A 65,946-nucleotide genomic window follows, 5' to 3' on the forward strand; every position below is an offset into this window, starting at 1 on the left:
TATTATTGTACTTGAAAATATGGTTTAAGAAGGATCTTCTAACTCTATACATGGAGAAGTTGGTGGTTGTTTGATTGTGATGAAATCTTTTTAATTTATATTCATCTTATATTTATGTATAAAATAATAAGGATTACTGATTTACTTTGTTAAGCTTTGCAGTAAAAATCTCTTGACATCTTAAATGTAATGGATATTGTATCAACTATTGACGCATTGTTTTGAACTTTAAGAGATGTCGTATTTGATCTTCTCCTTGCATATGTGTAATCTGTTTGCACATAATATAAGATTGACATACTACATATAAATGTTTTGTATAAAAAGGCTATAAGTCATTTATGTTAGCAATATAGATTGGTGATAATTTACCAACATTATCATTATGATATATTTAACTTAACAATATATTTTTAGTTGGAAGAATTAAATTCTAGATTCAGTGATGGGACAGTGGAACTCCTTGTACTTAACTCTGTTTTAAAATCTAAGGACAACTTTAAATCATTTAAAGTTGATGTTATTTGCAAGCTTACTAAGAAATCTTATCTTGAAGATTTTAATGAACAAGAGATGTATTATTTAAGATCTCAACTAAAACATTATCAGATTAATGTGATTCATCATAAGAGCTTTTAAAATATATCTACCATTTCTGAATTATGTTGAGGATTAGTTGAAACAAATAAGTTGCAATATTATCATTTGATTGGCATGTTGATTTGTCTTATTTTGACTTTGCTTGTTTCCACTGTCATAATAGAACAAGCATTTTCAGCTATGAAACATGTTAAAATTGTGCTTCGTAATAAAATGGAAAAGAAGTTTTTAGCAAATTCTATAATGATTTATATTAAACGAGAGCTTGTTAATGATATCAATTCGAATTCGATCATAGATGAATTTTATTCCATAGAACATTGAAGGGTGCAACTTTGATAGTGTAGTTTATTTTTTCTTTAATTTTACGTACTTTAAATATTTTTTTCATATTTTGTGTTATGTATTTGGATTGAAAATTTATTGCTAACTTGAAAAATTTATATATATGAGTTAATGATTGATCTTAGAAAACAATTTATATGTATTTGCTTTGTAGCCCATAGAAGAAAAAAAATTATGAGTTCTGCCCTTGGGTATACCTTCTCTCTTTAATAGCTTTTTAGGGAAGTTTTTTTGGTATTAGAAGTTGGGCCTAGGCCAACTGCATCACAACATAAGAATAATTTTGTCTGTTTTTGACATGTTCCTCGGGCTTATTGGAATCGAGCCTATTGTAAATATCTTTAGGACTTGTTACCACTTGATTAGTTGTATTCTTCATCTTTAAGGCAACAATAATGCTCACTTGTTTTTTACCTTCACCAAAAACCCACTTAATCCATGAAGAGGACCTTGCAGGGCAAGCCTACACATTTCTAGAAGTAAAGGGAAAGATGGCTGATAAAGAGATACAATAAGATAATTAGCCCCAAAGATGGAATGCAACAAAATAGTGGGGGAGGTGATTGATAAAGAGATATAATGGGACGATTAGCCTTAGAGATGGAATGCAAAAAGTTTAGGGTTGTGTCCATTACCAGAGTTTCTCCTTATAAAGTGAACAATAGACCTTGTCTGAGCTCGAATGAGGAAAAAACTTATTTTGTGTTGATCTCGACCTCAACCGAGTATGATGTTAATAAGATGGATATAGGGCATTACTAGGCTTTGTTACAAAGTATGCATCTTCTTTATCTTTTATTTTTATGAATCTAAATATTCACCTCTGACTTTATTTTTATACAGGTTTAACATATGAAGGATAAGAAGAAACTTTAACAATGTATGTAGACGATAACTTATTTGCATTGATAAAGGGTTTTTTTTTTATCTCTTAACTTGAATAGAGCTAAGACCAGAGAAGAGATGGAAAATGACCTTATCAACATGGATGAGCTTGTTATCCCTCTTGATGAGTTAATGAGTGAAGCCATTACTCTTGTAGAGTTGAAGAGCAGAGTTAATAGGGGAAGTCGTTCCTCCATAGCTGGGGATCAAAAGGAGTTGACCCCTCCTAAAGTGATTACGAGTCCTGTTACTCATTTTACAAGAAAAAAGGTCTCCACCCTTATAGAATCTAGCGTTATAGCCTCAGCTCTAGAGACCTATTTTATTATGGCAGTGTCAATTCTTTCACCCTTGGTTTTACCTGCAAAGACCTCTTTAGCTGTTGGGACTTTTACCTAGGATGCTTTACTAGGAGTTAGACAACTTGAGCTTGAGGATATTTTTGGGCAAGGAGGAAAGGTAGTCCATAAAGGTTATCCTATATAAGAGGATGGCTTAGAGGTGCTGAAGTGCCTAGAGAGGCTCATGACCATTCCTTCAGACAACCTAATGATGTCTGATGAGCGCTACAATAGTTATTAAACCCTTACTAGATAAATGGCCCTCCATATGAAAAAAATTCTCTAGTATGATCTTATTATTTTAATTTATCACTATTATTTTTAATAATCAATTGTCTTTAGTAGACTTTCATGATGTGTGCCTATTATAAGAGGTGTTCGATAAATAAGAGGAGCAAAGTAAGAGAGGTTATTACCTAACATAAGATAGACTAGACTATCTTTTAAAGGTTAAATAAATAAGAAGGCCTAACATAGCTCCCGTGGCTTTTTTTATATTAACAAATATACCATATTATTTTTCATTCCATGTACATTCCCTATATTAATATTCTAAATCAATTTCTTTCATCTTAACCTTTATTTCCCATTCAATCCTCATTGAATTTTTATTTTTTTTTAAATCCATTTTTCTTAGTTCACTCAACAAAAGAAACTTTTATAATTCGCATACACATATATCTTCTCAAACTATATTTTTATAACCATTACTGATTTAAATCTCACATCAAGGACAACTATAATTAAACAAGCAACTAGGCACATACATTTCTTTCAATTAGGCATACAGAATTCATTTATTTCTTAACACGTTCTTCTAAACACGTATAAAAAGTTCTAACAAAACTAATAACAATGTTACCAACATTTATAGTTTCATAATCATACGATCCTAGTCATACATATTTTATATCACACAAACATTATCATATTTACATCAATTTTTCGATGTATCCTTCCTCTATATGAGAAGTCAAACACATTCACAATAACATTCATCTTTAGATTCAATAATTCTCCCTGAATTTTCTAAATTACAACAACATAAACGCTTAAGTTAATATGCGTAACAGAACAAAACTCCTTTAAAATCATTTCCTTCATAAATATATACATTAATCTATCACAATATCACTTAATTATATACAATTCTACTTTATGTAATGTCATCCCTCATTGGTCGACCATTAGGCCTTTAAGGACCTCATGGTTTTCTTCATCATTTCTTCCTAAATTAATACCCGACACAACTTAATCTAACCCAATTGATCAATCTATAGTCAATTTATATATTTCCTATAATTTCACTTTAAACCTTAGCATCAATCTCATTATTTCAACCTCGATTGTTATCCATTTCATATGAAATTGCTAGGTTAGGTTTAGAACTCCTTATCGAATGATAATCGAGTCTTCAAACCCTAACCTATCAAAATCTTTCATGTTTTCCCTTTTTTTTTCCTTTTTTATCTTTACTTTCGCTATCTAACTCAGTATTTTCTCTTTGATCTTTCTTAATTCCAATAGTGGATGTGTTTTATTTCTTAAAACACTTAATTTTCACTCTCAATTTCACTATCTAACCTTTAAAGGTGTAAGAATAAAAGAAAAATGAAAGGTTGTCTTCTCTCTTAAAACAATACCCCGTCAGTTTTACAAGGAAAATAATTAAAACACTCGGATTGTTTTAAGAAACAACCTGACTGGTTCAGCAAATTGGTCTAGTAATTTCTCAAAACGGCTGGACCTTTTTTACTGCTAGGAAATTTAACATTTTCAGCCAAAAACATGTTATTCTTCCATCTTCTTAACATTTCTTTCCCTAATTTATTCTTCTCATCATTTTTGTCAAACCATTACACTATAATTCCAAAGACTTTATTATTTATTTATTATTTTTATTTTATTTTATTTATCCCGGGGTTTACAATTCAACAATTAACTTTGTCAAGGCATATCCCTTTATATATAGCTAGTTTGGGTTTGTATTGAAGTCCAAACTCTTCCAATTCAATGACTCATCTTACTAAGCGTTCAGACATCTTTAATTTATGGAGGATCTACTGCAGAGGCTTGTCTAATAACACTATGACTTAGTGAGGTTAGAAGTATGGTTTTAGCTTTTTGGAGGCATTCACTAGAGCAAAGGCCATGTTTTCTACTTTCAAATATCTCTTTACAACATCATAAAGAGTTCGGTTGGGGTAATAAATTGCGCATTGTATTCTTTTTTCCTATCTTACTAGTGCTACATTGATGTTAAGTCCGCCAAATCCACATCCAGATTGAGGAAAAGGCTTTCATTCTCCCTAAATTGAGACAATACTTTATGATATAAAAATGGGCTTTAAGCTTCTCAAAAGCCTTCTACAATCTAGTGTCCAATCAAAATTAGAAATGTTCCTTAAAGTTTGAACAATGGTAGAATACACTTCTCAAGGCAAGCTATGAATAGATTGAGAATAGTCAATCTCCCTATGAGGTGTTGAGCCTCTTTTATTGACTGATGAGAAGCCATCAAAAATGTCTAGAATGGTTTGAACCTTTTCTAGGTTAGGCTTAATTCCCTTTCTATTTACTAAGAAACCAAAAACATCTCCTCATTTGATAGCAAAAACATATTTGAAAAGATTAAGTTTCATTTGATGATGGTTGAGAAGACCTCTTCTATATCTATTAAATTTTCCTCAAACATCATTCTCTTTACTAGCATGTCATCAATATATATCTCCATAATCCTCCCAAGTTAATTCTTGAATACTTTATTAACCATCTACTAGTAAGTGGTTTCAACATTCTTAAGCCTCTATAACAAAATATTTCCTTTTTAGCTATGAAAGTTGTTTCTTCCTCATCATCTAGATCTATGAGGATTTGATGATATCCTGAATTGGCATCCAACGAGCTTAGGTACTCAAAACTTGTAGTGGAGTCAACCAATTGATCAATCTTAGGGAAAGGATAATTATATTTTGGGTAAGCTTTGTTCAAGTCTATAAAGTCCACACACATTCACCATTTGCCTTTGCTTTTCTTAACCATTACCATATTTGCTAGCCTAGCAGGGTATATCACTTTCCTAATAAAGCTAGCATCTAGGAGTTTATTCACCTCTAATGTTATTGTTTTGTCTTTCATCCCTAAAATTCCTCTTTTTTTAATGGGATAGATGAACAATTAAGTTAAACTTTAAGTAATGAGTATCTATTTCAGGATTGATTCCTAACATGTCAGAGGTGCCCATTACAAAATTAGATCTTTGGATATGGAGAAGCTCCATTAATGATTGTTATTGTATTGGTGTTAGGGTGGAAGCTATTCTCATGACTACTTCTTTATTTTCTCCTAAAAGTACATCCCTCAACTCTTCGTTAGCTTTAGTTTTCACCTTCATACTTTCTTTCAAGGGCCCTTTTCGGTCTAGTGCTAAGGCCTTTTTGCCTTCCAAGCAGGTATAGGTATATTGCTTTAAGGTCATCTAATTTCATCTCATTATGCCCACTTTTTTTTTAGTAAGGAACTTTAGTGCTAAGTTCTTGATGTTGATTACAAATTTAATCTGATGTGGAAGAGGTTTACCCAGAATAGCATTGTAAGCCAATGGCATGTCATGTCAATGGCCATGAAAGTTTCCTAAAAGAAGACACACTTAGGGGGTGTGCAAATAGAAACTAGGATTTTCGAGGCACCCTTCACCGGAACATTCGAGTCTTCTATCCTAATAAGAAGAGTTTTTACCGAAGCTAATTTTAAGGGGGTATCCATATCTATACCATCACTTCCCTGGAAAGAATATTGACCACACTGCCATTTTCCACTAACACTCGATGAACTTGATGGTTTGAAAGGATTGTGGAGATGACCAAGGCATCCTCATGTGGGAAGGTTGCTCTCTCTCTCTCTCTCTCTCTCTCTCTATATATATATATATATATATATATATATATATATATATATCCGTTAAAATGAAGATGATGGGTTGTGCCACGGGTTTTTGAAGAAAACCAGTTGCAATAACATATTTCTCATACTTTCTTTTCCACATGCTAAAATCACCCTATATTAATGTACAACCCAAGATCACATTGATTTCGGGTAGTGCTTATATAGATTGGTTATAAAGTTGGCTTAAGGTGAACGAGGGACTTGGAAAAAACTATAAATAAGGCCTTTTAAAATATTTAAGAAATATTTTTTATGTATGTTTGAGAGATGGGCTTTGAACAATCTTTATTTTATACTTAGAGTTTTTTGTTAAACGAAGGCAATGTTAATTACATAAAGCATAATTGATAAATATAACTAGCATATTCTGAGGGTATTTTGTTAGCCCTTAGCTTAAGACGTCTCTAACTGGTCGGGTTCTTCCTTACTTTACCTAAGATAGAAATCCCTATTCATAAACTAACAGAGATAACTTTTATATATCAACCTTTCAATTTCTTTTTTGAAAACATAACACTTTTTTGTCTCATGTCTTTTATTCTTATGGAATATACAATACTTTTTATAAGTGCAAATATTAGGTGGTGACCTCATGAGTGGAGAGTATTGAAAAAATTATTTATCTTTAATGATAATAAAGACTTATATAAAGGTGGAATTTAATGGAGTAGTGCACATTTCAGGGTATGTCATGCATTCCCTGACTAGCCTCTTTAGACTTTTTCTAAGGTTATTATCCCTCCTAGAAGAGCAATTCCACTTCATAAACCTCTATAATAGACTTTCATTAGAGAAATAAGAAGGCACATAACACAACACACTTACCTCTTCCACCTGTATATGGTTCTTAATGGCCTGCTTCACTTTGAATAAACTTTTTTTAGTAGAGCGTAGAATTCTTTCCATAAAGCTCTCATTTTTACCCCACTTATCAAGGCCTTAAAAGCCACTAATTTGATTAATTCCTTGACCTTGAGCATTTTCTCATTAAATCTCTGTAAGTATGCTCGCATAAACTTATCAAGTAACCCCAAAGAGTTTTGTGAAGCTTCTTTTAGTTGGGATGCTTATGTTAAACCATACCACTAGCTTAGTATAAAGGTTATCAAAGTTTGTACTAGAGCTTGACTCCAAATTATTATACCATATACATATTGATCCCTTGAAGGTTGTAGGTAGGATCTTGCACATGATATTACTATCATAGATGACCAATTTGAGGATGCTTTGTAGGTCTGTACGTGTTCCTTTAGGTCAGTAATACTATCATAGTTCTATAATGTCATCTTGGTGGAAATATAATCCTTGAAAATATAAGTATGCAACACCCGTCTTGATAAGGGATAATGTTATATCTGACCAAGGGTGTAGACATCATTATGCATATACTCTCATATAGTATGCTTTCTACTTTTATATTTATAAGGTTCTAGAAAGCTTGAGGTTTTTAGTAAGGAGTGGGGGTATTAATGGCTAGTCTTTATCCTATAGTAGCCAGAAAGGCACCGAGAATATTTGTTATGTGCATGAGCATCATGACAACATGAACACCCTTTAGAAGGGTTTGGTAGACGTTAAGGCTGAAAGCTTGTCAAACCTATATGTACTTGGGCTCAGCACGTAGCTAAACCCAATTATGTTGGATCTGGAAACTCACCAGACCCATTTATACTTAGGCTCAGTATGTAGCTAAACCAAATAATCTTGGGCTTGAAAGCAAACTGGACCTATGTCATTTGGGCCTGGCATTCTACCAAGCGTAGGGATATTAGGTATGGATGTAAGTCTCGCCCTTCTATCATTAGGTTATCAATTTGTTTTTGGGAATTTAAATATGGACTTAGGCTAAAAATAAAGTTTTAAAATATATTGATTCGTCAGTCATCATTGTGCATTAAATGCATATCACAATGGTCATCATCTTTGTCATCTCCTATAGTTTCGGGATGTGTTTTCCATCAAATTTTATATGATTGCATATTATATTGGTGGTCCACTCGCAATGAGATTGTGTCTAACTACATTCTTCTTTGTCAATTAAAACCTCTTATCAATGAATTTAGGTAATTCAAAATCATGTTTTAACCATATGAATTCAATTACACTATTTTTGGTCTATTTAGTTCTTATTTTTATCTTTTTATATAATTATTTTTTTCTCCTCAACTACACGTATGTTGTTTTTTAGTTTTATAATTGTCATTGGAAATTATGAGTCCTTTTTCAACACTTATATGCAATCACTAACATTAGTGGAGAAGCTTATGGGACATGTTTTTTCCATGTTCTAAGTTGCTTGTTTTTTCTCTTTCGCATATTTGCTTTCATTTTCTCTTATTTTAATTCATCTCTTTACTTCGGTATTTTCTTTTATTCTTTCATTAGGAAGTGCGACTCAACTTAGTCTCCTTTGTTTCTTTACTCTACTTTTAGGCTTTGTAATTCACTTTAGGAAAAGCAAGATACTTGATTTATTTTTTAAAATTGTTCCTTCTCTTTCTTTCACAAATTTTTCCTTCTACGCCTCATGTTTTATGTTCATATAATGTGTTTGTTATCAAGAGTATGTTATTATGGATGTTTATCCACATAGTTTTTTTGTCTACAAGTTTTGTTTTTCTATTTAGATCATTTTAAAAATCTATATTTTGGTATTGATACAAAATTATCCCTTAAACCTATTAATCTTGTTTTTTAGGAAACATAACTTCCTTAGGATTTGATATAAATCCATGATACTTACTAGATTATGAATTCCATTCTTTCATATTTTTTTTACATGAAAATAACATAAGGCACATTATGTTCTTTCTAAAGATAAAATGCAACTTGCCTTGAACTTCATGATAGCAAGCTCCCTCCATATCATATTAGGTTATTGTTTATGGAATAATGGTTTGAGAGTTTTATTTGTGGAAGAAAAAATGTACTTTTTTATTTCAAAACTAGAAGGTTTTAAATTGTATGGCTCATAAAGAGTTGTTTGGCTTTTATTTGTTTAGCTTTGTGTTAGAAAAGGTGTTTCTATGTTTGCTTCATCTTTTCTATTGCGTGATAACATGCTCCCTTTATATTTGATTAGGTTATAATTTAGGGAATAATAATCTGATAATTTTATTTGTTTAAGGAAAAAATATTTGAATTTTATACCTCAATGGTTTTTACTTCTCTAACCCATTAAAAGTTGTAAGGCTATTGTGTAGTTTTGTACTGGAAGAATGTTTTATTTATGTGATGTGTTTTTCAAGAACAAGAATCGAGGTTTACAATACTCTTATCTCTTAGTTTTTTAGGCGATCGCTTCATTTAATGACCTACTATTGCTTATGCTCAATGTGTATATATTGTATTTCCCTCCTTTATCTGCTTGATTTTGTACTCATTCACAACATTTATTGCACCTTTTTTTTGTTTGAATTTGTTTGAGCATTTTCAATGAGAGAAGCTATTTAGAACAGTCAAATTGCTAATATGGGTTTTTGAATAGCATTTTTTATATATGCACTTCATTGGGGAAAAAACCATTTAATAAAGTCAATTGTATTTTAATATATTTAATATTGAAACAACTATTTATTAATAGTAACTAACTAATATAACTCCAATCAAAACCTCATTTTTTCATAAAAATATATTAAACAAATATTTTACTCTTTTGACCAACATGTAGGAATAGCTCTCTAACTTATAAATGTTATTTTGGCTCTTAAATATCGCTCTCCTATTAGAAGTTTAGAACTATAAAAAAGAAGGATGAAAGCAAAAAAAAAAAAGTTGTCTTTTTCTTTTAGCTTTTTTTCTAAAGATGCCTTTATGGCTAGTCATATTATACTAGAGTGCTCACTATTTTTTTTTTTCATATACGCTAGCTTCACACTAAGCTTTTATTATTCTTTGATTTCCCGATTGTATTTATTCAATTTTGCTTAGAATTATTTTCTTTTAGGTAGATCCTTTTAGTTATATGTCTTTCGTCTTACTCTTTGGGAAAGTTGTGCTAACAATGGATCCAACCTCTCAACTAGGTTTCCATATTGCTTTTTTCTTTCTGTCTTTTCTAACCTTGCTTTTTACTTGATAATGTTATTACTTTTTACGCTATTATTGTGCTACTTTTTTCTTCTGTCTTTGTTGTTTTACTCTTACTTTTATTTATTCTTCGCTTCTATGATTCCCTTCGTGGGAAGGAGGGACACCTTTACGCGTTTTCTTGCTGTTTTTTTTATAACACCTTTTCCAACCCTCTCTTTATTAAGTTTTTTGTATATTTTCTTTTTCTACTTACTTTTTTAACACTGGTTGTTCTTCTTCTACTACTACTTATTCTTTGGTATGTTATTCTCTAAATAGTCTTTGTTGTTTTCATCAAACAAGCCAAGTGCATATTCTCTTCTTACAAATTGTTCATGTGATATGTTATTCTCTAAATAGCTTGCTACTTCTTTTGCCTTTTTTTTTAATTTCCTATATTGTTTTTCAATCATTGTCAATAGTCACCTTAAAGGAATCAAGTTATAAAAGCAATTATAGGAAAGGAAGAGAGCCAAGATAAGATTGTATAAAAACAACATAATTAATGAAATAATAAACCAAGATAGAACAAAGTAAACACAACAAATAATAGAACTTGAAAGCTTAACAATACCAAACCAAAAACCATTACACTAACTCTCATCTTAATGTGACAATTAAACTAGCCAAAACTAGCATACCTAACCACAAAACAAACTTCACGCAACTTAACCACAAAGCATTTAGCAAAGTCAAAAACAACAACCATCTCTTGCTTTACTGACAACCATTTAAAAAAAAAGAAAAAACCATGCAACACGAAAAGCACCAGCTATCATAGCCTTCAACCACCGTAACAACAACATAAAATATTGATGTATAGGCTTAGCTAATTCCTTATATTGATTTGTGCTTTTTTATTCTTTCTTCACATAAACCAAGGGAATCATATATAAAACAATCACGTAATATTTCAAAAAAAAAACTATAAGTGCTTCAATCAAATCTCAAAAAGAAAACACAAACCAAACATATAATAATAATAATAATAATAATAATAATAATAATAATAATAATAATAATAATAATAAGTCAATGTATGAGTCCATTATTAGCCTAGTAAACAAAGCATACCATATAATTTGCAAACAAAATAAGCAATATTGAGTTCTTCGTGATGAATTACATGCTAACATGGGAATGATGGTCCATATGTCTATTCTATACAATCCAATCATGGGAAGACCTCTCATATCAGTCATCAACAAGCTTCAATTACTTCCTCTAAAGTTGTGTAATCAAATTTAGAAAAAATAGATTAAGAAAATGATAGGCAGGAAATAACTTGAGTGCATGTAAGATTGAGATGTGTAAAACATACAGCTATGAAAATGCATGTAAGTGAAACCCTAATTTAAATATCACTAGATATTTAAGACGAGTACAGGACAACTTGTAGACTATAATATATCAACCCTAGTTTCTTAGTGTTTAAGACCCGATCATTTGTTCAAGTCCACTTTATTATGATCTTACTTAGTTTTGAATTGCAAAAACAAATCCATCTTCTTAGTGTCGCCTTATTTGTTTTTTTATGAAACTTCTCGAGCCATAACTTCCAAGAAGTAATGGATATTTGACTAAGTTTTATCATAAAAAACATTCAATGCATAATGGTCCTAGAAAAAATAGCAACACTGTAATTTCATAAGAAAGCACCTACCTTGTAAAACTCATTAAATACTTTATTTTTTACTGTTTCACTATGAATCTCAGAGATTCTATTAACTATAGGCCCATCAATAACACATAGATTAGCCATGAGGACAATCTTTGCTCACACGTCACCTTATTTGTCTCATCAATCTTTTATGAAAACAAAATCCTATGAAGATATCAAACTGCTAAAACCTACACACTCTAATCATGAGAAGCCCTCCCAAATTAGCTATGAGCATGCTTAAAATACCCAAAACCTTCCCGGTGACACAAAACCAAATGTTTAGTTCTATAAAAGATCACAAACCAGCAGAAAGGAAACAAAAAAAAATCTCCTCTAGATCAAGAACCAAAATAGACATGTAATGTACAGTCAATAGACGAAGAAAATAAATGATAAAGCAAACTTAAAAAAAAAAGAAAAAAAAACTAAAGAAAGCAACCAATTGATAAAAGAATAAAAAATAAAATAAAATAAAATCCTTCTGGAACTAAAACGAATGAAAAAAAAACCACTTTGAATATGAAAAAGATAACCATAAATCAAAATTCAGATATTTAGCCTTAGATAAGCCATCAACGGGAAAAAAAATATTTCAAGTTGACCCTCTTCACTTAGTAGTAATGAACTCTCAAGCAAGCACAAACTTTAATACAGACAAAACAAAAAAAAAAAACAACAACAACAATTGTTAAGCGATACGAACCTATAATCCTTTACAAAGCCAAACACATAGACTAAATCATAGCAACAATTAAAAACAAAAATATGTAAAAACAAAAAAATCCATCATCGTCAATAAATAAAATTTGTGAAAAAAAATAATGCAGAGAAAAAGCAACAATGGCTAGTGGAAAAAAACATATTCCCATCTCTAAAAATTATTTATAATTGCAAATGAAAGAGTAGGGAATGATGAGAGAAAAAAGCCAACATCAAATTAGAAACAACAAAACAACCTAAAAATCAAGTGATCCTCATATGCAAAACCTATCGATCAAGATGAAAAGAGAGAGATGTTGTTGTTGTTGTTCTAGAATTAAAGTAAAAAACAACACTTACAAGAAGATGAATTAGGTGTTCCACTAATTATATCAAATAATACAAATAATCACACTAAACACATAACACAATAACCAATAATACAACTAAAGTATTTAATATAAAGAGATAAGGAAAGAGAGATTGCAAACTCAGTTTTTAACGTGGTTTAGCAAGCCTACATCAACACCTTAAGTACCAACTGTACTTGAGTATTGTACTCTTTTACTAATCCAAGTAAAAGATACAATGACTTTAATGAATCCATATCAAGCAATTACACCATTTGAAGATTTCTCGTCTTTAATATTTTTTCCTTGGTAACAATACCTCATCAATGCCAAAAGTTTATTCAAACTTTCAGATGTTTACAATTATGATTTGTTTAAAAAAAAATTTACTCTCTCAAAGAGTAGATTATACAATTGAAAATAATAATCTTTATAGCTCACTTGATAACACTTAGGATGATTGAAGGTGTGTAAATGTAATGAGTATGAGATTTTATACTCTTGTGTTAGAATAAAAAGATTTAATTTTGCAAAACTTTGAGTATATAAAAATTGATGATTTCTAGTTGGTTTTTCTTTTGGAATAGCTTATATATAATGCATGTTCAAAATCTCTCTTTAATTTTGCATAAAAAAGAGTTGTGTGTGAGTGTGTGTGTTTCCAAAAGAAACTAGGTGTTTATAGCTGTTAGAATGCCTTTGACACCTAAAATGGTCAATCAGTTTAAATGACCATATCATTCAGTCGACTGGTTCCCGAAAAATTCTTAGGTGTTCATTATAGTTGAATAGCGATCAACCAGTTCACTTGGTATGCCCAAGCGGTCGACCGGTTCAGTTTAAAAACTAGTTTTGAAGTTTTAAACTTGGTGAAACTTGAACTAATTAAGTGTATATCAATCATATTTATGTATGTAATGTGAAATATGTGAGTTCATTTTAGTTTGTTATTGAGTAAGATATAAAGATTTAATAATAAGCTCTGAAATGAATCATTAATATTTAACTCTTCACTTGCTCTGTATCTTAGACTTGTTGATGGATTTTTTCATTTAATTCTATATGTTTGTTAATGTAATCTTCATATAAAATATGTTTAAATTTAATTTTAATTAAGCAAATTATTAGTCTATTTTTCATTTAATTATTATCATTAAAATATAAGATATTATAAATATTAATAAGGGACTCCTAAACAGTTTGTGTCACTAAAATTTTACAGTTTTGTAATTGTAAAATTTCAGGATTTTCTAATCAAAAGTTTCAAGTTCGTGTCATTTTTAACTATAAAAATAAAATGTAAAGTCAACTATTATTTAATCTCCAAATCATGTATCTTACTTCTTCTTCTTTTTTCCCTCTTAAAATCACTCAATGAATATCAACAACTTCTCTCTATGCTCCTGAAAGCTTTTTGTTTATTGAATAAGTTGAGATATAATAATTTCTAGCTACAAATTTAACATTTTTTATACATAATTATCATGTTAAAGAAAATCTATAAAAAAAATTTTAAATTTTTTTTTACTGGAATAAAAAGTTATTTAGAAAATTGATTCTGAACAAAGAAATGTAATTTCAAAATTATGAATTTGGAATCAAATTCATGGATTATAGAAATACGAGAACAAAAGAACATGATATTGTGATTGAAAAAACTAAAGTATTTCTCTATTGCCCTAGTCTCTCCAAAACGTAGCATACAATGTTAACTGTATCGTTCTGGTTATGCACAGATTTGACATGTCGTTTTAGGAGGTCCCCAACCATGTTAACTGACTCTCAAAATGGAAACGAACCACCACACAACCCAACAAACAGAAAAGGAGAAGAACCCTAACCTTGAAAAAATCTCAGGCATAAAAATGAAGTCCATTGGAGTCCTAATGACTTGTCCGATGCACAAATACCTAGAACAACAGCTAGAAACCCACTTCAATCTCTTCAAACTATGGCACTGCAACTCCTCTATAACTGAATTCTTGAAAACCCATCAAGGAAACACAATCAGAGCAGTAGTGGGTAACACTGAGATTGGTGCAGATGCGGAACTAATTGCGTCATTGCCAAGTTTGGAAATTGTTGCCAGTTACAGTGTAGGATTGGATAAAATTGATTTGAGAAAGTGTGAAGAGAAGGGGATTAGAGTTGCTAATACCCCTGATGTTTTGACTGATGATGTTGCTGACTTAGCAATTGGGTTGATATTGGGGGTTTTGAGGAGGATTTGTGCCTCTGATGCTTACGTCAGGATTGGCAAGTGGAAGGATTCTGATTTTGGATTGGCAACAAAGGTCTATTAAGCTCTCTCTCCCTCTCTCTCTCTCTTTTTTTTTTTTTTTGTTATTTATCAGCATTTTAATATTGATTTTGTGTGATGTGGATTGCTGTCTTTGGATTCTTGGATTGATAACTGGTGAATGGAAGGTACAGGCTTGTTAGATATGAAAATCTCGTATAGCTTAAGGAATTCTGGAGATTGTATCATTCGTAACATACAAGATTAGTTTCCTTTACGTTTGTACGTCTAGCATTACAGATCTCATGTTTTGTTTGAAGTCACTTGCTGTCTCTCTTGATTTGAATCCTGGTATAGAATGATAACTAGGAGGTTATGTCCAGAAAGGACCACGATTCGTTACGAGAATCATTTTTTGGTTACAATTGACTGGGAGAAACTATATACATTACGAATTCTTTGTGCCCTGCTAGTGGAGAGCTGACATTATGGAAGGAGTTGGATAAACTCCATTCCATGAACACTGCAGAAATTCAAAATGCTTGAGTGGACAAATTGGAAGCTGAATTGACTGTTCTCCCCTTGTAGTTTTATATGGAGTTTGAATTTTGTTCGTTGATATTCTTCCTTTTCCCTTTCAGTTTAGTGGTAAATCAGTTGGCATTGTTGGGTTGGGCAGGATTGGTACAGCTATTGCAAAGAGAGCTGAAGCTTTTGGTTGCTCCATAAGTTACTTCTCCAGGTCACAAAAACCATTTGCAAACTACAAATTCTACTCAAACATTATTGACTTGGCCACCAGTTGCCAAATCCTCATCGTGGCATGTGCTTTGACAGAGGAAACCCGCCATATTATCAATAGCGAAGTCATTGATGCACTGGGTCCAAAGGGCATTCTAATAAACATTGGACGGGGTGCTCACGTGGATGAAACTGAGCTTGTGTCTGCATTGCTTGAAGGTCGGCTTGGTGGCGCAGGGCTTGATGTGTATAAAAATGAGCCTGAGGTACCTGAAGAATTGCTCGGTCTTGGCAATGTTGTCCTCCAGCCTCATGTGGGATCTGACACTGTAGAAACTAGCGACGCAATGGCAGACCTTGTCATTGCAAACTTGAAGGCACACTTCAGCAAAAAGTCCCTGTTGACTCCAGTTATATGATGGTTATGCCAAAGACAAGGCTTGAGTCAGGTGCCCATGTAGATTTCCTTCGGTTCTCCAGATTTTTGTCTTGTCTACATCGCTAGAAGCTCTGTCCATGATTTTCTAGCATATTGAAAAGTCCATTTGAGCTCATAGTTGTTGTTAGCTACGAAATTTCATGAAGTCAGTAGCCCAATTGGCAGTCTCCAGGAATCACCCAGTACCTCCAAGGAGATTGGTAAGTCGCAACCATTGTTTATTTGCTAACTAGAACTGGCTCACCAAAATCATGGGGGGAAAACCATAAAAGACAGGTAAAAATGTGAATGCGCAATGATAAAGGTGAACATCATGAAAAACATGAAAAGATCAGTGCAACTGCTTTGTGACCTCTTTTTTGTTCTTTTTCGCTTCTACTATTCTGAAGTACCTATTTTCCTCCCTTCCAATTGCCTCTCTGGAACTTTCTTGGCAATCAAATGCAGAGACTTAATCAATCAGGGAGAAGAAGCTCCTTTGAAGATTAGGAAATTGAGGGTCTCCATTCAGAGACAATGACTCTTATTATGCTTTTTTTCCTTTTTTAAAAAAAAAAACCGGGGATGTTCATGTTGTTTTGGATATGTAAATTTTATTTCTAAATATATTTTATAATTTGAGAAGTTCATATATATATATATATATATATATATATATATATATATATATATAATTGTTAAACTAATTCTATATAAGCTTTAACTAAATAGATGTCTTGCATTATGCCGTGGGTTGGATTAGATTTTTTTTAATTTAAAAAAAAATATTCAGGCAATGATATCTTTTTAAAGTAGCAAGAAAAATCTAGAACCCTAGTCATTGTCTTGAATGAATTTAAAAGTCTTGGTTAATTTAATAATATGATTAAAAAAATAAAGATAATAAGAAAACAAAAAAAGACCAATGATTAATTGAAAAATATGAGCGTTTGTCAATATTATAAAAATATAACCTTTATATTTTCTTCGAATATCTCAACAATCTTATTTGATAATAAAGCAAAAATTAAATGAGAATAACCTCATAAAAAAATGAAAGAAATATGAAACTTAATTACGATTATAACAAACGTTGAAGGACGAACTAAAAAAAATCAATTTTAAAAAGGAAAAAAAATTTGACTCGAGTCAGCAAGCTAAATTTGTAGCTCAATCGTGAGATTGAGATAACCTCATACAAAGAAATTGAATAAAATAATGGAGGTCAACTCTCAAGCAAACTAAATGATGAAATAAAAAAATAAAAAAAATTCAATTTAAAAAAAAAAAAAACAAGTCAACTCAGGTTAACTAGACTAACTTGTGACCTGGTATATAAGATCGGGATAACCCCACAAAAAAAAAGTGTAAAAAATCATGAAGTTCAAGATCTAATAACCTAATGTCAAATGATAAAATTGAAAGAAAAAAATAATTTTAAAAAAGAACTTAAAACAACTAAAGTTAAATCAGGTTAATTTTTGAAATTTGTGACCCAAGTTATAGGATCGGGATTACGCCATAAAAGGCAAACACAAAAAAATCACGAAGCAAAATTTCCAATCATTTAAAATTAAAACCACAAAAGAAATAGCAATCAAAATAATGAGGATAAAATATGGTATAAAAAACTAAATAAAAGAAAACAATGGGGGACTAAATTGAAAAATAAAATCAATCAAGAAAAGGACACAAAAAAATAGCAATCAAAAGAATGATGATCAAATTGGATAAAAACTTAAATGAAATAAAATGTTGATGGATGAAATTGAAAAATAATAATCAAGAAATGATAAAACAAAATAGCAATAAAAAATAAAAGGACCAAATTTAACACAAAAATTAAATGTTGATGGATTAAATTGAAAAAAAAATCAACTTGAAAAGGAATTAAAAATAAAACAAATAACAATCAAAAGAATGAGAATCAAAATTGATACAAATACAAACTGACATGACACATTTAATTTTTGGAAGAGCTGACATGAAATCCAAAGTGAGGAGAGAGAAAAGAGGGAGGAAAAGAAAAGAAATCCACTAGAGACCAACCGCTGCTCCAACGTGCACACATACCTGACCACCATGAAGAGGATGACGCAATGTTTTCAACACCATCACGAAAGGTGGCATTTGATCGCTAGAAGATGCCACACACGCCGTCAAAAAAGCGTGGGCGGCTCCAACTCACTACATGCGCCAACCACTTTTATTTTTTAAGTATATTTATATTAGTTAAAAGATGGGATTGTCTCTCATTTAAATTGATTATAACTAAAAAACTATGATGAAAATACAAAAAAGCTCTTGAACTTCAATTTTTTTTTCTTTTAAGGGAAATGTAATCATTTCACTGTGCAATCATAGCATTAACATACCAAAAAACCTCTTGATCGCAGCTTTAGTTCTCTTGTTTTTAAGGGTATTTGAGGACTGATTTACCTCCCTAATCAACATGATAATGACAAATGAACCTTATAGAAAAACTATTTTGCTCCTAATAGCTAGTCAAATGATCTTGTTTGAGAATGATAAAATGGTAATTTCAGTGTTCTAGTCCATAATGAATTGTGTCTAGGTGCATATAAAAGGCTAATCTCTTCTAGCTTTTGTGTTTAGTTAGGTTTGTTTTCTAAATAATAGCCTATTTTATTAAAAAAGAGATTAAAGCCTACCATGTTTTTTTTTTTGAAAATTCTATTCAATCCCAATTTTAACTACAAATAAACATATCCAAAATGATGAATTTTCTTTTTAATTTGATGATATTTAAGTAATGGAGGCTTTTGTAATAAGAGCATTGATTATGAGGAGATAGTTAGGTGGTGGTTAATGGATGATATTTGGATGGTGGTGGTTGATGTTGTAATTGTGGTGACGACTATGATTAGATGATGAGATGAGGATGATCGATGAAGGTGTTAATTAAAAATTAAAAGTGATTATTTTTATAAATAATTTAAATAATTATATAAAATTTAAAGATATTATACATCACTTAATTTCTGATAAATCAATATACTTCCTAAAAGAGAAAAAAAAAAGAAAAAACAATGATTTCTTCTGACCATATTGAAAACACCATTGAATTAAAGTCATTATCATTCCATTAATTATTTTATTAAATTATCTTCATTGGGTTTAATTATAAAAGGCAGAAGAAAGTTCAAGTGATGAAGATGGACAGCACAGATTTTCAAGCATAAAATTCAACAAGAAATCATAAATTCATCAAAGCTCAATCTACAGAGGTTCAACATAACCAGTAAGTGGCCCCACATAGTATTTTAATAATGTCGTCCCATCCACAGCACGCGGGCGCGGTAGTGGATTTTAGACTTTTTAGACTTTTAGCAGCTTGTCTCGCACTTTCTTTTTTTGTCCTTCTCATACACTTAGCATAACAAAATATACTTGAGAATGGGGAAATCAAGAGCACCGTGAATTGTAATAGTCAAGTTACGATTTTACTTTACCCCTCGTAACAGAAACATTTAGCTTGAATGACAGGGATAACAGGGTTTTATTATTATTATTATTATTAGTTATTTAACGGTTAAAATACAGCTTAACTCTCTTTAATTTAATTTTTATTTTGATTTTTATTCTTAATTTTTTAATTATTATTTTATTTTATTTTGTTTTTTTATCCTTTTGTATAATAGATTTTTGTTTTTTAATTTCATCATTCAATGTTTGATTTATTTGAGATTGAGTTTCATGAATTTTTCATATATAGCGCTTCTGTTTTAATGACCCGGATTATGGGTTTGAAGAGGTGACACGAGTTGACATCTTTTTTTGAGTTATTTTTTATTTTATCATTCAATATTAATTTTTTTTAAAAAATTAGCTTTATGATTTTCTTTGGTTTATATTCTATCAAGTTATCTTATTCTTATGATTTAGATCGTAGGTTTTGAAATTTAACCTGAGTTGACTTGCCCTTTATTTCTAATGTTATATGTCATTATGTTATTTCAGATTGACATAGACCAAGTTTTTTCGTTTATTTTATTCAATTTTGTGCTTTCAAATATATTTTTTTCAGGCTATTGTTATCGTATTTTTTTTATTTTGATCTATTTATTATTATTGATTATTTTTTTATTGTTTAATTCAATTTATTATATTATATTAAGACCATAACCCGAAACGTTAATTAAAAAAAGAAAAAAAATACGCGACGTAACATGATCCACGTCATTATTTATTTCTCATCTTCGATCGTCTCTTCTTGGGCTAGCTAACGGTCACCACTCCGCACCTCTAGGGGTCCCCACTAACGTCGTCGTCGTCGTCTCTTTATTATCATCACTATTTGGCAGTGATTGCTTTAGGCTAGCCCATGGTGACTTGATTGGTCTTTGATCAGCAGTGCCTAGCAAAGGTGCCTCCGACTTTAGTAACGACAATTGCAGGGATTTGTAACATTTAATAATAATAATAATAATAATAATAATAATAATTGATGCTTCAGAGATAAAAGGATAGCTGAAGGACACCTGTAGTGAAACATCTTGAAATGTTTTTTTTCCCCCTGTCGGCGATCAATGACTTCTGATATGTCGGTGTCTGAGATACGGCGAGGTGTAGTTGAGTTTTTTCTTACAAAGACTGCTAAAATTCTCATGGAAGCTCAAAACCAGGTAACCAGTCGCTTTTTAGCCGTTTGTGTCCCCAGGAGTCAATGGGCCAATGGCAGGCTCGTGGGTTATTTTGATAGTCGTACGAGCAGCGATCTTCGACTTTGTGATTCTTAAGATGGGTGCAAGAGTGTTTCTGGGATCATTTCAATATCATTTCATTTACATTATCTTTGATTGGATGCTATACCGCAGGGCAGGGGTTTTGATGAGGCTCATAGAGAAACTTCGTTCGGATGTATGGAGGCTCAATTCGTGGATGATTCTGAGCTAGAGATGTGGGTGTTATTTGTAAAATAACTTTTTAATAGTTAAGTTAGGGTTGTGTTTGAAGGATGTTTTTTTTTATTAGAAAAAAAATATAAAGAGAGTAATTGCGGATACGTAGTAGTTATGAGTGAGAATATTTTTTATTTTTATTTTATTTTATTTTGTTTATATAGCTTACCTTGAAAAAATAATTATAAGTAACTCATTATGAATTACAAATAGGTGATATGAACAATAAACCAGATAGAAAAAGAAAAAAGAGAGGGAAGAAAGTGAAGGAAAGGATAAAAAATCCAATTGAATTTAGCCTAAAAGAAATCCAAGTGAGTCTAAAAATAACCAAACTAAGCTCAACATGGGCTTAATTGCGTTTAATTTGATTTAGTCAAAATAATATTTATGTTAGTTTTAGTTTAACCGGTGATCAAACCAAGCTTACAAAAGTTGAATTGAGGTTAAAAAGAGTTAAAAAGAGTTGAGATCATTAACTCGGATTAATATAAAAATAAAAATAATTATTATTATAATTTTAAAATTTAATTTAATGGTCAACTCGATGTCAATTATGGATCGGGTTGATCATGCACTAAATATCTTTGAGATTTATTTAAACATCTTAAATATTCTATAATCATTTACAGAGTTATTGGGTACCAATCATCTCGAACCTCACTATTTTGTTCTCTCCAACTTGTTCTCACTGTTTTTGACAAGTCTCAAGGTGCTTATCTTCATGCTTGAGTTTGAAGGGTGAACTTGCTTTCTTGTCAAGAAATTTAAACACGCAAACAAGTTTAGAAGAAACTAATTGCTTGTATTTATTAGGAGGTCATTAATTAGAGTTCGTTTTTAGGGTTATTAATTAATTAAGGTTAGCGATGGATTAGTGCTAGGGTTTAGAGTTTATTTTTCAGATTTAAGGTTATTTTTATGATTAGAATATTGCTTAGAGTTTGTATTTATATTTGAGTTTAATTTTTTATTTTTTCAGTCACCATTACCAATTGCATTTTTTTTTAAATCATTGCTTTAACAAAAATGATACAGGGCTGTAGGTAATTTACATGGTTTTGAAACCCGGCCTGACCTAACAGGTCAATCCAGGATTAAAACCGGGCCGAGTTTTAGAAAAAATAGAAAAAGTCAAAACTCAGGGTGATCCGATCAAAAACCCGGTTGCAACCAGTTAATTTTTATTTTTTTTTTTACTAAAACAACGTTGTTTTAATTTTTTTTAAAAAAATAAAATGGATCCAGATGATCCGGACGACCCGGTCAAAACCTGAAATCCAGACTTTAAATCAAACCAAGTTTAAAAACTATGGTAATTTACATAGAGTTTGAATAAACAACCATTAAAAAAATGAATAAATTAATACAAGAAAAAGACACCTTGTTTATGAAAGAGATGGGAAATGAAATAACACAACCGTTGTGAATAATCTTCTAGAAGGTATATAATACATGGTAGGGCATTCCACATAATCAAGCATGCCTTGAGTTAAGTGGTGTTCCTAGGTTTTTATTAAATTTTATTAGTATTGGATCCATGATAAACTCTAAACAGATAAAAAATAAAAAAAATATCAAAACAAAATTATTATATTTACTTAGTGTTTGTTCTAACTAGTTAATTTTTTTTTTGTGAAGCACTGTATTTATGTTTTCATCAATGCAAAATTAGTTCAAAAAAACTGTAATGTTACTGGTCCGATAATTTATAGCATCCAACTCGATTTAAGGATCAATCTGACTGTTAAGCTAGGATAATGTTAAGGTAAAAATAGTTATTATTTTAGTTTTAAAATTCAACTTGAGAGTTGATCCGAGGCTAGATTCAGGTCACAATTCGAGTTGATTATTGACCCGGGTCAACATAAAAATATAAATAGTTAATATTATAGTTTTAAAATCCGATTTGAGGATCGACTTTGGATAAAGCTCGAGTCACAACTTGAGAGGGTTAACTCGGATTGATCTAAATTGAAAAAAAATCAAAGCAATTTTGTTTTGATAAAAAAATATAAAAAAAGTCAATGAATTTTTGAACAGTTTTTATCTCGGGCTAACCGGGTTGTATTTTGACTCGAGTTTTTGACCGAGTGATGTCAGATCAATCCTTTCTCTATTTTTTAAAACAATCTAAATCTTGAGTTGGCCGAGTCCTGTCTGGTATCTATCAAACACAAAAAAAATCAAATTGTCCATTTCAATCTAGAACACACCAAACATAAAATAAGATAATTATTTATCCATTACTATTTGATCCAATCCAGTCCAGTGAATATTGTCCAGTGTATTAGAAAGAACACCTCACTTATTTGTAGTATGCAATTTTTTATCCTATAATAATACAATGTGGGAAGTGTCATACCAAACCATATATATATATATTAAAAGCAAAACAAAAAACAAAACCAAAGTATATAATAAATCAGAGTAAATTAAGAATATTTGAAAAAACATACTCAGGCCAGTAACCATCAAAAAATATTTAAAATCCACCAAGGCCTTGAGCTGGAACAAGACACAAACAAGAAACGAATCAAATTAGGTGCGTAGTCAAGACCACAATAAAAGAAAGAAGGAAGGAAAAGGCATGGCAACCAAGTCTTGCATTAGAATAACATGTGAGCCTGCCGACACTTTGCCGAACCTGAGGCTCTGTCATAGGCTCCTCCAATCCAAGCCTAATTTAACATGCAAAGCCTACTACTACTCATTGGGTTGTTGATAAAAAGAAAAGAAAGTATCTACCTCCAACACAAGTTTCATCTCATGCACTGAGAGAAAAACAGCTAGACAGATAACATAGAGAAGTGACCTTGTGGCTGTGTTGTCACTATAGCTATAAAGCGTAAACAGTTCTAGTGCCCTTACTATCTTTTTTTTGGTGTGTCGCCAGTGCTTGTTTCAAGAACTTTGTGTCTTAAAAGAGTTTTCCATTAAGAGTCTAGATTACTGTTATCATTCCAGGTTCTGGGTTCCTGCTCAAATTTCCATTTCTTGATTCTTCACAAGCTACCAGGTCATTTCTATCAGTATATGCTATTGTTTTGCTTAGTTTCTCACTAAAAAGGTACAGACATCTCCAGTTTCCTGTAGTATTGAATCAGTTGTATTGGTTTTTGGATTGGTTGTTGAAGTCCTTATCTCAAAATTTGGAAATGTTTCCGAGTGGAAACATATAAGCTCAACTCTCTTGTCTCATTACTTTCATTGTTTATAGTGTCTAAAACTAGGAAAGACGCTGTTGTTTTACAATGCTTTCCGCAAAATCTGAATCTGATATTACTAGTTTAGCTCCATCTTCACCTTCAAGGTCTCCAAAACGTCCTGTATATTTCGTACAAAGCCCTTCAAGGGACTCACATGATGGAGACAAGTCGTCTTCTATGCAACCAAGTCCAATGGAGTCACCTTCACACCCTTCTTATGGTCGCCACTCTAGGAACTCGTCGGCTAGTAGGTTTTCAGGGATCTTTAGGTCCTCTTCAGGGAGAAAAAGTGGTGGTAGGAAAAGAAATGATAATAAGGGGTGGAATGATAAGGGGTGGCCTGAGTGTAATGTTATCATGGAAGAAGGGAACTATGATGATGAGGATAAAGCGTTTACCAGAAGGTTTCAGGCCTTGATTGCTCTGTTAAGTTTTGTGTTTTTGTTTACAGTTTTTTGCTTGATTATATGGGGTGCTAGCAGGCCTTACAAAGCAGAGATTACAGTCAAGGTATGCCAGTTTTAAGTTTCATTTCCTCTGATTGTTTGGTCTGCTTAATACAATCATTAGAACAAACATTTTGACGCCGAAAATTGAACTTTGAGAGTGGATTAGAATGGACATTACTATAAATTAATGCTGCTGTACCTTTTCTGCAACTGTTATACGAGCATTTATTTCATCAGGTTGAATCAATGTTGCAATAAGTTATTCATTTTGAAATAATTGGGCTGTTTAAAGTTCTAGGGAACAGATAAAGTATGAATACAATAAATAGTTGGAATTTGGTACAGATGCCACAAAGAAAATTTGACTTCACTTTAACTGTTTGCGTAACATTTTCATTTCTTATTATACAATTTGACCATCTAGATTTTGTAAGCACCATTGATTTGTTTATGGATCTAGTTCAATTTTCTGATCGAGTACATGTATGGTGACTGCTGTACAATTTCAAGCATTGTTATAATGATAGGTTATAAAGAAGAAGAAGAAGAAGAAAAGGAAGAATCTGATGTCTAGTATTTAATCAGGAAGTGTATGATAGGGACCTTATACATGTAGCTTTCCACTTGGTCGTATTTTCATCCATAACTACTTCTAGAATCTGTGGAGATGTATAGGAAATTGGAAACTAGCAGCCAATGGTTAATTCTCTGGAGATGGTCAATAGTACAATGCATGTAGTTAAAGCTGATTGTTTTTTGACAAAAGGCCCACACCCATGCATGTTCCTTTGATCCACTATCTTCTATGTCAAGGATTGTCTTTATTTAGACAAAATTGATCTGCTGAAAAGAAGCCTCAGTCAAATATTTTTGCTTAGAGAGGATATTTTGCATGATTGCTTAGTGAGGATATCTATCCCTGCTCTAGTTCAGGTCATTGTCTTTTTTTTTTCGTTGTTACTATGTCCAGACAATGAAAAATGTTGTGGAAGGCCATCTTTCTGAATAACTAGGACTCGAAACTCCCTGTACATGCAGCTGAATAATTGAATCAACCAGCTGAATTCTGTGGTCCTTAAAAGGACCAACACAGAGTTATTGTGCCACCCTAATTAGATTTAAAATCTTGGGCTTGTACTTGCTGAGATTCATCATCAACCTTTAAAAGCCATTTCTTTGTATCATATTCCTGTCTTCTTTGGAAGATTCTCAGAGTTTGTGATTAGTGTGGTTCAGCTAGTCAGAGGGAGTTATTGTATTTGAAGCCTCGATAATATTTCTATGAATTAGCCTTGGATGGTCCCAAACATATCTCCATTACAGGATGAATTAAGCCGTTTAGTGTGCGTCACTCACTAGCTAATCAATGTGGTTCTTGAGGTAACATGTTTCTCTGTTGAAGTTCATTTCTAATGGAAAATCTGATTCTTGCAGAGCTTGGTCGTAAATAATTTTTATGTTGGGGAAGGTACTGACTCCTCTGGTGTTCCTACAAAGCTGCTTACAGTGAATGGTTCATTAAGGATGAGTGTTTACAACCCTGCTACACTATTTGGCATTCATGTCAGCTCCACACCAATCAATCTTGTATACTCAGAGGTCCCCATCGCAACTGGTCAGGTATAATCCTTTGCATTACCATGTAATAATATTTAATCCAAATCAGTGAGGATTCGATGGATTCGGGATAGACCCTTTAAAGCCAATAGAACTTAAAATGTTTTGAAATTATGTCAAGAACTTATGCTTTGTGTTGCAAGTTTGAAGTAATTGCATGATGTCTCTTTGCATTCCTCCAATAAGAGAGCTTGGTCTCTAATTGGTATCAAAATCAATAATGAATGTTACTGATTTCCCTTTAATGCCGCAGCTGAAGAAATACTATCAACCAAGAAAGAGTCGCAGGACTGTATCAGTGATTGTGGAAGGAAATAAGGTTCCTTTGTATGGAGCTGGATCCAGTCTAACAGTTTCACAAACTGGTATTGTAGTTCCATTGACACTGAAATTTGATGTTAAATCACGAGGCAATGTGGTAGGAAAGCTGGTCAGGACAAAGCATCGAAGACAAATCTCCTGTCCCTTGGTCATTGATTCTAGCAGCTCTAAACCTATCAAGTTCAAGAAAAATACATGCACCTATGATTGAGGTCCTTCTGCCATGCTGCCAACTATGGCCTGATGGCTCTGTGGTATCACTCTGTGATTACAGCATCTTGAGTTGCTGTGCTTGCATGAATTCCATTTTATTGAAGAGAGAAATCGATTCAAGTGAAATTTCCCTCTTTCATTCTCGGCTTGTTCCCTTGTTTAAGATATGTGGTAATAAATGTGTATTTGTATGTATGTGTGCATACTGTATGAAAGAGCCGAAAGTGATAGATGTAAGAAAGATTGCATGTATATTGTTTCGAAGTGAGATTAATGTTGTTGTTGAACGAAAATACATGAAGCACAATCAATCATCAGGCAGTAAGTGTACAAGGGTTCTTCTTTCTCCCCAGATCCCAACCTATGATCTAGCAGCATTCAGTCAATGCTAGTGCTGTAAAGCACTGCAAATGCTCTTCCTGTCCTGAAGTGCTCCTTTCCCATTAGGAATGATTCAGAAGGGATGTTATGTCACTGTCACAAATGTTAATCTCTTTCTGGTTTTGGGTTGTCCAGACTGAGAGGTGTGGAAAGTTGACAGCAAGGAATTGAGGTGTGTTGCCATGGCTGTGTTAAAATTACTTTCGCTTACCAAGTTCACAAGTTGCCGGAAACGTTTTGTAATCAGAAAATGGATCTCATTCATCAAAGGAAATGCCAGAACGAAGAAGCTGCAGCTGGTACTAATACAATCAATAGATAGAGATCACGAGGTTATTCATCCATCCGTCCTCCTTGAGGAAGATAATCTTCATGGATGCCTCATTTCAAAGTAAATGGTCTGTTCTGTCTATGACCCAGCCAGAAGAATACGCATCAATCAAGAAAAAACCTAACCCAAACATATCAAAAATCAAATTGTAGACTTGGAGTTGATGAATAGAGAAGGGATTTTTATAGATTATAAAAAGAACGTAAAGGAGAGCATCACGTTTATAAGTGTCTATTTTTGCTATTTTTTGAGAATTTTTTTTTTTTTGAATCATTTTGATTTTATAATATTAAAAATAAATTTTAAAATATAAAAAAAATATTATTTTAATATATTTTTAAATAAAAAATATTTTCACCTTATTAAATAAAAAAATTTACATATTTTTTTTTATAAATATTTTCAGTATTGACACCCAATTTCCAAATAACCAAAAACTCTGCATGTTCGTCAGAAAAAGAAAAAGAAAAAGAAAAAATTGTTCCCAAATAACCAAAAACTGTTCATGTTGATCAGGCAAGGGCATTTTTTTTTTGACACATGATTTTTTTTTTTTTTTAATATCAAGTGGGCATGACTTTAGGCACCGTTTGGGAACGCGGCTGCGGCCGCGTTCCCAAAAATTTTGAAAATTTTTTGTTTTTTTTTTTTTTTAAAATTTAATATGATTTGTACGTTTTGGATCGTTTTGATGTGCTGATGTCAAAAATGATTTTTAAAAAATGAAAAAACATTGTTGGCATGCATTTTAGCACGAAAAGTTATTTGAAAAGCACCCGCAACCACACTGCCAAACACGCTCTTAATACTAAAACTCCCTTCACGTTCATTCCTATCTCTCAATTTTGCCCTTCTACGTATGACTCCCTTAATAACCTCCACCAATTAAGGAAGATCTCCAGATCAGACCCTTTTAACCAAGATTCAGAAAACCCTCAAACCCCCCCTACACAAATCTCAAACAACTCAGAAAAACCTCTCCTTTCAACAAAACCAGCATGTTTCCCGCAAAACCCACCTCAAGATCCATGCTTTTCGCCTTCACCATCCTACTTTTACTCACTTCTACCATCTTTGTCACTGCCAATGAAGACCCAACAGTTGAAACTGATAATGACGGTGCTGATAGTGATTTAAAAGAATTGATAGCAATTGATGAGGAAGAAGGAGGAGGAGGAGAAGAGCAGCTGCAAGGTGACCAACAGAAGGAGGCTGAGGTATTGTCCAAAGCACAGAGGATAGTTCTTGAGCTGAACAGTGATAATGCGAGAAGGGTTATTGATCAGAATGAGTTTGTGTTGATTCTTGGGTATGCACCTTGGTGTGCAAGAAGTGCTGAGCTTATGCCTCAATTTGCTGAGGCTGCTAATAAGCTCAAGGAGTTGGGGAGTCCTGTCTTGATGGCTAAACTTGATGCTGAAAGGTACCCAAAAGTTGCCTCAACTCTTGGGATCAAAGGCTTCCCTACTCTGCTTCTTTTTTTCAACGGGACCTCTCAGGTTTACACTGGTGGATTTTCCGGGTATGTCTCTTTTTATGGTTTTAATGCTTTTGTTTACTAATGTCAAATTACGTGTGATTAACATAAGTTTTTCTTAAATTATTCTCTTGCCTTGTTAAACAATTTTTTTTAGTTGTGCTTGATTTTGATTGATTGATTTCGTGTGATTAATTTGAAATCAGGGAAGATATAGTGATCTGGGCTAGGAAAAAGACAGGTGTGCCTGTTATTAGGATAAGTTCAAGTGTGGAGGCTGAGGATTTTCAGAAGAAGTATCATTTGTTTGTTCTTGGTCTTTTTGATAAATTTGAGGTATGTATGTTTAAACTGCCTCATGTTTTCTTTGATAATTTTTTAACTGAATTATAAACTTGCTAGCGAGTAGTCAATGAAATACAGAAACGCATATTTGGAATTTACAGTGTTTGAACTCGGTCCTTGCCTCAATGGCGGAGTTGTTGTCACTTCATGACATTTAACCAAAGGTGGAGTGTTTTGCTTTGAGAAAGGGCTGCTAAATGAATGCTTTATCACCATTGACTGTTCTGTTAATTGGGCTTACATATGTTGCATCTTTTTGCCTGACTGGTTGGTGTTCGATGTTAGATTTTGAACTTTGTGTTCATCTCGTCTCTTAGGCTTGAGAGCTTACAACACCTGAATGTTTTTGCGTTGGATTTCTTCTAGCTATCTAACAAACACGTCCAGCATACAATAGTGCCTGGCAGAATTGGTATGCTGCAGTTAACTGAAGTAAATGATGGTCCATGACTTCAACTCAGTTTTACTAGCAACAATCGTTCTGCAAACTATTTTCTTCAATTGTTTTTAATATGTTGATGATGAGGGATGGTGAGGTTTAGTTTTATGTAGTTTTGTTTTGCTTATAACACTTGCTCATAAAAGTTTGATCTAACATGCAGCACAGTCAACTATATTTTAAAAATTCAGAGTTTGAAAGGTAACAGGATTTTCAATGGTTGAGCATCATCTCATCACTACAATTTTTCTCCTCTTTGATATTCATGGGATTTTACTAGTCTTTAGCAACTATATGTAGCTGTAAGCATCTTATGCTTTTATGTTCTTTTGTATTTCATAGTTTCCACTAACCCCTCGATGTTTCAATGCATTAAATTTTTATTTACCAGATAAAGTTTTACATGTCTTCACATTTTTGGGATTTCTCTTGATAAACATGAAATTTTTCTTAGGGACATGATTATGAAGAATTTATAAAAGCAGCAACCTTTGACAACGAAATCCAGTTTGTTGAAGTGAGCAGCCCTGCTGTTGCTAAAATTCTCTTCCCAAATATCAATTCTAAAGACAATTTCATTGGAATTGTTAAAAGTGAGCCTGAAAAATACACAGCTTATGGTGAGTTGCTGATGTTCAACCAACTTGTACTTCGTTTCATCTTTACAGAGACTGCCTTCTGAGAGTTATTTTGAAATATGTTCATTCTTGTTTTTCATTTTTAATGAATTAATTCCAATCAGCCTCAATTTTCTGAATTCGTGAATGGAAACTTGCCTGTTTTGTAGGAGGGATCTTTGAAAAGGACACAATATTACAGTTTCTGGAATATAACAAGTTTCCCCTTGTTACCATTCTTACTGAACTGAACTCTGCCAGAGTTTACTCCAGTCCTGTCAAACTTCAGGTTGATACTTGTAACTTACATGCATTGTGACTACAGAAAAAGCAGGATGAGGCACTGCTATGGCAGAAATTAATTTTTTGATTCCATTGTACTAAATGTTAACCTTTTTTAAGTCGTCATGGATCTATTGTGCTTTGTTCATTTATTTTTCAAGGCATATCAGTGCTTCTAAATAATTTAATTTTCCTTCATTTTTCCACATATGGATACAGAATTTTATGCAGTGTGCAACAGTATAATATAGTGTGTATTGCACTGTCTTCTATCATTTACCTCTTAGATTTTCTAGAATGAGAGAACTCACATATAAAGCTAAACATGCACAGCCAAATCAAACCCAGGCCTCATAGCAGCACTCTTCCAGAAACTTTCAAGTTTTTTTAAACAATTTGTAATGAAACTGTATAAGTAGATCTGGTGCACGTGTTGGAAACTTTGATTTTGACTCTTCCTTGAGCATTTGTTAAGTGAGAAGTTTATCCCATGGTCACATCAGTAATCATGTAAATAGCAATAATAGAACATTTGTCATCTGTTCTCTATTTCAACGGCTACACTAAAAACAATGCTAATCATGCTAAAGTGGTCTGGTGGAGTAAATTTTGAGATGAATTACTTTTTCTGCAGGTTATTGTCTTTGCAGATGCTGATGATTTCAAAAATCTCATTCGGCCTCTTCAAGAGGTTGCCAGAAAGTTCATATCAAAGGTACTTTGTTTGGGTAATTTAATTGAAGTTGCTGCCTTTTCTTAGCTTAATTTCCTGATTCTGTCCTTCTGGTGCAGATAATGTTCATATACATAGACATTGCAGATGAAAACCAAGCAAAGCCCTTCTTAACATTATTTGGGATTGAAGATTCAGAAAATACTGTGGTTAATTTCCTAGCTAGCAACTAATTGTTTTCTTCAAGTTCCAGCAGTAGTTTCACTTATTTTTTTCGCTGAAGCTATAGCTTAATGAAATTTACATGTACTGGCTTGATAGGTGACTGCTTTTGACAACAGAATGAGCTCGAAGTATTTGTTAGAGTCCAATCCAACGCCAAGCAACATAGAAGTAATTTTTTTCTTCACTATTCTTTCCCCTTTGAGAATATCCAACTTAGCTAATATGATATAATTTGGCCTTTGTAGGAATTCTGCTCGAGGCTTCTGCATGGTAGTCTGTCAACTTACTTCAAATCACAACCAATACCTGATAATGTGAGTGTTATTAACTTTCTGTAAATTGATTATGGTAATGCACGTGTGATTGAAGCATGGGGGATTGTTAGTTTTTTTCTCTCTCCTTTTTTAAGAAGACATGAGAATAATGCTTGCATGTTAGGCAATAGGTAGGCTTTTGATGATGCTATGCAGCAGTTGGTCAGCTGGAGAAGCTCCATTCTATTCTGGAGGAAAATTTCTTGAGCAATCCATGTCATGATAATTTGTGACCCTGCTTTAAATTTTTTATGGATGGCAATGTGCAGAAAGTCACACATGGCTTATGTAGTATAGCTGTGCCTTGATGAAAATTAAGATAAATAGTTGTGGTATTATTATGCTTCTATAATATTCTAATTTTTAGACAATTATTGGAGGAAAGAGAACAATATCATCAGAGCAAACTTATTTAATTTCCATTAAAAGTACATTGGACTCCTTTCATCCTGTGAAAACTTGATTTGCTTTCAATTTCCTTCATCAAAACACATTATTTTCATGTTCTTGAGAGTGATTAAACTTGGAATTGTTATGTAATGCTGGTTCATTGATCTCAATTTTTAAACTATCCTGTGATTACGGGAAATTGCAGAAAGAGAAAATTCTCCAGGTTGTTGTAGGGAAGACTCTTGATGACTTGGTTTTGAGCAGCCCCAAGAATGTACTTCTAGAGGTAAGCACAATTTCGTGTAACCATGCACCTCAGGTTTAAGCTCTGCAAGATATGCCTGCTGCTCTTGTCTAAAATACCTTACAGACCATAAGAATTAAGTGGATGCTGCAACTAGTATCTATTTCAACTTTCTTTCTTGAAACGTTAACGACAGGTGTATACACCATGGTGCATCAGCTGTGAGACTACAACTAAGCAGATCGAGAAGTTGGCTAAGCATTTTAAAGGTGTAGACAATTTAGTTTTTGCAAGGATAGATGCTTCTGCAAACGAACATCCAAAACTGCAGGTAAGAGATTTGCTTCAACACAATTTTGCTGCAAATTAAAGTAAACATTTTAAAGCCATTGAAAGACAACCGTATTTGATGTGTGGAATTTAGCAGGTGGCTTTTATGCCACCTGGCATTCAAATCTATCATATTGGTTGGTTGCTTAACAGTACAAGTTAGTAATCAATCTGTTAGAAAACTGTTCCTCAACATTTGGGATGAAGAAACTCTTTTTTTCCCTTTCAGCTAAGGAGTTTTATAATAATTGATGATAAACTTATAATACTGAGAACTCTTCCTTTGTTACTATTAATTGTTGTAGGTGGACGACTATCCAACACTTCTATTTTATCCAGTTGGGGATAAAGAAAATCCGGTAATAATTTCAGGATATGTTCATTTCCATATTCATTATTTTTTAACTGTATATGCAGATTATAGAATCCATGAAACCTATTTCATTGTGCAGGTCAAGCTTTCAACAAAATCCAGCTCAAAGGACCTGGCAACAGTCATCAAATCTCTTTTGAGAGCTAAAGAGGATGTCCCCAAAGATGAACTATAGAAGTATAGTGAATAGGAGCAGTGAGAATATAACTTGATCAAAGAACAAGAAGCTGGATGAGTTTCTAAATGGGATTCTGGAAGATATGTTGTGTGAAGTAATTCAAGTAATTTAAATTTGCTTGCGTTGGTTACCACAGTTTTCAAGAGTTACAACTAAAGCAAGCGGCCATTCTTAATAACTGCAAACTCTAAAGAGTCTGTCCACAATCTACCAGACTGAAATGCAGTTCCATTGTATACTGGTCAAGTGATGACTGACAGAGAATAGTTACTAAGAGAATACTGGTTGCTATTTCGTTATCATACTGATAAATCACAATACCAATGAAATTTATGCCTTTTGTGGGATTTGTCTTCGGAGCATTTGCTATCTTAATTATTATCAAGTTGTCTCTGTTAAATACATGTAACTACTACCTGCCAGTCCACCATTGGTACTGTGAAACCTGAATTATTTGGACCATCCACTGGTTAGAGCCAATGTGAACAGTTTTTGGACATTTGGGCTTGCCAAAGATGGAGTATTCAGCAACTGGAATCAAGCACTCAAAGAATCGAAGCTAAAATAAACGATGGGAAGGCTTTCTAGATTGAGACAATCGAAAAAAGAAAGAAAAAGGTTTATTGTCCTAAAATAAACTAAGCTTCATATGAACAAATGTTATAAAAAATCCCATGTACTCGTTCAGTCTTTTCAACCACATTTGCTATCCCGACTCCACCTGTTTGGAGAGGAAAACAAACCATTATTATTGAAATGAAAAGGGAAAAAGAAAGCCCACCAAGGAAATCCATTTCTATTATCAATCAATGAAAAACAGTGTTGTCACAGATTGCGCTCACAAAAATTGTGAAGGACAGGATGAAGATGATGAGTGAAACTCTTCCTAGTAAATTGATTAGCTTTCTCGCAACAGATTGCCCTAAGAAGGAAGCAACAGTCGCCACAGCAACGGAGTATAGAGCTGTGTTGGAAATTAAAGACGATGAATTCTGAAAGAAACTGGTTTCTAATGCTCTAATATAGCATGTAATTCTAGTTTAGGTGCTCAAATGTTGATCAGTAAACTACTCACCATAAGGGACTGGAAAACGTTTTAGAAGGTAATACTTAACTACTGACATGGACGCAGAAAATGTTGCAGCAAAGGTCGCTGTGGCACTTGACGCCTGTATCAAAAGATAAGCCACAGAATACGAATTCTAAGGATGAATAACAAGAGTCCTATGAACTTTAATAAGTCTGGGATGTCTTTGGCTTTAGAACTTTGCTTCAATTACTTTTTATACAGTTCTTTCAAAATCTACTTTATACCCTAGAGTATATTTACTTTCATTTATAATCAAATTAAATTTATTTCTAAAGTAAAAATTCCAAATATTTTATTTTTTTTATTTTTAATTAAAACAACTGTTCTCGTACATTGCAATAAAAAATAAAGCTCTCTCTCTCTCTCTCTCTCTCTCTCTCTCTCTTGAAGGAAAGGATATGAAATGTATTTATAAATAATATGAAGAAATACTATTTCGATTTTATATAAAGTTTGATTCCTAATTGAAATAGTTACTTTTTCTACTTTCAATTATATAAAATAAATATTATTTTACTAAAATAAAAACTAAGAATGGAAAGCTGACTCGTCGAGATTTATTAATATTTAGGAGATACAAATCCCATATATAAAATGCTTATTGTTAAAACGTTTCATAAAAAATATCAAACATTTAATTTAATTCAATAAATATTAATTTGGATTTATTAAGATTAAAACAATTTATTAATATGAATGAAAAACATCAATATATAGTCGAACAAACCTAATTAAAGGTAATTTTACCAAATAATTGAAGAATTTAGAGACTCATGGCCTGTTTGGTCATCTCAAAGAATGGCAAACTTCCTGCAGAAAAACATTATTATTGTATGGCACAAATTAACTCGTCTTTGTGAAGGGTACGTACGTATCAGAACCTCAATTAGGTTGGAAATATTAATTAGTTCACTATATATATAAGGAATAATATAGGTAGGGTGAATTTAAGTAAATTGTTGCATATTAGGTAGGAAATAACCCATATCAACTACGAAGACCAATACATGGGGTGAAGATTAGTCAAATATCCTAAAATAAACGCAAAGTATATATATATATATAACACTTCTTGGATTAAGAGATAAATGGAGAGGAGTTTTAAGTAAGCTAATATTACTAGCATAGCTATAAAACTTGATCCAGTATTGATGATTCAGTATTGATTCAAAATAAAATCTATGTCACAAGTGAAAATGATTAATTTAAGTTAATCCAAGTTTTTACGCACACAAAAGCCAATGAATTAAAGATTAAATTTTAACTGGATTTTACCTAGATTATTGGTCAACTAGAGTTTTGATTGTGTGAAACCAAATTAATATCTTAACCTATTTTTTTTTTTAAGACAAACTGGTTCAGGCCCTAAGTTAGTCCAAATTTTATAACCATGATAATTGATCAAAATATTTATTGCAGTGTATGCAATGAAATATTTGATAAAAGCATAGTGTGCAAATTTGGTGTTTTTTCAGCCTTCTTATATTTGTTGATAAAGATCGTTTGGATGTAAAATATTGATTTAATATTCCCTGTAGTCAATCGGTTGATTGTACATGATAATATTAAATTTATGTAAATAAATATTTATTATTAATAAAGACTTAATTATCTTTAATATTTAAATAATATTAGATTAATAAATTTGGAGTAAAGATAAAGTCCATGAAACAAAAATACTTTGCAAAGAAAATTATAAAGTTGTTATAATTATAGGATTCTTGTTGCATCAAAGTATTGTTCTTAAAATGTTCATAGTCAATGTTCTTTTAAATACTGGATGTTCATTAAAGCCGGAAAGACTGGTACATATTATATTCTTTTCTTTATGAAAGGAAGTAGTTGTTCTCATAAACTAAGATATAAGAGATACCTAGAACTATTATGTAAGTATTTGTTATAAAACATGTATATTGAACTGACTTGCATGAGAATTTCATATGGAGAGATCACTCATGTCTATGAAAAGGCTCACGTGACGGTTGTGTAAATGATCCTTAAACTTAAGATCATTAAGTCATCTTATATAAAAAAAATATTATGCTTTGATCATGTTACATATATGTTATCTAAATCAAGGTAATAAAAGGGCAAACATTGAGTATATCACAAACTATATGAAGGTACTTGAGTGATCAAGAAAGAATTCATTACCTTAGGTGAATTAGATAATGTTTCATTTGTTCTCAAATGATATTGAATGAGAAATCTTTAGCTAAGATGAAATGAGATTTGAAAAGAGTTTTAAATTTTTTTCAAACGATCAATGACTATTATATAGAATAAACATGATTTAACATATGAGGAACCTAATGGGTCACATACATTAAGAATTAGTAGTCAGAAATTAAACTAAGCTATAATGTTTAATTAAGTGTGACCTGATGAAAAATATAGAGATTTAATTAAGTATGACTCTAAGCATAACAATTCCTCTCTTTTAAATAAAGATTTACAAGATTTCTCATGGGTAGTTCATGTAGATTACCGTTGGATGCCAAAGAATTGAACGACTTGTGGTTTGTGACAACTCAATCTTTAAAGAATTATTCAAAGTCGAAAAAGATTAAATCTTCAGGTAATAAATTTCTAAACAACTCTAAATCTGTCTAATAGGATTGTAGGGACTCCCGAATAATTTTATTATATTATTTTCATTGCTTGTATGATATTCGGGAAACCTAACAGATAAAACCTTTTTTTTTCATCTTTGTCTATAACGAGTTTAATTTATATTTTTGAAACTTCTATTAATTTTGTTTGACCATTTTTTCACCTAATTAGTCATTTTTTTTATTGAAAACCATAAAAAAAAATCAAAAGAATCTTACAGCATTCATTCAATGAAGCTTTTCTTGCATAGTCTATAAGGACTAGCTAATAACTATTATCATGATTATGAATTCTTGCATCTCCCTGAATATATTATTAGCTACTAAGCGGAGTATATCAATATTATATAATTGCAATTTTATAATGTGATGTTTATACCATGTTCTTGGACTCATACATGAGGTTGAAATCGTTTCGGCAGTGTGATTGGTTGTAGGATTGATAAATTTTGGCTATGTTTTTTTGTTGGATTATGGCAATATGTTTTCATGTGTGTATTTTGCAATTTCTAGCGGTAGGATTAATTGAATAATTTTTTAATTAATTTATTTATTTTTTATAAGTTATTTTAAGCTCATAACCTGAGTTATGAGTTTAATAAATTAATCTGTGTTGATTTGATTTATTTTTTTGAGTTTTTTTTAATTGAATATATATATATATATATATATATTTGTTTTTCTATAGGATTATCTCGATCTCATGATATAAATTTTGACGGATTAACACGAGTTGACTTAGATAGTTTTTTTTAATTTAATTGTTTTTTCAATTTTCTTCTTTAAAATTGTGTTGATTAGGAACCGACCTTTATAATTTTTTTTATTTGCTTTCTATAGGTTTATTAAAATTTTATGACCCAAGTCATATATTTGACCGATTAATCTGGATCAATTTAGTATATTGCTTCTTAATATTTTTTAAAAAATATATATCATTCATTATGTTGCCGTATCAATATTTAAAAAATATATATCTTTCAATATGAATTATATTTTGAGTTTATGATAATTTTTTTATTAAAAAATATATTAGCAATACTTGAATATTTTTTTTACATTAAAAAATAGGAAGATTACACTGAATATCCTATCATTTACTTCTTTTTAACACTTTGTCTCCTTTGTTTCGAAAATTACAAAAAACATTATAAACTTAATAAGTTCATGACACTCTACATGGAACAAAAAAAAATCAACAAAAAAATATTGGATTGTTTAAATATTTTTCATTATATTCAATTTAATAACTACAAATTAAGCCCATATTACTTTAAAATAACAAAATTGTCATTCATAAAACCCTCCCTCTCTTTGCCAAACTTGAAACCCTAGCTACTAACTTGAATTTATCCATATCTCTCTCTCAAGCTCTCAACTTTAACAGGAGAACAATCATTCAAGGTTTTGGGTAAATAGCAAATTGATTAGGTTTTTTTATGTAAATAACAAATCTTAGTTGTTTATATTATATTATATATGAGAGTAGATTTGTTTTTTTATTTAAATTTAAAAATTGAGTTGACTTAATAAAAGCAAAATATAAAATAAAATGAATTATAAAATGCTCAAAATATTTTTTTAATAAAAAGTTGATCTGACATTCAGTGCTACTCAAACCATCGACCTAGTAATATATTAAATTAGCTTCGTAAGACTTGCAATGCCTACGCTATGAAAGCAAAATATATATACACTCCCATCAATTTATGGTATCTTTATAGTCAGTACATGTATGCCATTTAGAAAAATGGTGATTTCCACGATGAATTTAATTTAGCCATCGGCTTTTTTTCTGTTCATCTAAAGGTAAGTAAAATATTTTTAGATTTTTTTTTAAAATAGCATAATAAATTAAAAATACTATGGAATATTGCAATTAAAACAATTACTGATATAATATAATTTATACATGTCATATGATTGAGAAACAAGATATTTATATCTTATCGCTATTCGGAATATATAGCAACATCCAATAAAAAAAATTAAATAAAAGAGATGAGAGATGAAGGAGAAGAAAAAACAGAATAAAAAAAAGAGATTTCAAAAACACAAATAAACTTCTATTATAACAAGACTAGTATCATAAAAAATCTTAATGAGATAAATCTAACAGCATAAAGGTGGCACATGGCTCACTTGTCTTTGACGGCAAGTGTGTCCCACTAGGTTTACTGTTGGTGATTTTTTTTTGTGTCGTTCGATTCGTCTTGTTGAGGTCTTTCTGATGATATCAGTGATGTTGTAATCAAAGTTTTGATATGTCTTCGAGGTTTTTTTCTCTTTCTTATTTATTCAATATTTTTTATTAAATGTTGCTATTCTAAATAGCAACAAACTATAAATATCATGTTTTTCAATCATGATATTTATAAATTATACTATTTCATCAATTGTTGTCATTTCACTAATATTGTTTTTTAAAAAATGTGTTATTAACAAAAAAAAAAAAAAATAGCCATGATTTTGCCCCATTTTTCTTTTACGGTTGGATGGCCGGTAGGAATTTTCGGGACCGAACGCCATTTCACGTTCGTTTATTTCAATCATGCAAGGGTTTCACGTGGATGGTTTTTTTGTCTTGTCGTATGAAATTCTAAGCAGAAACTAGATCAGATGAACTCAGGATCGGAGGAGATGACCAGGAACGTCATTGCCAAATACTTGTCACCGTACGTATTATGCTTCTATTATATTAAGAGACAAGACATTGAATCATGTTATTAAACCTTTTCTGCCTGAATATTGATGTATTAATTTTAAACTAAAGCTACACTTTGTTGTTGGAAAGCATCGTAGAGATGAGCTCCAGACTTTTATATAATAAGGAATAATTATTTTTATCTAGCCCAGCAAATAATTAGAAAAAAACTAAGAATTTATTATTTTAATTTGCTCTATCGATTGCTTGTGCGTGGGATTCTCTCTCCTTTCCAAATCCAAGTATGTATATAATTCCCTTCAAATACAAAGAATTATATATTAATTAATTTTCTTGATATTACAAGAAAATTATTGATTTTAAATCAATTTTTTTGTTTAGATCAAATTTATATACGTGGGTACTTAATTATAGTTCCCCAAGCAATTTGATAATAAATATAAAATGGTTGACATATTGAAACTGAGTGAAGTTCGATGGATGAAAAAGAGGGTAATACACGCGCATATATATAAATATAAAGGTTATTGTAGTTTTAGATAAATGTATTAATTTTTTATTTGTGTTTAATTTTAAAAGTATTTATTTTTATTTTTTTATAATTAAGTAAAAAATAAATAATTTTTAAAAATAAATTTATCAAAACTGAGTGGAGTCCATGATCAAAGTCGTAGATTTTATGAGTTAAACCATAAAGTTAGGGACGATAATGATCTAATATGTCGTCATCTTAATATTAAAAAGAAAAAATCATCTTCTTAAAATTCTTTTCAAAACCAAAATATTTTTTTACCAATCATCTATCTTGTCTTACATCTGTCAAGTCAATAATATTATATCAGGATAATTTTTATATGATTTAATTTTAAATCCGGATTAAATAAGTAGTCGGGTCAAAAAATTTTAAAATTAATTTATTGATCAAATTTAATAAAAATATCAAATTATTATTTATCAACTAAACATTTTTCTAAGCCTAATTTTTTTTATTCGATCAGCATGATATAGTTATCCAAGATACTGATTTGATTCAACAGGTATCTCTGTAGATAACTTCGTGTTTGAAAAAGTGTTCGCATAAACCAATGTTTAATGCTTTTACAAAGAGCACATTCAGACAGCATTAGAGTCTGCATGCTCTTATATTTCCTTAAAAAGCATAATTATTATATTTATTAATTTAAATTATTAAATTTAAATTAAATAAATAAGATTCAATACATAATAAAGATGTAAAATATGATTACAAAATCAATGATAAAATTTAGAATATAACTGACGACCTTCTAAAAACAAACAAACATGAGGATATCTAGATCTGGTGCATATATAATTCCTTGTAAGAGGAAAAAAAATAAATGCCGTTATAAATATTTTATTTTTAATATATAAAATTATAGTTGTTATTTATTTTAGATGAGTAACATTTGATTTTGCAATTTCAAATTAATATTCCACAAGGTAGCTTCATAACGAATTAATAATAATTTTTTTAAAATATAAAAATTAAGTTGACTGTTTTACTTTATTGGCCAAGCCAGAGAAGACTTGGGTATGCTAAACCCAATAATTCTAAATCTAACAAAATATTTAAATTATTTTTTAAATATTCTAAACACAAATATTAATTAATTTTTTAATATTTCATTAATAATAATAATAATAATAATAATATTGAGATTAGTGAACTCTTAAGAATATAGTTTACTGGTCAAGTTTGAGATTTATTTTCTAGAAATTATCAATTCAAACTTTATAAACCTCATTACCACTAAAAAATTATATAATTATTAATTTTAAAATGAATAAAATTAATTGAAATATATATAAATTTACTCGAAAACATAAGAGTCACATTAAAAAAAACAAAAAGAGATTACCCATTACTTTACAGTAAGACATTGTCGGAGGTACTACTTTACAAAAGCCCTCAGTAACTGTTGTGGTACTGATACGCTCGGACCGGGCTCAACAGCATAGGATCTCCATTGACCGACTCGTCACCCTTTCCGATAGATCCTGCGTTTCTTGTGTTAGAACAGACGGAAGAGAACCAAGTCCTAGGATACTTGTCTTCTGGGGACCTTCTTTCGGATTCACTGAATTGCTCTTTTCCTCTTTCACCAACAATCTAAATAGAAAGAAGTCAGTCATCCTCTAGCCCATGGATTCTCACGGATCGTTGCGGATGGGGTACTATCCTTTCCTAGGATTAGCACCCTTCCTCAACAACTCAAAGTTTAGCCTCTTCAAACTTCTCTTTTAAGCTTTTAAGATTCAACAACCCCTTTTACTTTCAACCCTCGTACTAGGGTCTAGTTGTTGTGGTCAATCGTGTGATTTGTTCCGTTTCCGTTCCGGGTTCGACCCTCTATATGCATGCATGTCACCCCCGCGGTGCCTTACCTGCTCCTGGACTTGTAGGATGTCTAGTAGATCATAGGAAATAATCGTGGTGCGTGCAAGCTGACCCGGACACCCCACACAAATAAAAAAAAATGAATGAATCTTCTTCTTAGGCCCCGTTTGTTTGCAGAAAAGTAGTTTCCTTTTGGAAAGTGAATTCCGGGAAAGTATTTTCCGATGTTTGGTAGTGTAATGGAAAATAAGTTGGAAAACACTTTCCAGTGTTTGGTTATGTTATGGAAAATGAGCTGGAAAATAACTTATTAATGTTTTATTTTTTCAAGTTTATTAAAATAATGAGGAACAAATCTTACAAATTAAAAAGTTGAATGAGAATGAAATTGAAAAAAAATATAATTTCATAAATTATCTCAAATAAAATAAATAATAATCAAAATAATAGAGATCAAATCTAAAAAATTAAAAAAAATGAAAGGTGAAGAAATTAAAATAATAATAATTAACATTTTATAAATTATTTCAAATAAAATAAGTAAAAATCAAAAGAATGAGGACCAAATTTGATAGATAAAAAATTTCAATAAAAAAATGATAAGAAAAAAGCAAATAGCAATTATAAAAATAAGGACCAAAATTAATATAAAAATTAAATTTTAAGTGATGAAATTAAAAAATAAATATTCAAAACAAATTATATATAACAATCAAAAGTTTGAGGATCAAATTTGATATAATTAGCAAATAATGACATTTCTAAATTTTTCATAACTTCCGGAAAGTGTTTTCCGCCCAAATTTTTCAGGAAAACACTTTCCTGAAAACCAAGCCAAATTTTCCTTTGACTGGAAAGTGTTTTCCGTTGACCAATTTTTCCAATAGCAAACAAACACAAGAAAGTTTGGAAAGTGGTTTTCCGGAAACCACTTTCCGGAAAACAAACACAGCCAAAAGGGAAAACACTTTTCTAGAAATCAAACCAAATTTTTCTTTGACTGGAAAGTGTTTTCCGTTGACCGAAAAGTGTTTCCGTTGACCAGAAAATGTTTTCCGTTGACCGGAAAGTGTTTTTCGTTGACCAACTTTCCTAATGGCAAACAAACACAGGAAAGTTTGGAAAGTAATTTCCCGAAAAATGAATTCCAGAAAACAAACATGGCCTTGGTCGAGCTTTCTTTCATCCGCGGCGCACCTGTTTCGGTACCCGATAAAAGTACTAGCTTAAGGGAATAGTGGTAATTAATCAAGGATTAGTTCATTTATTAGTTTTAGAGAATCGAAACAACCCAGCATGTGACTGATTACTGTATATTCACAGATTGTGTTAAATTTTTATGATGCAATCATGGGTGTTTGTTTTTACGGTACAAACAGTACGTATTTTATATATAAAAATTTTTTAATTTTTTAATATATTATTATTAAATTTTAATTTTAAAAAATATTATTTTAATATTTTTCCAAAATAAAAAAAACAATAAGAACTACAATTCCAGAATAACATAAAACGACAATCTAATCCTGATTTTCGACGTGAAGAATAACAGCTAGTCAATCCATTTGGAAATAACAATTGATAGAATTTTTTACTGATCCTGATGAGGCTTCTCCCTATGAACACATGCTTTCAAATCCCATGTACTCCTTCCTCTCAAACTTTTCGATCATGCTTGCCATGCCAGCACCACCTGTTTGAAAAGTAGCAAAACCCTTTCAGCCAAATCAGACATATAGGAGACTAGTTAATGAGAATCTCAAGATATTGAACAATATATTATACATATGTTTGTCCACACGCCACATACGTACATACCTACTAATATTGCACTCACAAATATTGTTGAGGCCAGAATGAAGATGATCAGAGATGCTCTCCCTAATATACTGATCAGCTTTCTCACCACATGTTGCCCCACCACGGCGGCAATTGTGGCCACGGTGAAGAAGTAGAGAGCTGCGTGTGTAAGAATTGAAGAAGATATAGTCAGTTAGTTCTAAGTGAGCTTATAAATTATTGCAGCTCCTTTTGAGTTGTAAATGTTGCGTTTAAATGAGCAGAAAGCTTTGTAGCTGAAAAAAGGTTACCGTAAGGGACGGGGAAACGTTTTAGAAGGTAAAATTCTACGACAGACATGGAAGCAGAAAACATCATGGCGAAGGTGGCTGTGGCGCTTGACACCTACAGCGTTGGGATTCTCAATATTTTAAGGCACTGTCAATGGATCTTACAAGTTGAAATAAAGTAGGAAATTCCACCTGTGGAGGGATTCCCATCTCCAAAAAAAGAGGACCCAAAATGAATCCTCCACCAAGTCCAAGCATGCCTCCAACTGTGCCAGCCATAACACCTATAAAACAATATAAAATAAGTTCGTGCACTGGCCAGTTATTGCTTGCTTCTCCCATGGATGTAATTTTTCTCCGCCCTTTGTACAGGCTAACCGCCTCGTATGAAGTTACACCAGCTGCCACCGGGATCTGAAAAGCAAGGGCGAAAATATAGTAACTACTCTTATACTATAAGATTTCATGAATATATATGTACTCAACACAGTAAAGGCACGTACCTGTAATATGTTCAATAGCCAATATATAGCTGAGCAGGTTGTTGTATAGTTCTGTGACCAACAGACAGACATTGGTTTTTCATTAGACTAGCTGATCAATACAGAAAAACAAAGGAACTGGCTCACTCTGTAATGTGAAAATAACAACGAGTGGTAAAAACCTTCCCAATCTGCAATGCAAGAATGATCAGCCACACAATGACAAGAATTCCAAGGTCCTTCCATTTAATATTCTCTATTATAGAGACCTGACAAGGTTTCAGAAGTTATTAATCATGAAAGTCCACTAAAGTGAAACTCAGACTGCTTAACTTTTCGTACCTTCTCTTTATTGGGCTCGGGTTTTATTTGATCATGACTGGTGGTGCCTCCAGGAAGAGGCTTTTCCTCTGCTGCTTCAATCTCGTCGTCTGATATTGAAAGAGCACATTAGGCATGAAGGAAAAGAAAAACATTAGGATAGCTAGATTTGGATTTTATAAACCACTCACCATGAATTTCCAACTTTGCTCTTGCAGCTTCCTGAAAATTTACAAATTAAAACAACTGATCAGTTATGGAGCACGAGGAAACAGATTGAATTATAGAATATCATAGATAAACTAGGTTTTTAGGATAAAGGAAATGTGAGACCTGTTTTGATTTGGTTTCTTTTTTCCATGTTTCAACGCCTTTGAAGAATGACCTGGTTGATGTTGCTGCATGGAACGAAAGAAAATGAAGAATGTTGCTCCAAGAACGAAACGGAGAGAGTGCGTAGCAGTTATACTATCAATATATATACCTATGAAGAAAATGATTAGCAAAATAATGATCATCCAGTCAGCAAAAAGAACATTCAGAGTCACTCCAATACTAATTCCCAGAATCAACATTGGCTGAAATAGAAGCGCCAGATCGTAGTCGATAATGGGCAGTTCCAGTGTAGGGTGTCTTAGTCTTAAATTATAAAAAACAGTTGTCGCCGCTGCACCTGTGATCATACCTGACAAAAGCAAACAGAGTCGACAACAACTTCATGACATATTTTAAGGATACAGTAATGCAGTAGCCATGAGAGTTGATTAATATTTTGAATCAACTCAGAAATGTCTGAGGATATATTTTCTGTAACTTGATAGAAATGTTTTATCAACCCAAAAGATATATGCAGCATCTGTTCTTCTTTGACATTACTATCCTCATAACGCATGCATTAGCCATGTGAGGAGGTTTTCAGATGCATAAATATTAGAAGGGGGGATCTTCACTTGCATTTTGATAATGCTGTTGATGATTTAGAATCAAACCCAATAACCAGTGTAAGCATGGGAACAAAAATGCCGCCTCCACCAACGCCTCCCACGCTCCCACATGCTGCTCCGAAGAATGCAATTATAGTACCCCCCACAATTCTCAAACCAAATCTCATATCCTGAAAACCCAATAAAAAGTTATTGACAAGACAGGAAGGGGGAAACAAAAAAGAATTCAGAGAAAACATAAAATCTGTCGGCTTTGTTTTCCTGTAGGGTTTTTTTTTTTTTTTTTCTTCTATGCAGCCATGCAGAAGATTCAAGTAATCAACAGGGAGTCAGATAACATAGAAAAATTGGACTCACAGGCCAAACATGTTGGTAACCAGAGTGGCCTTTTGTCACATGGCGAGGAGACTCAACCTTTCGAGTCTCATTATATGATGAACCCTTTTGTTTCAAACTTGGTTCAGCTACAGCCACCATCAACATTGAAGTTGCAACAACCAAACAAATGAAGACTTTCCCTCTTAGTCTTGAAGTGCCATGCCACCATTCTGATCCAACTCCAGCTATCGTATTCATTCTTGTCTAAAAAAACGAACAAGCAAGGTTTTGTCTGTATATATATATCAGAAAAATAAACAAAGTCTCAAGCCTAAATTAACCAGGATGAACCAGACTCAAATGTTATGAAGAACACCCAGCTAATCTGCTAGGTACTGTCACGCTCAAGAGAAGTAAAACAGCTAGGGAAAAGAGAGAATCGATCCTCACACGCAGTCTACTATTTATGCACGAATGAGATTGCTAGCGGCAATCATTTGCTCCTCCTCGAGTTTTCATTTATTTCTCTCTTTCTAAAAGTAATATAATAAAGCAACAAGCATTTTTTTAAAAACTTTATCAATAAAATCTTCACCACCAGATATCAACTCGACCGAGCTTCCAACAACAAGAATATAACAGAATATTAATAGTACTGAAGATTTTGATCAGTTTCAGAAGATTTTGACAGCTAATATATATTTTATTTCTTCCCCGACGTTTACACATCTAAGTAGTGTTTGTATATAAAAATATAATTATAAACCTAGTTCGTAAAGTTATGGGAGAATATCTTGAAAGACTAGAAGTCAACTGCAAGTTTTAACGTTTCTTTTTTTTCAAAAAATAATATTCTTTTATGAACATTGAAGAACGGACTTTGATATCCTGTGCACGTAGTTCAGGCAACAGTATCAATAATCACGTTGTTGTTGAGTTCGTTTACTTCCGGAAAGCGTGGGTGATACATAGATACATTAATCTTCCTATAATTTAATTTAATTGATTTTATATTTATTTTTAATAATTTAAAAATTATAATTTATATTATTGAAGAGTGTAAAATGAGTTAGGATGTAAGCTGCTACACTACACGTACAATAATATTTAGAATGTAAATTTTAATTTTTCAAAACAACAAGAATAAATATAAAAAATACTAAATTACATGTATAAATCATTATATTCCAGCTCAAAAATGATGTACGATCTGAACTTGACTACTTTAATATTAACACGTGCAAACTATTTTAATATTTACAGATGCATGTCATGTTCAAAATAGTAATGGTAAGGGAATTTCTACAATCAATATATTGTAAGAATAGCAAAGGAAAAAATAAACACTTTTACTACATAAAAAATAAAATAAGGGATTGCCACTATTTATACGAGTAGCAAAAGCTACTTGTGTGTTTTTTTTATTTTTATTTTCCTTGCGTCTTTTATTTCATTTTTTTCTCATATTTTTTTATTGAATCTTTTTGTAACTTAATTCCACCATATAAAGTTTAAAATTATGGTAAAAATACAAAATTAAAAGAGAGAGGATTATAATGTAAAACCGTGGTCAATATCAAATTTATGAAAAAAAAATGTTTTCCAGTCCACCTATTTTCCTTTCTCCTCCATCCCAGTCCTTTTAATTTTTTAAATTTAATTTTGGTTCAAAAAATTATTTTCACATCCTTTTCTTCTAGAGAGGAGAGAGAAACTAGTTTAAAAATAACAAAGAAAAAGAGGGAAAGGTGCCAATTAATCATAATCTAATAAGAAAAAAGGTCAATTTTGATCTCAACAAGTTTTATTTACAGAGAAGAGTTCTATTTAGGTATTTTTACACTCTTTTGCTGAAAAAATTAGACCAAAATTGAGAGAGAATTTTTGTCTAGTTTGATTTTGTGTTTTTAAAATGATTTGTGAGTGTTTTGAGTTAAGAAATTGGTTTATTGACATGATAAGAATGTATTTAAGTGAAAATAAGTTTTAAAAATGGATTTTTAGGTCTAAAAAACCCCCCAACTTGATTTTTCAATCATATCTTTGGTAGTAAGAAACTATGCATGCTTTATTTTATTATCTTAAAAAAAAAGACGGGCAACATATCATCCACTCTCTTTTCCAAATAAAAAAGAGGTCACGCTCATGCACCTAGCCTATATGCATATGGTGTTTTCTTTAAATGGGTAAGGTGCCCTAGGTCACCCAAGCCTATATGTTTGGCCTCTATATATTCAATCCATTATGCATTTTTTTCTTTTTTATTAAATCACTTAAAAATAAATAACTTTAAAATACAAAAAGTCTTACTCACTAATAAGCCTTCATTTAAGTGGACCGCTTTGTTTGCAAATAGGTCTTTGCCCAAGTGGATTGTCTATCTACTTAGTTATAGGCCTTAACGTAACAACAAATTTGAGACCAAATCCCAATCTCGTGCAAATTTTAAGGGAGCCTAACGTTGTCATGCACTACAATATAGTGTTATGACTTTTAAAAGGGCAAAATAACACCTAACTTTCTTGCAAATAACTATATAATTATGGTACACATTTTGTCTGAACAACTCATGCCTTGTTAGTATGGCACCAACCTTTCTCGTCATTCACCAAGCTATATAATTTTTTAGTTTTTTTTTTAATTTTATCCTTTAATATTTGGTTACTTTTGAATTGATCTTCATAATTTATTTCAGATTGCTTTAATCTTAAACTCAGGCTAGGCAAAGAGTCGGGTTAGAAGATTTCAAGGTTAACTTGCTAGATTAGGTTCAATAATAATGCCAAATAATTCTTGTGTTCATTTTTTTTTATCTGACCCGTAGCTTAGCATGGACCTATAAACCAGTTATTTTCTAAAATATTATTAACAAAAATTAAAAGAGAAGGTGAGTTCAATGTTCACCTCCTCATAAAACACTATTCACTAGAATAATGTTTTAGTTTTATACTAAATCATTTAGTAAGCGCTATGTTGCGGGTTAGATCAATTTTTTTATGTAGAAAAAAATCTAGGCATTGCTAATATTTTTTTCTAGTAGAAAATAAATTTAAATCGTGTAGAAATAGATTTGATGTGACTTGGTTACCTTGGTGAATCTAGAGACAACCCGAATAACTAGTGAAAATATAGTTTGATGCAAAATAAATATCTAAGATGAGATTTTCTTAATAAATATTGAGACAATAACATATTGGATCGATTTGAGTCAACTCGGGTTAAACTACGAACCTGCATATTAAGTATGAGATCATGATAACCCCATAGAAAAAAAATCCAAACAAATCACGAAGCTTAATTTTCAATAAATCCAATATTGAAGGATGAAACTGAAAAAAAATCAATTAAAAAAAGAACCCAAGAAAATGACCCAAGTTAACTCGAGTTAACCTGGTAAACTCGCGACCCAAGTTATAAGAGCAGGATAACCCAATAGAAAGAAAATTAAAAATAATTATAAAGCTCAATTCTCAATCAACTAAGTGTTGAAAGATGAAATTAAAAAAAAAAATTCGGCTCAAATCAACCATGATTAACTTACCAAATTTATGACCCGAGTCATAAGATGAGAATAACCTTATAGAAAACATGTAGAAATAAATCACAAAACCTAATTCCCAATCATCCAAATATTGAAAGATAAAATTATGAATAAAAAAAGAGTCAATTAGAAAAAGAGAAAAAAAAACTTAAGTAACAAAGTTAACCCATCAAACTTGTTGTCTAGGTGATAAATCTAGGATAATCTCATAAAAAGTTATAAAAATCAATCCCCAATAAATATAATGTTTGATGATGAAATTGAAAATAAAAAAATATATATTAGAAAAGAATATTATTCCAATATTGTGTTATGTGAGGAGAGGAAAATTTTTTTATCTTTTTTTCAATTTTCTTTTCAATTTTTTTTATTTTATCTTTTAATATTGGGCTTGCTAGAGATTGAACTTCATAATTTATTTCAATTCGCTTTCTATCAGGTTATCCTAATGTCATGACCTAAGTCATGTATTTGGCGGGTTAACTTAAGATGACCTGCTTTTTTTTTTAGTTTTTTTTGTTCAATTTCATTCTTCAACATTATATTGATTGAGAATTGAACTTCATAATTTATTTTAATTTATTTTTTATGAGGTTATCATAGTCTCATAACCAAGATTGTCGGTTTGGTGGGTTAACCCGGATCGAGTTGGATCATTTTTTTGCATCTTTTTTTTAATTGGTGTTTTTTTTTCAATTTTATCCTTTAGCTTTGGATTGATAAGAATTGAGCTTCATAATTATTATTTTTTATTTTCTTCCTATGATGTTATCTCTATTTCATTACTCGAATTACTGATTTGACAAGTTAACTCGATTTTTTTATTATTACTTTTTTTATTAATTTTTTTTCAATTTTATCTTTTAACATTAAGGTAATTGTGAATTAGGCTTCATAATTTGATTTGTTTTGCTTTCTAAGGGTAATAAGTTAACTCAAGTCAATTTAATATATTTACATCTCAATATTTTTTTTTAAAAAAAAGATGTCATCTTAAAATTTCTTTTGGTAAATTATATTTCTACTTATCTTTCAAGTTGTTTTTGAATTCACTACGTCAACCAAGATACATCAAACCAACTATTACAAGATTTATTTATTTTTTATTAGAAAATATATTAATACTGTCTGAATATATTTCCATGTGAATTTTTTTTATTTTTTTTATTTTTAGTGTAGCATGTAATTATTGGATATAGCATTAATTGAATGGATGGTCAGGGCGACTATGTTTTTGGTGCACGCAACCACACCATATAAGATATGTTAGTATTAATTGTCTAAAATCCACATGTGATGTGCTTTGGGTTCATAAATCCGCAATTTAGATTGAACATGATTCTCTCTCTCTCTCTCTCTCTCTCTCTCACACACACACACACACTCTTTATTGTCTTGATAAATTTATAAACTAAACATGATGATTTTGAGTGTATTAAATTATTAAAAAAGAAATCATAAGGATTAATCAAAGTATGCTATATTGAAATATCACCCCAAGATAAAATTCACATGATTGTTTGAAATATCAATTTTGAGTTTTCTTAATTATTAATCAAAGTATGCTATATTGAGATTTGTGATGTCTATTAGGGGTGGAGACAACATCCTAAGTGTTTTTTTATGTTCACATTAAAGTTGCATTCACATGCTCCAAATATTCCAATTCTTAATGAAATAAATTTCTCTAAATGATATGAGCAAATCTAATTTACACTAGGAGTATTGGATTTGAACCACACACTTTTGACGAATAAACCCCAAACTATTACTTATGACAATACTAATAAACAAGTCTTTGAAATTAAAGCATGAGAGATGTCAAATAGGCTTAGTCTGATGTTTGTGGAGATGACTATGGTGAACAATATCAAAGCCTCTCAACTACAAATGACAAATGCTAAATTTTTGGATTCAGTGAAGGATTTTCTCAGATTAGCTAAAAAGTCAGTAACATATAATCTTATGGAAATATTAACAACCATAAAGTATGATGGTACTAAAAAAGTTCAATAACATATTCTTGATATGAAAAATTAAGTTGTAAAGATGAATACTTCAAGAATGAATGTACGTGATAGTTTTATGATTCAACCCATTCTAAATTCACTTCCTTTGTCTGTTTAGTCTATTCAAAATTCATTACAACACCAATAAAAATAAATAAAGCATAAGTGAACTGAAAAACATGTGAATTCAAGAGGAAGTATGTTTGAAGCAAGATGGATAACATTCAACATTGTTGGTAACTCAATAAGATAGTAAGAAGAAATGGAATGGAAAACGATCCCACTAAAAAAAGGAAATTCATTTGAGGCTAATTAGGATCAAAAGGATAATTTTACTATCAAATAGTATTTTTATGGTAAGGAAGGACATGTAAGGAATGATTGCAACAAACATAAAGCTTGGTTTGAAAAGAAAGGTAATAAATTTTATTTTGTTTGTTATGAACCAAATCTTTCTGAAGTTCTTTCTAAAACCTGGTGGATTGATTCTAGTGCTACAAATCACATGACTAACACAATACATAGATTCCTTATAAATCAGAAACTAAAGGATAATGCATTTACTTTTTAAGGATAACTATTAAAACTTATCATTTATTTCTTAAGGATGGCCATGAGATAAACTTAAATTGATATTTGATTCAATTATAGTTAGTTCTAGCACTTTATATGATGGCTTATATAGAATTGCTTTGAATAATGTATTTGAAAAAACATTATGGCCCTATATTATAATGTTGGTTTAAGGCATAGCCAAATAAATGAGAAATATTTTATCTTATGGTATGGATGTCTAGGGCATATCTCACAGGAAGGGATTTAGAGATTAGTGAAGAATGAAGCTTTGAAAAAACTAGATTTCACTTATTGAACTTGTATATGGATTTCATTAAAGAAAAGAAAATGAAATATGGTAAGAAAAGTGTCATAAGAGCTAATAAGCTTCTTAAACTTATTCATATAGATATTTATGGACTACTCTCTATTCCATGTCTTACTAAAGAAATACTTTATTATTTTTATAAATTAGATGTCATGTTATGTTATGTGTATTTAATGCATAAAAGTCTTAAACGTTTGACATCTTTAAGGTGTACATTACAGAAATCAAAAGACAAATAGATAAAAGTGTTAAAATTATTAGATTGGATAAAGGTGATGAATATTATGGTAGATATGATAAGTCAGAACAAAATCCTATCCTATTTTCCAAGTTCCTAGAAAAGCAAGGTATTTGTGCACAATATACAATGCCAAGGATGCCACAACATAAAAAAGTTGTTGAAAGACATAATCATACTTTAATGGAGATGGTTAAGAGTATGAAGAGCAACTCCAAAGTACTTAATTATTTGTGGGAAGAAGCATTAAAGACCACAGTGTATATCTTAAATAGATTTTTTAGTAAAGTAATTCCTTTTGAGTTAGAGACTGGTAAGAAATCTAGTTTAAGACATTTATATATTTAAGATTGTCTGATTAAAGCTAAAATTTATAATCCACATGAAGATAAGTTAGATCCAAGAAAAATAACTTGATATTTTTTTGGTTATCCATGTAAGTCTAAAGGCTACTGATTTTATTTTTCAAACCATAGTATAAGGATAGTTGAAACCAGAAATGCTAGATTATTAGAAAGTAGTGAAATTAATGGGAGTGATTAATTGTAAAAGATAACTCTTGAAAAAATAAAGGTAAATATCTTATTACCTTTGTCTTCTCGATAAATTGTTATTCCTTTACATATTTTTGATCCTCAATCAATTCAATAGATTAAAAAAATTGAATAACACAATGAGAATGTTATATCACTCCAAGAAAATTTCACCACTGAAAATATTATAGAACTACTGTAATCAGCAATTTTGACAAGGTTGCAAAGGGAAAGAAAACCTATTATTTAAGATGATTATGTGGTATTTTTGCTAGAATTAGATTATGATATTAGGATTAAAAAAGATCTGGTTATATTTTTCACAAGCCATTGAAAGTGATAATTCTAGAAAATGGATCAATTTCGTAAATAAAGAATTAAAATCAATGGATGATATTGGTTTATGAAATTCTATCAAATTGTCAAATAAATGCAATAAAGTCAATTGTAAATGAGTTTTTAATACAAAACATGATGCCAAAACATTATTAAATGATATATAGCCAAACTTGTTACCAAGGGTTTTACTTAGAGCATTTATCTTGCCATAACAAGAATAAATACTCATATTCTTAGAATTTAATACTTATTATCTCATTTATTGTAACCATTTATTTAAATGTTAGTAACTTTATCATCTGAGGGTCTTTAAGCCTCACCAAAAAGAATAATTTTACACTTAATAATTTTATTATCTGAGGGTCTCTAAATCTCACCCAAAAAAATAATTTTACAGGTTAAAGGTTTTTTATGACAAGGTACAAGTTTCATAAACCATGAAGAATATGTCATCTTGCTAGAACCTGTGATTAACCTATAATTCACCCGCTAAATAGCCTATTCCTATGCACTTTGGATTTTAGATCAAGATCTGACTTCGAACTTCTGGTTCCTTTACCGCCTTCCAAAAAGAAATCCCCAAGCCCACTGTATGAAAACCCCCCCGGGATAATTAAATTGTATAAATAAATGAATTTTGTTTAAACATGAATAAAATAATTATAATTATATTTTCTAATCAAGAGATTTGAGATAATTCAAAACTTTAAGGAATTGGAATAGAAAGGAAGAAGCTTGAACTAAGCTTTCAACCCAGCCTCAAACTAGGACAATTTTTCAACATTGATAGTAACACCCTAAATAATAACATCTTTGTTTCACATATTACCAGAGCCATCCTCTAGGTCTCTTTGGAGTCTTTTTTGTCATCTTAGCTCTCAAAATTGGAGAAAACACAAAACAATCTCACAAGCTTTCATCATTTATTGATTTTATTTTGATTGAAGTACTACCAGAAAGGCCCACCAATGTTGCTCCATCTTGTAATTATGAATTATGGGCAACACATCAAGCTATCTAGGTTTGTACCTGACCTTTTTATTTGAATTGACTTTTTAAAATGTACGTGAAATATGATAGTTTGATGGATACCTAAAAATTATTTGATGAAATGCTTGAAAAGGGTTTAGTGCCTATGGATAAATGAGTTTTTGGGGATCATGGATGATAATATTATAATTATGAATTATATATGGTAATTTTGTTATTTTGAGGTTTGAATAGCTTTTTAGTCATTAAAATAAATAAAATAACAAACTTATAAATATATAATTTTTTTTAATTTTTTTTAGTGTACGAGATTGAGGATATAAATTGTTATTAAACATGTAAATTTTATGATATAAAGTGTAATTTCTCAAACAATAATAATAAAGTGAAAATGAAAAAAAAAACTTATGAGATTTCTTGTATTTATCCCTAAAACTTGTACACTTTTCATCATTAAAAGAATAAGTGCCAGGGAGATGGAGAAAAGAAACAAGTCACAAATATTTTTTTTCAACAGAGATTTCTTCATTATATATCATGGCTGACAACGGTATAATTTAATCATACTATTTTATTTATGCATTATATTATAGAATATTATAGCTATTATTTTTTCATTATCCTTACAAAATCTAATACTAATAACAAAATATAGAAGTGACATAAACTTTACTCTAGTTTTTTTTTGTTATTTATTTAATTATTCGTTATCTTTATCCTAACAGGGGGTGGAGTCTAGAGAGAAAAGGGCAGATTTAACTATAATTAAAGGATTTTCAGATATAGTAAATAAAGAGAGAATTGAAAACTAAGCTGCTTCCTATGAGCAAATGTTTTCAAATCCCATGTATTCATTCCTCTCAATCTGTTTTATCGAGCGTCCGATGCCAACCCCACCTGTTCGAAAAGAAGAAAAACCTAATTCAGCCATGAGAATCTCAAAATATCGAGCCATATGTGGCTGTAGGGAACATGTATATATACCTAATAATATTGCACTCGCAAATATTATAAAGGCTAGAGTGAAGATGATTAGAGATGCTCTCCCTAATATTCTGATCAGCTTTCCTGCTACATGTTGCCCAACCACGGCAGAAATGGTAGCCACGACGAAGAAGTAGAGAGCTGTGTAAATCAAAGAACCCGATCTCTTGATCATTTAGTTCTACATGAACTAAAATTTATTGCTACTCATTTGAGTTATATTGCTATTAAATAAGAAGAGAATGTTTTGGCTAAAAATTTTACCGTAAGGAACGGGGAAACGTTTCAGAAGGTAAAATTCTACAACAGATATAGATGCAGAAAACATCATGGCAAAGGCGGCAGTGGCACTTGACACCTACATTGAATGTTTTTTCATAATTTGTGTCAGGCATACAAATCCTATAGTACTGTCGAATGATCTTACAAGTTGATACAGAGTAGGAAATTCCACCTGTGGAGGGATTCCCATCTCCAAAAAAAGAGGACCCAAAATGAATCCTCCACCAAGTCCAAGCATGCCTCCAACTGTGCCAGCCATAAGAGCTGTGACGCAATAAAACAAAAGTCTGTGCAAAGGCCAGTTATTTCTTGCTTCTCCCTTGGATGCAATCTTTCTCCGCCCTTTGTACAGGCTAACGGCCACATATGAAGTTACACCGACTGCCACCGGGATCTGTCAAGCAAGAGCAAAATATAGTAATTAACTACTATTACACCATCAATTATCACAGAAAGAAAGGGAGTTTTGATAAATATATATAAGAAATTATGCATGTTGAAGCCTGCAGGTAAGGTACCTGCATTGTGTTCAATAACCAATATTCAACTGAGCAGGTGGTTGAGTAATTCTGTGATAAATAGACAGGCGTCGGTTTTCCATTAGCCTTGTTGATCACCACAGAAGGGAAAAAAAAGAAAAGGGACGCGGTCATGAAGTGAAAAGGAGGAGTGGCGGAAAAAACCTTGCCAATCTGCAACGCAAGGATGATCAGCCAGACAGCAACAAGAATTCCAAGTTCCTTCCAATAAACATTCTCTGTAATTGAGACCTGGCAAGGTTTCAGAAGCAATTAGTCCTGAAAATCCACAAAAAGGAAATTCAGAATGCATAACCTTTCGAACCTTTTCTTTTTTGGACCCGGATTTTATTTGATATTGACTGGTGGTGCCTCCAGGAGGGGCATTTTCCTCCGCTGCTTCAATTTCGTTGTCTGATGAAAGATCATATTGGCCATGAAGGGGACAAAAAAAAATTCACGATGGCTAGATTTGAATTTTATAAACCACTCACCAGAGTTATCCAACTGCACACTAGCAGCTTCCTGAAAACTGAGAGAAACAATTGAGTTGTGGAACCCGAGGAAACAAACTGTATTAGGACACCATAGACAAACTAGGCTTAGAGTAAGAGGGAAAAGTGGGATGACCTGTTTTGATTTGGTTTCTTTCTTCCATGTTTCAACACCTTTGAAGAATGCCTTGGCTGATGTTGCTGCACGTAATTAACCGAAGGATAATAAAAAAAGTTGCCCAAGAACGGGACAGTCAGAAAGTTGCCCTGAATATATACTAGCTAGTGGTGTATCAGTACCGCCGAAGATAATGATTAGCAAAATCGTGATCATCCAATCACTAAAGAGCACATTCAGGGTGACTCCTATGCTAATTCCCAGAATCAACATTGGCTGAAATAGAAGTGCCAGATCGTAGTCGATGATAGGCAGTTCCAGCGTAGGATGTCTTAATCTTATATTATAAAGAACAGTCGATGCTGCTGCACCTGTGATCATACCTGACAAGGTAAACAAAATTGACAACAATTTTAGAATGAGGTTCTTCTTCCATTTGAATTCATTTCAATTATTCTTTTCGTTTCTTTGACAGATCTGATTGCCACTTCTTATCAGTGATAAATCCTTAAAATTGGAAACCGCACTCCAAATCAGACATTGTTTTTATGCTCACAAGATAGCATAAGCTACGAGGGTTGATTGAAATTCTGAACCATCTCAGAAATACTTGAGGATAAATTTTCTATAACTTGGATTAAAAAAACTTCATCGAACAAAAGGGTATCTGTAGCATTTTGACATTGCTGCTGATGATTTGGAATCAAGCCTTGCAACTTCTTAGCAAGTTGTCAAATGCATAACTACTAAATAGGGATAAATTTCACTTGCATTTTGATATTGCTGCTGATGATTTGGAATCAAACCCAACAATGAGGGTAAGCATCGGTACAAAAATGCCGCCACCACCAACACCTCCTACACTCCCACATGCTGCTCCCAAGAACGTAATTATAGTACCCACCACAGTTTTCCAACCAAATTTCATATCCTGCAAATCCAATCCTAAAAGTTTATAGTAAAACAGGATAAAAAAATGAACCCAGAGAAAACATAAAATCTACCCTTCTTAATTTCCTGCAAGTTTGTATGAAGCTAGGCTGATAAATTCAAGCGATCAATAGAATTTAACTTAGACAATTGGACTTACAGGCCAAAGATGTTTGTAACCCGACTGGCTTGTTGTTCCATGATGAGGCTCAACCTTTTGAGTCCCATTATAAAATGAATCTTTCAGTTTCAAACTTGGCTCTGCTACAGCCATCGTCAATGTTGAAATTGCAACAATGAAACCAATCAAGATTTTCCCTCTTAGTCTTGAAGATGAAGTGCCGTACCACCATTTTGATCCAACTCCAGCCATCATATTCGTCCGTGTCTAAGATTTTCAACTTCTCTCAAATTTGGTCTTGAAACCCGAAACTCGGATTCACCAGAAGCTTAAACTTAGAGAGACAAAAAAAGAAAGGCTTTGTTTATTGTAGTATATCAGAAAAAAAAAAAATCAAGTTTCAAGCTGGAAACCAGTATGAGCCAAACTCAAATGTTATGAAGAACACCCAATTAATCAGCTAGGTGTCGCATCCAAGAAATGTTGACACAGCCAGGGACAAGAAAGAATTAAACCTCACACGCAGTCTCTCAATATTTATGCACGAAGAGAATACTACGACCACTCCAAACAATGACGAGTTCTTCATTTCCACTTGGAAATATTATCATTTATCACTTTTATTGATGAAAATTTTCATTGGTATTTATATTTATTCCAACTTGGAAATCTTGATGATGATAGATACACCATTTCATTCCAAGGAAATTTATAGTAGTAATCATAAAAGTGGCTTTATTCGATGCTAAAAATATGAAAACATGGAGAATTCTATAACTCATAATAAACTCTTTTCTAATAACTTTTGTGTTGACAGAGATGTATTCTGATATGAACTCAATTGCTTACCTGTTGGAATTTGGATACGTGGTGTGAGTTGGATGGCTGGGAATGTATGTCGTTGGTGCACTCAACCACACCATAACATCTTCTTTGCTTCAATTGTCTAATAAAATCTACACGTGACAAATGTTCTATTGTTGTATATAGGCAGGCCATGGACTTGTTGCCAACTTGCCATTAATTGCTCATGTGCATTTCGAGATTGTTTTTTAAGAAAAAAAAAAAAGTTTAGAGGCCTTTTTTCTGTTCACGAATGATCGGTTACTTCTTATTTTGGAAAAAATATCTTCGACTTTTAATCAATACCTAATTAAAAAAAAACAATTATAAAAATAGCAAAAATCGATCAAATAATATAACTCCACAAACAAAAGGTAAAATGAACTTCTAGCAAAAGAGAACTCAATAAGTATATGAGAAAAGATCCATTTATTTATATGTGTAAAACTAAAAATTGCAAGGCTTGATAGATTATAGATCTCAATATTAATATGAACATAAAAGATATGAGTTTTTTCCCTGATATACTAAGGCATAAATTATTATTGATTGAAATAATAAAATGATTATTTTATTATTCCAAGAAAAATTATTAAACTTGTAGTTGAAGGTGATCCGATATTTTTTCACATAGGCTATTAGTAATTTTTGGATTGAACAAGAGCAAGATAATCTTTTTATATTTTGTGAGCACAATAAAATCACTAAATCACTATTAAAAGCAAAAGGTTAGTTAACTTCCATCCAAGGATTTTTTTTTATATTTTTATATTGGTTTTTTAGTAATTATTAAGTTAAATAAGAGGCAATTTGATATTTTAACAAATATAAAATATAATTTTTTTAAAAAAATAGTTGGTGTGTGCACGTATCAACAAGTGGATAGCACATGACACATCATCTAACAGCTAAATCCCGCCTTCTGTGTAGGAGTTAGAAGTGTCCCAATATAGTCTTCCTTATGGTCAAGAATGTGCATGGCGGCACAACAGTTAGGCTCTGAAGGATTTTTTTTTTCTCTTTTCTACTTGTCAAAATATAAAAGTTTCCTGTGATTTATTTTTATTGATTCTTGTTTTTTTATTGTTATTTGTTTAGTTTTTTAACTTCTTTTAGTTGATTTTTTTCTTTAATTTTGTCCTTCATCATTTTGTTTCATTTAATTTCTAAATCAAATTTGGCTCTCGTTCTTTTGATTGTTGCTTTTTTTTTTATCTTTTTTCTAATTGAATTTTGTTTTCAATTTCATTTCTCGGCATTAGATTTCTATTTATTTTTATGTCAGATTTGATCCTCATTTTTTATATTGCTATTTGTTTTATTTTGGATTCTTATTTATTGCATTTGTTTTTTCAATTTCATCTCTATGTATTTTGTTTTGTTATTTTTTAGGGTTTGTCTTCTATAGGGTTGTTTCAAGACTAACGACAAAGGTCACAGGTTTTAAAGGTTAATACGTGTTAAATTTAGTCTTTTTTTAAAATTAATTTTTTTAAAATTTTATCCTTTAATATTTGATTTATTGAGAATTGATCTTCATGATTTTTTTTTCACTGTTTGTTTTATGAGGTTACCTCAATCTCATACCCATGATAGCGGAGTTAGCAGGTTAACTCATGTTGACTCGAATCTTTTTTTATTGTTTTTTTAATTAATTTTTTTTTCAGTTTCACCTTTAAACATTAAATTGTTTAATAAATGAGTTTCATAGTTTTATTTAATTTGCTTTCAACAAGATTACCCCAATATCATGACGACATATATTTTGAACGGTAACTTAGGTGGACTCAAGCCGAGTTTTTTTTTTTACTTTTTAAATTATATTTTTTCTTTAATTTCATCCTTCTACATTCTATTTGCTAAAAATTAATTTTCAAGTTTTTCTCATTTTACTCTCTATAAGGTTATTACGTTCTCATTTATTTTTTGTTTCATTATCAAATAAGAACCTTCAACATTTGATTTTTTTTTAAATAGATTTTGTTTTCAATTTTATTCTTCAGTATTTGATTGATTAAGAATTGGTTTTCAAGCTTTTTTTTTCACTTTCATTTATATGAGGTTATCTCAATCTTATGTTCATGGTAATAGGGTTAGTGGGTTAACCTGATTTGACTCTAGACTTTTTTTTTGTTGCTTTTATTAATATTAATTTTTTGTTTTGGTTTCACCCTTTTAGCATTAGGTTATTTGGTAATTGAGCCTCATAATTTTATTCAATTTGCTTCTATAAGGTTACCTTGATATCATAACTAAGTTGTAAATTTGGTATGTGAACCCGGATGGGCTCGGGTCCGGTTATTTTACTTTTTTTGTTGTTAATTTTTTATTAGTTTATTTGTTGTTGTAGTAGTATTTTTTTTATTTGTATTATTTAAATTAGAGCTTCATAGTTTTTTACCTTTTTTTTACCTCTTGGATTATTATTTTTTTTCTTTTTTGCTTTTTAGAAACACTTCGTCGCCTTAGCATCCTTCTCTCGCATTGAAAACAATTTAGACTGACCTGAAAAATAGCATAAGTCACCCATCTAGTTTATGCTAATTGGAGACTTGGAGTTATGAATCCAATTTTGATGTATTAAACCGGCCCTTTTGTAATTTTCATTAAAAAAAAAAAGACAATGTAAAATAGTTGAAGAAGTTGGGTTAGAATACCTTCTCCAGCCACTGTAATAAAGATATTAACTAAATTTGTGTACCACAAACTAATTACTGGAATCTTCCTGGGAGTAAGACACGGGGGAAGAACATAAGAGTTCAAAACTAATAAATAGTGTAAGATTTTTACCAAAAAACAAATAAATTTGAGAGAGTGTGTGAATTCTACAATTTTTTTTTTTATGTACGTAGAAAAACAGCAAGCAAAATAACATAAAATTATATTGAATAGGGATGACATAAAAATTTTAATTCAAAATTTTATTACTAAATATTTTATTTTAAATAGTCTATCTCTCTAGCAGATCTATAATCTTTTAAATAAATTTAAAAACTTACCTAAATCAACAACGATATCTAAAAATAGATTCTTTGTGTTTTGTGATTGAAATAGGTTGAAAAATAGGTATTTTTTTTTGTGAAACACTCATAGGCCTAATTTTGCAGCCACCACGGTAGTAGTCGGTATATGGGCTAGTAAACAAAAGGTTGTCTACCACAGCAAGCGACTTGTCATCTGTCTATATTTTTTTCTCAAGAAGAAATAGGAGGGATGTCATGTCGTCTACCCTTTTAAAAAGAAAAAAAATAGTAGGCCCAAGCGCATGAGTCTTGGCTTCAAGGCCCACGCGCTTGGGTTTTTTCTTTTTTGGTATTTGTTTTCAATTAATACATTTTTTAATTTTTTTTAAGTTTTTTTAATTAATACACCTCCTATGTAATTTTTTTTTATTTAACCTTTTTTAAATAGTAATTATTTTTTAATTATATTAGGTGTCTTTAATTTTTCATGAGGTTAGTGTGATTCATCGATTATATATATATATATATATATATATATATATATATATATATATATGTGTGTGTGTGTGTGTGTGTGTGTGTGTGTGTGTGCGCGCGCGCGCCTTATATAGTATTTTTTTTCTTTTGTTTTATTTAATAAATTTTATATGTCTGTTAATTTCTATTATAAATTAATTTTAATAAAAAAAACAGATTCTTTAAACAGAATCGAGTAAATAACTAGTGTTGCGCTATTAAATATATTGATTTATATTTGTCTCTTAATTTTTACAATTTAATTTTTATTTATTGTCAATTTCTTTTTCTATCTGATTATCCCGACCTTATAATTTAGGACGCATAATAGTCATGTAATCTTGACATATCTCATGTCCAGGTCATGGATTCCACAAGTTAACACAGCTTTGCCTATAACAATATTTTTTTCATTTGTTTTTTGTTGTTGTTACCTTTTTTTTATCGTATTATCAAACAATCAAAATTTAACTTAATTATTGATTTTATCTCTCTTCCTTAAAAACATGATCGGCTCTTTTTTTCTTTCAGATTAAAAAAAATTGGTTTAGCTTGCAGTGTTGTCCAGGCCATCAATCTAGTTTTCTACTACTAGATATGCTTTGATCATATACTAGTTGTGGTGCTTCCTTCATAGGCTTTTCTCTTTTTTAATCATTATTATCATCTAAATCTACTTGAATATTTTTTTAACAACATCATTGTTTCATGTCCAAGATTCAGCTTCATAAAAACTAAAATCATCAATAACAATAATTTTCTTGGTGCTATGATTATATAATTTATAAGCTTTTGAATAATCACTAATACTAAGAAAAATACATTTTTATCTCTTGTCATCAATTTGTTTCCTCTTTTTATCCGAAATTTAGGCATAAGCAATGCACCTAAAAATTATAAGATGATCTATCATGATTTTCGTCCACTCCAAGCTTTATTCGGTGTCTTATCTCCAACATAAAGTGTGAGACTTTTATTCGAAATATGAATGCTCCAGTTTATTACTTCAAGTCAATACCTTGTTAAAAAACTTTGCATCATATCTATAATATTTTGATTCTTCCTTTCACAAACACTATTTTATGTAGGTATATAAACTATGGTAAGTTGCCTCTTGATTCTATGGGTCTTACAAAAAATTTCAAATTCATATGAGTCCGTACTCTTCACTATAATATGTTTAAATAACTTTTATTGGTTTATCATCTTTATTCTCAACATGTGCTTTATATTTCTTAAAGACTTCAAAAGCTTTAGATTTTTCTTGCAAAAAATAAACCAAAATTTTCGGATATAAAGATGATTATATATCTTTTACCTACATTATAAAGTGGAGTAATTAGCCCACAAATATGAGAATGAATAAGCTCTAATGGCTTCCTTGATCTCCATGATTTTCCTCTTGAAAATTGATTCTGGTGTTATTTATTAATAACACATTCATCACAAACTTGAGAAGGAATTGAAATTAGAGGAAGGTCTGTCACTATATTGTTTTGATGTATAATTTTCAATCAGCTAAAATTAAAATATCTATAGCAAAAAATATCATAGTTATGCTTCCTCTTTTAATCTCGTAGAAAAACATGAACGAGTACCATTTTAAAGATATTGAGAAAACAAGTGATTCTTCGTCATACTAACTTTAGAAATTAAACCCAATTTGTCATCTTCAATTCTATGTACTCTATTTTTATATAAAATTCATACCCTTTTTCTTGAAGCTGAGAAATGCTAAGTAAATTTATTTTTCATTCTGAAACAAAGAAAATATCGCAGATGGTATGGACAATATTCTTCTTGATTTGGATAGCTACCATTCCTTTTCTTGTAATGGAAACTTTAGACTCATCACATACTTCACAAAATTATATGTTATATGAATGATTATACACTTTTTTTTAGATCTAACCCTCCTTAATGTTAGTTAGGTAATGAAAAATCATATTTTCTATTAAGAAAACAAGTGTGGCTAAACAAGAATATTGTTTGTTTCAGAGATTAAAATAATAATCTCTCACGCATCATTGGTCTCTCAGAAGTCCTAAGGCATTTAAAAAGAACCTAATATTCGATTTACAGTCGATTGGTGTTCTCTAAGCTCATGACCATAAATTTAAACACCTCTTAAACTAAATTATTCATAATTAAAATAAGAGAATTTATGTAATATCCTCCTTTAATAAAAAGTGATGTTAGCTTACGCAACCTTAATATTCTTCTTCTTACAGAGATTGAAGGTATGATCTTAAAGACTATTACGCTCTCAAAAAGAAAATAAAAAGATTGATTACTAAAGGTTACCTCCAATAGATTATCAATAATGAGATACAACTTAAATAGAAAAAGAAAAAAAGACCATTACACCTTTTAAAATGTTGCATGAAATCAATATGATCCTAAGTAGGATTTTGGCAGGCAGTACTTTGAGCTAAAAAAAACTTATGAAAACAAGTATTGGCTGCCTCACAACTCTTAAACCCATGGCATAAACCTATCATATTCACCCTCAAGGATGAAAAAAAGGTAAGCTTTCCTCATAAGAACATTCTAGTGATTAGTACTATATAGGGCGTTCATGTATGACGAAAATGCAGTCAACGTTCTCTCAAAGAAAGTCATAGAATAATTAGGCATTCTTCTATCCAAATTGATTATAATAAAAACTCCCTTGATAAAGATAGAAGATAAAAAAAATGTCAGTTAAAGGAGTCATATACATATTGATAATCAATGGTAACTATCCTAGATGTCACACACTCTAACATGCCTTTATGGTGATTAAGATGTATTTGGCTTAAAATGCCATCCTCGAAAGATCTTTTCTCCACTAAATAAATATGATGATCGGTGCCAAGTACTTGGCCATGAAGTTCTTCACTAGAAAATGAGTGGCCACAGTAAGAGGAAATTAGATAATGTCTAGAAAATATATCTCTATTAGCTTTAAAAGCATTAATTTAATGTTTTTCTAAACGCAAAGCAATTCGAAAAACAAGTTGTAAAAAAAAAAAATAAACACTTATTGGTCTCATTAACTAATATCCCACATCATCAACCTATGCTAAAAACTCCTAAAAATCAACTCTCTTTTTTCTTTTATGCAACACTCAATTCTTTTTATAAGTAGTTTTGATATTGAATTAATGATGCCATA

The 65,946-nt window shown here is 31.1% G+C and overlaps 5 protein-coding genes across 5 annotated transcripts; 3 read left to right on the forward strand and 2 right to left on the reverse strand.

Moving 5' to 3' along the window:
* Positions 1–14,558: 14,558 nt before the first annotated feature.
* LOC133695173 (glyoxylate/hydroxypyruvate/pyruvate reductase 2KGR-like) lies at positions 14,559–16,942 on the forward strand. Its single transcript, XM_062117035.1, has 2 exons — positions 14,559–15,193; positions 15,780–16,942. Exons 1-2 carry the CDS (start codon positions 14,687–14,689, stop codon positions 16,296–16,298), a joined length of 1,026 nt encoding a protein of 341 aa, XP_061973019.1. The 5' UTR covers positions 14,559–14,686; the 3' UTR covers positions 16,299–16,942.
* Positions 16,943–23,941: 6,999 nt separating this feature from the next.
* Positions 23,942–27,321, forward strand: LOC133671411 (uncharacterized). Its single transcript, XM_062092185.1, has 3 exons — positions 23,942–24,938; positions 26,312–26,497; positions 26,748–27,321. Exons 1-3 carry the CDS (start codon positions 24,474–24,476, stop codon positions 27,024–27,026), a joined length of 930 nt encoding a protein of 309 aa, XP_061948169.1. The 5' UTR covers positions 23,942–24,473; the 3' UTR covers positions 27,027–27,321.
* Positions 27,322–28,565: 1,244 nt separating this feature from the next.
* On the forward strand, positions 28,566–33,976 carry LOC133674906 (protein disulfide isomerase-like 1-6). Its single transcript, XM_062096204.1, has 12 exons — positions 28,566–29,262; positions 29,424–29,553; positions 30,456–30,621; positions 30,789–30,907; positions 31,535–31,615; positions 31,693–31,782; positions 31,895–31,966; positions 32,044–32,112; positions 32,708–32,788; positions 32,943–33,077; positions 33,382–33,435; positions 33,529–33,976. Exons 1-12 carry the CDS (start codon positions 28,739–28,741, stop codon positions 33,622–33,624), a joined length of 1,617 nt encoding a protein of 538 aa, XP_061952188.1. The 5' UTR covers positions 28,566–28,738; the 3' UTR covers positions 33,625–33,976.
* Positions 33,977–43,856: 9,880 nt separating this feature from the next.
* Positions 43,857–47,184, reverse strand: LOC133680981 (sulfite exporter TauE/SafE family protein 3-like). Its single transcript, XM_062104054.1, has 12 exons — positions 46,527–47,184; positions 46,180–46,339; positions 45,710–45,910; positions 45,559–45,623; positions 45,417–45,447; positions 45,247–45,335; positions 45,087–45,173; positions 44,926–44,976; positions 44,615–44,836; positions 44,444–44,537; positions 44,172–44,312; positions 43,857–44,046 (listed from the first exon to the last, which is right to left on the reverse strand). The coding sequence occupies exons 1-12, from the start codon at positions 46,743–46,745 to the stop codon at positions 43,970–43,972; spliced, it is 1,437 nt and encodes a 478-aa protein (XP_061960038.1). The 5' UTR covers positions 46,746–47,184; the 3' UTR covers positions 43,857–43,969.
* An 8,656-nt stretch (positions 47,185–55,840) lies between these two features.
* LOC133681482 (sulfite exporter TauE/SafE family protein 3-like) lies at positions 55,841–58,719 on the reverse strand. Its single transcript, XM_062104535.1, has 12 exons — positions 58,507–58,719; positions 58,188–58,347; positions 57,599–57,799; positions 57,435–57,499; positions 57,299–57,329; positions 57,121–57,218; positions 56,970–57,056; positions 56,805–56,855; positions 56,459–56,680; positions 56,269–56,362; positions 56,005–56,145; positions 55,841–55,917 (listed from the first exon to the last, which is right to left on the reverse strand). The coding sequence occupies exons 1-12, from the start codon at positions 58,717–58,719 to the stop codon at positions 55,841–55,843; spliced, it is 1,440 nt and encodes a 479-aa protein (XP_061960519.1).
* Between the last annotated feature and the right edge of the window lie 7,227 nt (positions 58,720–65,946).

The sequence above is a fragment of the Populus nigra genome, chromosome 1, assembly GCF_951802175.1.
Source record: "Populus nigra chromosome 1, ddPopNigr1.1, whole genome shotgun sequence".
Lineage (NCBI taxonomy): Eukaryota > Viridiplantae > Streptophyta > Magnoliopsida > Malpighiales > Salicaceae > Populus > Populus nigra.

Bases quoted from the DNA above. Each gene is read 5' to 3' on its own strand.
- LOC133671411 (XM_062092185.1), top strand. From the start codon at position 24,474: ATGCTTTCCGCAAAATCTGAATCTGATATTACTAGTTTAGCTCCATCT. The intron at 24,939-26,311 runs GTATGCCAGTTT...TGATTCTTGCAG, and splicing joins AAGCAGAGATTACAGTCAAG to AGCTTGGTCGTAAATAATTT. The intron at 26,498-26,747 runs GTATAATCCTTT...TTAATGCCGCAG, and splicing joins TCCCCATCGCAACTGGTCAG to CTGAAGAAATACTATCAACC.
- LOC133681482 (XM_062104535.1), bottom strand. From the start codon at position 58,719: ATGGCTGGAGTTGGATCAAAATGGTGGTACGGCACTTCATCTTCAAGA. The intron at 57,330-57,434 runs GTCATCCCACTT...CTCAGTTTTCAG, and splicing joins AAGAAACCAAATCAAAACAG to GAAGCTGCTAGTGTGCAGTT. The intron at 55,918-56,004 runs GTATATATACAT...CTTTTCGAACAG, and splicing joins TGCGAGTGCAATATTATTAG to GTGGGGTTGGCATCGGACGC.
- LOC133674906 (XM_062096204.1), top strand. From the start codon at position 28,739: ATGTTTCCCGCAAAACCCACCTCAAGATCCATGCTTTTCGCCTTCACC. The intron at 31,967-32,043 runs GTAATTTTTTTC...TGGCCTTTGTAG, and splicing joins CAACGCCAAGCAACATAGAA to GAATTCTGCTCGAGGCTTCT. The intron at 32,113-32,707 runs GTGAGTGTTATT...GGGAAATTGCAG, and splicing joins CACAACCAATACCTGATAAT to AAAGAGAAAATTCTCCAGGT.
- LOC133680981 (XM_062104054.1), bottom strand. From the start codon at position 46,745: ATGAATACGATAGCTGGAGTTGGATCAGAATGGTGGCATGGCACTTCA. The intron at 46,340-46,526 runs GTGAGTCCAATT...TTGGGTTTTCAG, and splicing joins GTTACCAACATGTTTGGCCT to GATATGAGATTTGGTTTGAG. The intron at 44,977-45,086 runs GTTTTTACCACT...TGTTGGTCACAG, and splicing joins TTGCATTGCAGATTGGGAAG to AACTATACAACAACCTGCTC.
- LOC133695173 (XM_062117035.1), top strand. From the start codon at position 14,687: ATGGAAACGAACCACCACACAACCCAACAAACAGAAAAGGAGAAGAAC. The intron at 15,194-15,779 runs GTCTATTAAGCT...TTTCCCTTTCAG, and splicing joins ATTTTGGATTGGCAACAAAG to TTTAGTGGTAAATCAGTTGG.